Here is a 60,948-nt window from a genome sequence, read left to right on the forward strand (position 1 = left end):
GCATCACTGACATCATTAACCACCAACCTGCATCTCCACAGTGATTAGTTTTGCTCTGATCACCATGTCTGGTGACCCCCCGCCCCTGACCTGAATGCCATTGTCTCCTTGAAGCCAAGGTCAATGCAACATTCCCAGGGTTGAAGCCTTGTCACGAACACACTTCGTTGAACTCCCAGCAACACCTCTCACTTGGCCTGCCAGCGTTGTAAGTTCCCGATTGGGAAATTTCTCAAGCTGTCTGGGTTAATCACCGATCCTATGAACCAATACACCTCATTAAGTGGGCAGAGTGAGAGCTGTGCCTTTTCTTGTCAGCTCTTTTGTAACCTTGGGCTCCCAAATTGAGATGTCCATGTTTCAATGCCCAACCAAGGGAAAGAACTTCATGTGGTTCAAACTTGGAAGGATAAAGTCTAACCAACAATGCCGTTCAGTTCCTCCCCAGTCCCATAGTGTATGAAGGTTTTTATTAAAGTCATTAAGGGTGTTGCACTGTACCATGCCTACTTTTCCTTGCTAGTTTGTAGTTTGATTCAATGTGGCACCAGCCCATTATCCTGTCAAAACAGATTCTCCCTGTCCTTGAACCCCGCCTCCACCAGCCAACGCACAGTGTTTTTAAAATGCTTCCTGCTAACATCAGCATGATGGTTAATGAGGCTGGTCAAAATCAGATGTAAATTAGACCAAAGTTGGCAGTTTTGGGATTGGTTTTGAAAGTTTGGATCCCAGCGAGAGCTGGTGACAGAGAGGGAGAGGGTTCTCTCTGGTGGGAGGGAGGAAGTTTTTTTGGGAGGACTTAACTTGCTGAGTGGAAAAGCTACAAAATAGAGCAGAACGCGGAATTTAGACCCAATCCGTCAAGAACAACTTTACCCCATCCTGCCAGGTGGGCATCTACTAGGATTGGGAACAATGTTAGCTTTACATCTGTCTGATTTTTACTGTGCATTGTAATATTGAGCTAGGTGTAAAAATTAATCCCAATCAGCAAGTTAGATTAAAATTACTCTCTTTAGATCCAGGGTTTTAAATTAGAACAATATATTGAGGGAGTGAATGGAATTTTAAAAAAATAAACCAAAATGCTTGAGGTTGTATCGATGAGGACTATTTTTGAATTTGAGCACTAAATATTATAGGAACACTGATCATGACCAACCTCAACATTACAAAATTTACTAAAGGACAGTGGTTGTTTTGGCACTGATTGTCTGTCAGGTGTCCATTGCAATGACACCACTTAGTCACAACGTTGTGGCTTTTATACCTCCGAAGTGCTTTTGGTATACAGGTGTATGACATCATCACTCTACTTGAGCGGTAAACCAATGAGACTCCGCTGCCCCATTCATTCATAAAAAGCAAATGGTATTAGGTGGCACCAATCCCAGGGAGTTCAGCCTTTGGGAAATTGACTAACATGCAGTGTGATGTTACATTGCTCTCTTGTGATGGAAGCTTTCCTTGAACTTCCCTGCTCAACTTCAAGGTTCATCAAGTATTTCTGGAACTTGACATATACTGGCAGTTTTAGTTGTCTGTATGCATTAGAGGAGCACAGTCCGTGACTGTAATAGCAAAAGGGAGCATCCTGTTCCTTTGCAAGAATCCCAGTCCAATAGAAACGTCACTGGCAGGAATTGGGGCAGATAGCTTCACCCAGCTGGGTGGGGATGGGAGGGGTGCAAGCTCAAGGTTTGAGTTGGCTGGAAGGGGAATGGTTTGGGAAAGAGGGAATACTGACTGACCCAGGCCAGTGGCTAAGCCAGGAACAGCACCGACTCACCAAGCAAACCTGAAACCCAAAGGCGTGCAACAGAGGTTCCAGGGAGCAACATGGAGGCCACTCTCCAAAACCCTATTGGCTGACCGCAAGTTGTATGGGAAATCTCTGCCCTGTCAGTGGCGAAGGCTCTGCCAATGGAGTGATTAATTCATAGCAAAATGTATGGTGAATTTTCGTGAGACAAGCACAGACATCGATGCAGTACTCACAGACTCACAGTGACAGCTCATGTTGCTGTGACAGAAGGACATGCCCAAAGGAGCTTTTAGTAGTATCCACCAGAGGCACACATGGAGAGATGAACCTGTGGCCTCACTGATGGTGAGAACATGTAAAGACCATCACTCAACCAGTGAGAAATCCTGCCTTCTCTGTCAGACCCAAGCGCCAGAATGCTCATCAACAGTTTGAATAGGTGATTGGGCTGCCAATCCACAAAAAAGGATAACTTAAGAGAAGTTTTGAGATGAATGGGGAGCTGAGCTCGTTCACTGCTTTAATATGAAACAATTATTGGTTTAACAATCATTTTGTGAATGGGAATCTAATCCCCAAATTCTCACTAACATGGAACTGAAAGTCACTTCCTGATTGTCAGTGTTCTTGTTTGTATATAATGGAAAAATCCAAGTGGAGATAGAAAGTGGTACATCCCACTATAGATAACCCTTTCCCGATGGGAGGCACATTAAGTGAAGATAGGAAGTCTGCTATTGGCAGCACTTTTCGCAGCAGAGAAATTATCTTCCTTCACAATTTCATTCACAATGCAAACTACTATCCATTTCAAGAATTGCTTGATTGCTCAACTTCCTGTCCACTGCGACATCACTTCATCCTAAGGCCTTGATTTGAAAATTCCCAATCAGTTGCAAATCATTCCCAATAACTTTTGCTTGAATAAGAAAAATGACAATCTGAATCTTAAGTGATCGTTCAGGTCCCCAACTAACCAAGTTTCAAGTAATTCACTCCTCAAACATCTTTGAAATTCAAAGCAAAACCAGCAAAGAGCAACCAACATAATATTAGGGTAACATCCTGAGTAGCATCTTCTGTTAGTTAATAATGCTGGACATGCAGAGCAACCGGGCGTGTGCAAATTCTCCCAGAGTTTAATATTGTTTAGAATATCTTTAAGCACTTTTGATTAATTGCAATGGTAAAGCAGTGATGAACCTCTTTTTCTGATCTGGGCTAAAGCTGACCATTCAGCCTTGTGTCCGAAGTTGGGCGTTGATATTGAAGGGCAGTGTCGATCTGCCTCTGACGGAGTACAAGGATTTTGTGGGTCGAGCTTCTTTTTTTAATTCAGGGGCACTTTAGTGTGGGCAATCCACCTACCCCTGCACATCTTTTGGGTTGTGGGGGTGAGACCCACGCAGACACGGGGAGAATGTGGGTCTAGTTTCTGATTTGGGCACAAATTTCCACATATAAGGTGCACGTTTACCCATAAAGTGGAGGCCTGGCTCCAGTGCTAATCACAACACGACCTGCGTGATTTGTCAGATTTTGCATGACACATCTTATCAATTTGAATCGAGGAATGATTAGGCAGGAGGACAATGAGGAGGAATATTTTTCCCTGTATCTGTGTCTCGTCTCCTTTGTATCAAATAGCATATCCAGGCCTATTAGTCTCTGCCGGTGATTTTGCACCACATGACCCTTTATCTAGCTTCTGCAACACAACTTTCTAGCCCTCTCTCCTCCCCCATGCCATGGGTTCACCCTGCTTCTCCTTCAATGTATTTATACAGTTCATCTCAATACTTGCTGTGGGAGTGAGTTCCACATGCTCACCACTCCCAGAGAAAATTAGTACTTGGGTCTAAAGTGACAAAGAAGGGAATATATCTCCTAAACCTGACCACCTGCTCACTTTACTGCTTTAAGATGCCACCGAATGTGCTTTGTGAAGGTGGACCACCATTTGAACCCTTCCCATTTAAAATGAGGGAGGCCTCAGCTGAGAGCTTCCTAGTTGAAATAGGTCCACCTTTGTCCCTGTTGTAATCTCAGGACTGTGGGTGCGGAGAGTTACATTTGTGCAATGGGCTTACAAGAATCAACAGCTGAACCTACCAAACATACCCAGGGTGTATACCTTGACTCATGGCTTAGATTGATGACCACTGCATCTGTGTTGGCATTGGATAAACTCCATTTGGCATGTCATCAATACAGGCTTGCAAGGGCAAATGCCTGATAGGAGTTCAGCTCACAATCATTGCATTATCTTTCCTTCGACCTGGTACTGCTGAACTAACTCCTCAGATTGGATAATTATCATATGCTCAGGTACCGTGGAACCCTCTGCCCATCCGTATCTTGTTCCATCTGGCTTTACACTCTGGTACCACTGGGGAGGCAGTGGCATAGTAGTATTGTTGCTAGCCTAGCAATCCAGAGACCTGGGAGACGTGGGTTCGAATCCCACCTTGGCAGATGGTGAAATCTGAAGTCAACAAAGAACAAAGAACAAAGAAATGTACAGCACAGGAACAGGCCCTTCGGCCCTCCAAGCCCGTGCCGACCATACTGCCCGACTAAACTACAATCTTCTACACTTCCTGGGTCCGTATCCTTCTATTCCCATCCTATTCATATATTTGTCAAGATGCCCCTTAAATGTCCCTATCGTCCCTGCCTCCACTACCTCCTCCGGTAGTGAGTTCCAGGCACCCACTACCCTCTGCGTAAAAAACTTGCCTCGTACATCTACTCTAAACTTTGCCCCTCTCACCTTAAACCTATGCCCCCTAGTAATTGACCCCTCTACCCTGGGAAAAGTCAATAAAAATCTGCCATGCTCACCATGAAACCATTGTGGGCCGCCATAAAAACACGTCTAATTCACTAATGTCTTCTGGGGAAGGAAGTCTGCCGCCCTTACCTGGTCTGGCTGACATGTGACTCCAGACCTACTATAACGTGGTTGACTCTTAAAAAGCTAACTTGATGACTTTCAGCAGTGGCAGAGTTAATGCAAGCCAATCTTAATCAGACAGCGACCACAATCTTCAAAAGCCAGGTTTTCTTTTCCTTCATGGGGTGTGGACTCACCGGCAAATCCAGCATGTGTTGCTAATCTCTAATTGCCCTTGAATGGATTGGCTTGCTGGGCCATTTCAGAGTGAACCATGTTGCTATGGGTCTGGAGTCGCATGTAGGCCAGAACAATTAAGGCCAGCAGATTTCCTTCCCTGAAGGACCTTGGTGAAGCAGATGAGCTTTTACGACAGTCAGCCAGCTGTGGTTACATGGTCATCGTGAAACTTTATAATTCCAGATTTGTATTGAATTCAAAATTCACCATCTGCCCTGGGATTGGAACCCGGGTCCCCAGAGTATTAGCCTGGGTCTCTGGATGACAGTCCAGTGACAATACCATTACGCCACCACCTTTTATCTTCAGGTAGGTCTAGATGAAAATGATTATTTTGTGTCTATCCAGAAATATTTCATCACAGCATCCACCATTCTTCTTGATGATTCCAAGATCTTTGAATCCACTACCTTACCAGTTATCCATTCTCATTGCTGGATGAATGCAGACACTGGTCTTGAACTTGCTTTGTGACCCCCTTGCCCCATTGTCCTACTGCCAAGGGATTCTCTTCAAGCTGTGCAAATACTCCACACATATCCTCATCTTTCACAACCAGGAGATTAAGAGGCCAAAAAGTTCACCTGGAGTGAGGAAGGTGTTTTCTCTTTGAAACTTTACCCTAACGACGCTATTTAGCCTTGATTGAAATTCTATTAAATATTATGTTATCTGGTCTGACATCAGCACACACCAGACAGCATTAATATCACTCAGTGTCAGACCTGCTGTGGATGAATGAAAAGCTGAAATAACAGTCACCAGTTTTAGAAAATCACACTTTGTACAGCAATGCATCTCCCTCTGTCAGACTCTTTCCAGATGAACTCTTTCCTGATGGAGAGCTGTTGTATTATGTGCCCGCATGCCATTGTAATGTAAAGGTGCTTGGCAGAGGAAGGATTAAAGTGGGACTGGAGAATAGCACCACCCACGGTATGATGTATAGAGTCACATGGTAATAGACTCAGAGAGAACACTTTAGAAGCAGCCTGCATGGAGACAGCAGCTTCATGCATGACAATATCAGGAATCTGTAAATAGTTAAAGATCAACAATAAACAGTTCATGTTTAAAAATACAAGATTTGAGAATCCATGAATGGGACATTACAGCTGAACCCACAATCAAACATGGGGCTCAGCAACGACCCCAAATAATACAACAGTGGACCACCCCTAAAGAGAACCATTTTTAAAATTATGCTCCTGTTACATCAACCACAGGTTCAATAGACCGTGAGGTTAAATATTAACTGCAAGGGTCTCAAAATGATTGGTGGTGGTGTGGGAGCAGAGAGAAGAGGGTTGGTTGAAACAGAGACCCCTTTACACAAGTCAAATCATTGCCCCATCCCAGCACGGGAATGGTTAATATCAACAATGATGTATTCTCAATGAGCCATGATCTGTAAAAACCCAAACTTCTCACACCAATTCTATAAGCTCACTTTTTCCACTGCATCCTTGAAACCTCAGACAGAGTGAGCCTCTCTTGTCCTCTTCCCCAACATCCTGTAACAAACAGCTCCCTCTACATCATCTCAAGCCCATTCACCGATTGCAATTGTTTTGATAAGATACCCCAATAATTGGTTAACTGATGACCACAAACCAAGAACAAATGGAAAATAAAAGCTAAAGACACCAGAATAACTCGAGAAAACCAGACGCAAGAACCAGAGGAAGGAGAACGTCAAGAAACCTTGAGAAAACAAATATCCCGTTCCAATGCATGTGTGGGACTCTTTTTTAAATATACCCAGTTTTTCTGCGTTGAGAAGGGTGGGGCTTTAGTATCTATTACAAGGGAAAAATTGGAGTAAATATTAGGTCTAAAGGGACAAGACATGATCACAAAGGCTAACAGAATGTTGGTCACACTCTATCTTAAGCAACAGTGTTCAGTTCTGGGCGATATATTAGTCTTGGGAGGGGGTGCAATGCAGATACGCCCGAAAGATAGCACTAAAAGGACTGAAATATTGGGGGCAGGTTCCATAAACCTGGCTTGTATTTCCTTGGGTTTGGAAGATTGAGGGAGCTGCGATCGCGGTCTTCAAAGTGAGAAAGGATTTGATAAGGTAGATAGAGAGAGAAACTATTTCCCTTGGTGGGGGAATCCCGGGCAGGGAGACATAACCAAATTAAAGGAAAATGGAGATCTGGAATTTCCTTCCCAAAATGGTGTGAATGCTGGGGGGGTCATTTAAAATTATGCTGGGGGAGGTCAATTAAAATCGTCACGCCTGAGATTGATAGATTTTATGGGCGGGATATTCTAGTTTCCCCCCCGCCATTCCCCACCTGCGCTGGACCAGAAATTCCCACCCAAAGTCAACGGGCCTCTTGCTGGTCCGTCCAGCTTTCTGTCCCACCCACCACGAGTCCCGTAGCGAAAATTTAGACCGATGTTAGGAATGGGAATCAATGCAGGTGGGGCAAGGATGGATAGTCGGGGTTACAAATACAAATCAGTCACCATCTAATTGCAAAACAAGCCCGAGGGATCGAATGGCCTCTTCCTGAAGCCATGCTAATAATATGGCTTTGTGCCAATGATCTGGTTGAGCTGCGAGTGACAATTGTGCCAATGAAGTCTTTTAACACTAGCCCCTAAAACCTACGCTCTTTCTATGAGCAGAGAGGTTGATAATCGGTGGGAATAGGATTAAACCAACTGTTAGCACGATTCAAGGGGAGTTGAAGAATATGTTTTCAGCTAGAGGGTGGTGAGGGTTTGGAACTCACTCCCCTAAAAAGTGGTAGGCATAGAAACCCTTATTGCATTTAAAGAGAGATTTGATATGCTCTTGAGATGTCTTGACCGACAGAGCTATGGACCGAGATCTGGAAGATGGCACACCATGTGCCCAATGGCCCTCTGCGCCGTCCGACTTTCATTGTTTCTGACCTTGACAAGACTCTGCTCCCAGTTATCTGCAGTGACCAGAGAATGAGAAACATCGTGAGGGGCGCTGGCATCTGCGGTTGCAGCCCCAATCCACAGCCTCGCAGAAGCATGCTCCGGGCTGGGAATGGACATTCTGCAAATGGACCCTCATAATGCACCTGGGCACCTCTCAGAAATGACCCCCTCTGCACTGCTTCACAATAGGAATTAATCCTGGACTGTAACTATCATCACGTGGTCACTCTAAAGGGGTTAGCTGCACACAAATACCAGTTAATTTACTGGTGAGTTGGAAACCCTGCCCTGCAAGCAGCTGACAATAAACAAGTGTTTTTCTAATGATCAGACCTCGGGTTTAGCTAGTTACTTCTCTGCAATGGAAAAAGTTCCTCAATAACTTTCAAACAGGAAGCTTGGGTTCCAGCACCTCTCCAAGTTCACACCAGGCTCTGGGGCTTCCCAGCAGAACTTTGAACAGAAATGTGATTTACTGGGTAGGGTTCAGCTAGTTATTGACTTCAGTTGATGTAAAGGAGTCAATAGTTCTTTAGGGGGGCAACAAGCCAATAGGAAGGAGTTGAAAAAGTCAGTAACACACTGGTTAAAAGGCAACATGCGATACAAGTCTGGTGCTACGCAGCTGGTGTCAATCCCTGGATGGGTAGAATGTGCATGCTGCAAGGCAGGTGTGTTTCATGCCCTAGCATCTCAAAGCATGATATGACAGTACCGAGGATTAGGGAAGGGAGAGATAAAGAGTACGTGTGAGCCGTGCAGTCAGGAACGTCCATAACTATGGTGTCCCAAAATGGTTGCACCGATGGCCAAAGTCTCCCTTGCAATCCGTGTACGATTTGGCTCCTCCCCTCCCCCATCCGGTTACATGTGCAGTAGGGTTACCTTATAAATTGTGTGTACCCGCTAGTGTTTTTATAGGCACGTCACATGTCTCTAAGCACTGATGCTAAAATCGGTGCAATCTTCAAGCCTTTGGTGGGGTTTTGAGATCGGATTTGGAACCGTAATGTCCTCGTTCGGTGTTGGCACAGGAGTTTACCAGGCACTCCTTCCTAAAGAGATGACAGCAAGCACCATGAATAGAACCAGCTACTCACTGGTGTTACACAGTAAACACTTTTTAAGATGGGGGATACAATCAAGCAAATGCAGCATCAATCAGCTAAAACGCTTTGGTCCTGAATTTCCTCAGAGCTGTCTTCGCTGCGCTGCCGTAACTGCAGCGTAACGTCATCGTAGCTTCCTCTGAGTGGTGCAGCGAGAGGTAGTGCGTCCACCACTCTTACGGTAAAGATACAGCTGTGCAGCGGAAACAACTCCCAGGAAGTTCTGAGTTTATTTTCAAAAAGAAAGGACCTTACATTTCACAACCTCAGGATTTCCCAAGCTGCTTTACAACCAATGAAACACTCCTAAATTTTAGTCATTGCTGTGATATAGGAAACATGGCAACACCATGAGTGCACAGGAAGATCCCTTAAACAGAAATGTAATAATGACCATATGTTTTTTTTAAAGCAGTGATAGTGATTGAGGGATAAACATTGGCCAGAATGAGAGGGAGAACTCAGCAGCTCTTCGTCAAAGTAGTGCCAAGGGATCTTTTGAGGACCACTTGAGAGAGCAGACAGGACCTTGATTTAATACCTCATCTGAAAGACGGCATGTTTGAGAGTGCGGCACTCCTTCAGTACTGCACTGGAATGTCAGTCTGGATATTGTGCTCATGTCCCCTGCTGTGGGCCCTGAACACTCGACCCTCCCACTCAGAGGTGAGAGTGCAGACCTCCGAGACATGGCTGAGAGGGGTGCAAGCAGAGAATAACCAATAATAAAGGGAGTAAATTAACTGGAGGGGTGTGGTCATGGAAGGGCAGGGGGAGGCACTATCCAATGACCCAGGGCCGCTCGTGACAGCATAGAATGCTGTACACTCAGGAATTTAACAGTAACGCAAGGATATTATTTTCCACTTTCCACCAAGCCCTGAAATTTAAAAAAATTGACAAACTCAAAATAACTGGGGGTGGCGGGGGCAAGGGGTGGGTGGGGTGAGGGGGGTGGATGAGGAGTTGCGGGGATGTTGGATTCCGAGAGTGGCTCAATAATGTATGAACCTGACGGGCAAGAGTAATATTATTGCATGCCACGTGTCAGCTAGTAATCAGTGAAAGAAGTCTGCTAACAAGCCACAAATCCATGAAAAAATGCCCCTGACGCCACCCCCTACCAGCACCCTCGCCATGAAGCATGGTTTACACAATGCTGATCAAATGCTACCTGATCAGGTACGGCTTTATGCCTCGATTCTAAAATCATTTAGGCTCTAGACATCAACAGGAAACAATCAATCCTCGTTACTCTGTTATATGGCCATATTCATGTCATGGATGAACTATAATTCAATATTAAAACAGGTTGTATCAAAATAAGTGAAAGTGTATTACTGCAAAGCTGAAACCTCAGACATGAGTAATATTTGTCGTGATTGTATAGAGGAAGTTATTATTCCGACTTGCATAGAATGAGCAGAGTATATACCAGTAAACACTGTGGATTATAACTTGTTCAGTCCTTGATGTTTCTTAGCTAACCAAAGAATTAAATGCTGTGTCTACATCGAATGAAAGGACATGGGACATTGTTGAAGTGCATCTGACTAATGACTGAACCATTATTGAATATTTAAAAAAATCTATATCGGATAACGCAGAGAATGGCAATTACACTAAAGGCAACTATTTGAGGTTGTGGTGCGAGGTATATCACAGCATGTTACAGTTCATCAGCTAGTTATATTCTTATTCTACAAGCTGCCAGTTGCAAACTTTTTGTGTTAAAAAATAATAATCTTCTGCATATTTGCATCTTACTTACTTCTTCTTTCCAACTTGCTTAATTATAAGTTTTACAAGCTTTTTAATAATAAATATTAGAATGAGGAATCCTATCACCCCTCCGACAACAGACACAATGATCGTGGTCAGTGTATTGTCCACTTCTACCACTGCAACACAAAGGAAAAGTTTTAGAAATTAGTACAGTGAAAATCACTACATGGATGCATAAAAAAATAACTAAGGTACAGTTGGATAACAGGGAAAACAAATAGTGGAACAATGGGGTGTAGAGACACATGCAGAGATATAGAGACATACACAGGGATATAGAGATGTACAGGGAAACAGTGAGATAAGGGATATGGATAGAGGGAAAATTATCCCTCAGCATCAGATGGGTCTGGTTTGACTGAGTTAAAAAGCTAAAAGTCTGAAACAGGAAACAAATTCCAGTTTTATCAGGTAGAATGAAGGGTGGACAACCAGTCCACGCTCTCCTGAGTGGGCTGGTTATTTAAATACCTTAATGAGGTTTGGTGTCTTCACTTTCATAATGATTCCTTTTTGAACCACAGTTTGCCACCTTTCAGAGGCTTCAAGAAACACAGTAGGGGAAAGGAACTGAGACGAGTTGAATGAATATACCAGTGCTTGTGGGTCATGAGGAATAGGAGTGTGTCCTCCAGGCCTCAAATGCTAATCCACACCCTCACAATCCATGATCTGTCTGCTCACCCCCACCTCCGCCGTAATCAGACCCCACTACCCCACCACCCCCCGCCTGCTCCCCCCCCCCCCCATGCCATGGTCACTTCACCTGAGACCCCCTCCAATTAATTTGAGCTTCCTGCTTTAAGGTCAACTGAGGCCTTGTGCTCACTGGTTTCCGGTCTGATAAGCAGGAGGAAAGCCGCCCTTCCCAACTTCCTATCCCTAAATCCACTCCACCACATGGAAGGTGCCCGAAAGATAAGGTTTGGGCCATGGGAAAACAGAGGAAGAGAGACACAAAGGGATAATACACAGTGGGATAGTGACAGAGTGATGCAGGAGGACAAAGAGAGACACAGGGAAAGTGAAACACATAGCGGGAACCAGAGACATCTCTGGGGAAATAGAGAGAGACACAGAAATATGGAGGTTTGAAGGGAATGTAGATAAATACGGAGGAACATGGAGGCATAAAAGGGAAATAGATTCGTGGGGGGGATGTACGAGACTCACAAGGGCAATTGAGAGAGACACCCCTTTGAGGTTGAAGAGACACGGGAGGGAGCGGTTTGGAAATACACTGGGGAGAATGAAAAAACACACAAGGAGAACTGGGGTGGGAGCATAAAAGAGATACAAGGGGCAAAAAGACACATTGTGGGGGGGAGGCAGGGGCGTGGAATAGAGCTGGTGGACTAGAGACACACAGGGATAGAGAGAGACCCAGACAGACAGTGGGATACAGAGGCCATACAATGGAGAACAAATGTTTCAAAGGTCATTTTGATTGAAACCCAAACATGCAACATTTCAATGTCTAATCAGGGCCTGCTGACAAATTGGTGTTCACCCAGTTTCGAGACCCGACTGAGGTCTTCTATCATCTGCTCACAGGTGGAAGTATATTGTGTGGAAACATAAACCAGAATTGGACAGATATATTTGTGCCTAGATGACTGAGAGGTGTTAGATTTTGGCTGGAGTGCAGGCGACCATCCACATACAATCACAAATGATGTAGAAGTAGCTGTATATGGCACACAACATGCACAATCCACCCAATTGCACACTTGTGCAGATATCTTGGCCGCTGCACCCCAGTGACGTTATTCACATCAGGAAGAATTGAAACTTGAGGGGACGTACGTCAACATATAACAAGTTAGGAACGAAAGGGAGTCAAATGAAACCTCCAAATGTAAAGCATATTGACCGGCAAGTAAATTCTGGGAGGGAGGGGGGGGTGCACAGAAGGGGATGGGTGATAAAGACCCACTCTACAGATCCAGGCTGCCATTGCATTCCACAACTAGAACAGAGTGTGGGTTGTGGATAAAGCTATAAAATGATACCCCTGATTTCTCCACTTGGATCTGCATCAGCATCGAAGATACCGTGGTGCGTATCAGGAGAAGGAATGGATGGAGGGGGAATTACATAGAACTTGCAACACAGGAACAGATCAATCACTTCAATGAGCTGGTGTTTCTGTTGCACATGAGCCTCCTCCCACCCTGCTTCACCTGACCCAGTACACGTGACCTTCTGCTCCTTTCCCCTTCTTTCACTTGTCTAACTTCCCATTAAATGCATCTATGCTATTTGCCTCACTTACTTCATCTGGTACCATGTTTCATTCTCCAGGTAACCATTCCCAGGTGTTAATTCAATCCTAAACCAGTTGGTGAAGTGTAAAACTCGACACTAACACTTCTCCTGATCGTGGGTTTATTTACAGAACCCAGCTTTACAAATATCTGGGGCGGGATTGTCCCAGCCCTGGGCCGGGCCGGAGAATCCCCACGACTGGGCCACGCCGCCCCGACACCGGTACGCGATTCTCCGCAGAGCGGAGAATCGGCGCCATTTGCGCCGGCGTGGTTGGTGCGGCGCCGGTTGCGGGCCACTCTACGCGGCCGGCCCGCGGATTCTCCGGCCCGGGTGGGCCGAGTGGCCGTAAGACAAAAAACGAGTCCCGCCGGCGGCGTTCTAACCTGCTCTGAGCAAGCGGGACCTCGGCGTTGAAGGGTCGGGTGGCGGAAGGGGAGGGGGAGGGGGGGGGGGTCCGATCCCCGGGGGGGGGGGGGCCTCCGATGTGGCCTGGCCCGCGATCGGGGCCCATCGATCGGCGGGCCGGCCTCTCTGGCTGCGCCGGCATCTGTAGTCCTGCGCCATGTTGCATGGGGGCCGGCCAGCGGCCCGTTCACGCCGTCGTAAAACGCGATGGCGTTTACGACGGCGTGGAAACTCTGCCGCGGGATTGGAGAATCCCGCCCCTGCTTCCTACCCAGTGTCCCAACAGTCTTTGTACTCTTTTGGTTAACCCACATAACAAGGGGAAAGAAAACCATTAACAAATGTTGTTATGGTGAAAGCTAACTAATTGACATCCCCTGTAACAAAGAAGAGTTTTTGCATTAAGGAACCGTATCAAATTAAAAAGAACTTGCTTTGGGGGCTAATTCTCTCTTTATAGTATTTTGAGTACATTTTAAACAAAATGCACTATAGCAAAAACAGAGTTTAAAGGAGCCTAAGTCTCTCTTTATAAGTGTTCTAGGTACTTAATTGAAAAAGATAACCTCCACCCGTGTATCTTCACAATATAGTTAATATACCATTAAAACCTGGGTAAGAAGTTGCCCTGGGATTCCCTTTCGATTTATTGGTGACTATCAGATCCCCTAATTTTGGACACCTATCCCACCCCCCACCCTCCCCCTGCCACAAACACACACGCACAGTGAAAAGGATATTCTCTACATCCTTCTTATCCAGCTCGAGGTAGAATGAGGCAGACTTAGTCATGTCACCAAGAAGGTGGTTGTTGTCAAAAATGGGTTCTGGGCCAGAATTCTCCATTTGGAGTGTTTCTGCTGGGACTGAAAGACTGTGTTTCGCTCTTCCATTGTAGAGCGCACCAACTGCTTGTTGAGCGATTCAGGACATGCAGCTTGGCCAGCACGAATTCAGAGCAATTCTCAGCCCAGCAGGCACTGTCATCGCTGGGGCCGGAGTTAGCGCTAAAGAGCCTGATAGCTGAAGCTCCACTTGCCACACAATCACTGCAGACACAAAGACCTGGCCTCCCCCCACTCCCCTCTGCCCCCCGAATTCGGAAGTCCGAGGTGGGCCCACAGCTCAATGCCAGTGAGGACAGGAGAGACACTTTTTTCCCAGGGTGGGCAGCAGACTTACGTCTGCCCTGCTGAACAACGGATGGGAGGTGGTGGCAGAGGCAGTCAGCGCTTTCAGCTTCACCAGGGTGAGGCAACTGGTGATCCTGAGGGGTGGGGGTCACTGGTGAGGCCTTTGCCCAGAGAGGGGCAGAGAACCAGGGAGGCTTCCAAAGGCCACGGTGCAGGCGTCCTCTGGTTGGGGTGAGTTCTGCTAATCCCCTGTTTCCTCTGCAATGGGGCAGTGCTTCAGAGGAGTGTCGACGCCTGGTGGGCCCCTGATTGAGCTTGGTCACGGCCATCCCCTTGACGATACAGCTGGGGTCTGAGGATGTCCAGAGGGGCGGCCTGGGTAGGCTCCCAGATGACCAGAGGCTCTCTGAGCATTCAAAGCACACAGGCAGCACTCAGCAGTGTGAACGGTTATTGTATTACTGTACCCTTATCATCATGGAAGGCGATTTCCCCTTAAGACCGGGCTTGGAACCCTGGGGGACTCCGCCTCCAGCCCCGCCCACCTGGGAGTCGTATATAAGGGGCCGCCTTGCAGGCGGCACCCAGTAAGCACCCGTCTCGGCACCAGGCTAGTTCTTAGCTTATTAAAGCCTTCTTTACCGTTTTACTCTCTAGCGTCGTTATTGAGGGTACAACAAGCACCAAGGAGCGAGGGACTGGAGTATGACTCCGCAATCAGCGGCGGGTGCAAACCTTGATTTGTTTTGACGGCCCGCTACTTCCCGATCATGAATCGCGCTTCCGCCGTTGCGAAGCGGGGAATGCAGCCCCTGATGCCTCCCACTAATCAGAATTTTTAAATGAGAAATCTTTGAGTGTTAAGCATCTCAAGAAATATCAGGGCACTCACATTCACTGACCACAATTAGTCGTAGCGTCGCATTAGACTCTTGATTCTTTTCCTGCGGGTTTTTAAAGAAACAAGTATACAGTCCTGCATCCTCGAAATCTGCGTCTGTCAGCAAGAGGGAAATATTCTTATTTTTAACTTCCCCAACAAGTGTAAGCCTGTTGTCCTCGGTGAATAAAGTGACACGAGGCTTCTTATCTTTCAGCTTGATGCGAATAATCTGTGCAGAAAATAAATTTTAGTTAGAAAGCATATTTTTGTAAAACAAGTTTTTATCCTGCCGCTGCACCCAACCCTAAGGAGCACAAGACTTACATTTCTGTAATACCATTCCCGAACACTGCATTTCCCAAATCTCTTTGAAGCCAACGAATATGTTTTAGAATGGTTGGAAGGTGGGGAAACATGGCAGCCAATTTGTGCACAGCAAGCTCCCACTAACAGCAGGATGATCATGGTAAGATGATTTGAGTGATCTTTGTTGAGGTTTACGTGTTGGCCCCAGGGCCCGGTGGATATCTGCTTGCTCTGGTCTGCAATGTGGTTGGGAAATCTTTTAAGTCCATGAGACGCAGATGTATCATCTCAGCTGAACTATGAAATTACACTGGACCTCTCTTCTTCTCTGGGTTTTCAAAGCAAAACTGTCGGGGAGATACATTGGGACCTCGCTCCAATAGATTCCCGCGGTCGGTGAGATTTTGTGAGGGCGAGTGGGGCTAGGATTAGCTCCTCGTACTGTGCCGATATGCGGCTGATTATGATTATTAAGGACTCAGTTGGGGGCAACTGTGCGACATCACAACATTTCGCCGCCTTCTGAGTGTGGAGGCTGCCAGCTCAATCCAGGTGGCTTCTGTGTGGGAGACGTGGTGGCTGGAGGCTCTGTGGGCCTGCAGCCCAAACAATTCACCTGGAGGTGTTTTCCCGCCACTCAGAGAGGCCTAATAGCTTGAGGCCTCATAACTTTTTTTATAAATTTAAAGTATCCAATTCTTTTTTTCCCAATTGAGGGGCAATTTATCGTGGCCAATCCACCTTCCCTGCACCTGTTTTTGGGTTGTGGGGGTGAGACCCACGCAGACATGGGGAGAATGTGTAACCTCCACACGGACAGTGACCCTGGGCCGAGATCCAACCCGGGTCCTTGGCGCTGTGAGGCAGCAGTGCTAACCTCTGTGCCACCGTGCCGCCCCTCGCTTGAGCCCTCATAATTTTGATTTTAGATTTATGCTTCCTAAGGAGATTGTTGAGTTGCCACCGTGGTCTCTGACCTGCCTCAGCAGCACTCACCTCTTCCTGAAGGGGTATCCAAGGCTTCAGAGCTTCTGGCTCTGTGATTGGGTTGGCAGCACTGAGGGCACGCACGTAGGATGATGGGCACAGAGGCAGCCAATTCGGAGCCCATCTCGGGACAATTCTGAGCCTGTCTCACTGTTGTCAAGTGCGCGCCTGGGGCCTCCATTAGCTCCCGACAGAGGAGTCTCAAAGCCCTTGGGGAAGTCGTACCCTTTGTCTCTGTCCCATGCAGGCAACTGAAGAACGCCAGTATTAATTTGTCCCCACCCAACATGCATCAAAAGGTTCTGGAGGAGCAAGGAAGGAGCAAAAGCAATGGGGACGTCTTCAAAGTAATTTTTAGGCAAAAAAATGAGAGAAGCAATGGGTTTAATCTCAAGATTAAATAAAATCTACTTTTAAATGTTAAAAAATGGAGAGTGAACCAGACAGAATGTTCAACATTGATTGAGTTTAAAACTGTTTCTTAAATTTTTATCTTAAGAGTGGTTAATATGCAATAAATAAAGCAACCCAATGCACTCTGAAATTAAAGTCAAGTTTTTTCGGGTAATATTAGGAAACATTTCGACACACAATGGGTGGAAGAAGTTGAAACACATTGTTCCACAAATGGCAATTGGTGCTCAATCTGTTATTAATTTTAATTATGATTCTGGTAGGAGACAGCTCGGGACACAGAGCTTTGCAGTGTGACACTCAGACATAGACCATGTGCTGAGTGCCTCACCAACATTAGTGATAGGGCTAGGTCCATAGCTTAGCTGGTAGCAAACGTACCCAAGTCTATAGTTAGTTGCATCTGTTAGTTAACATAATAAAATCAAGTTGTACCATCAAAAAAAATTTTTTTTAAAAAAAATAATAATAATAGTTATAATTATGAGAATGATACATTTTTGGCCAAAGTATCAAAGGATATGAGGGAAAGGCAGGTATAGGAAGTTACAGCACAGATCAGCCACGATCCCACTGGACGGTGGAACAGGCTCAAGGGGCTGAATGGCTTTCACCTCTTCTGATGTTCCTTTCCTGGAGTAGATTTATTACTGTAATATTACTCTTTGTTGCAACTGAATGTGCAATAGCGCAGAGGGATCAATGGGGTAGAGTATTTGGGAGAGTCTAAAGTGGGCTCTCCACTGGCTACTGGAGGTGAATTTCAACTCCCCACCCCATGCACTTCTGTCTCGTACCCCAAATCCTCCCAAATTGGTGAAAGTCATTTGCACAGATTGTTTTTTTTATCGAGGAACCAGGTGGAAGGCCCAGAATCACAGGTCGGCCGGCACACAGTACCTAGGTTGGAAATAGGAGGACGAGGAGACAAGTCGGAAATAATGATTTGGTAACACCAAGTACTGAATTTGAGGAAGGGAATATGGAGGAATGTCAGGAGCAGCACAACATGTGTTTGGGTAGTGGGTCTTGATTTGAACACAGCAATGATATGGAGATGGGGAGCAGGGATAGGTGAAGAATTGGCCTTGCAATGGTGAGACATGTGATGTGGTGACTGCGTCATGGAGTTGCGACATTTTCTATTCGGCAGTGGGGGCAAAGTCCATGCTGGAGAGTGCGGGGGAGGGGTGTGGGGAAAGGAATGTGAAGTTGCAATGCTCACTCTCTCTGCTGGTTCAGTCTCGTTTTTCTGGAATGTCCACCAGAAGCTGGAGTCTTTGTAGTCCATGCAGCTGGTGAAGGTACAGGGAAGGATGACGTCGGTGCCATTTAGTACCTCAATGGTTGGCTTTTTTCCAATGTTAACTTCAATTGCTACGTTCTCTGAAAATAGAACAAAACCTGCCAAGAAAGACGGTCATTAAATCAAATGTCACAATCTTGTGTTACCAGTTCAGATTCCAGATGGTCACCCAAGGTCGGAACTGGACCCGGGTCTCACACATTGTAAGGCAGCAGTGTTAACCACTGTGCCACCGTGTCACTCGTATCTGTACATTTGGAGGGAAAGGATTACTCGCTGTGTAACTATACAGGGCTACTGTGCATTCAGGATAATGATTATTCACTGTGTAACTGTACAGGGTCACTGTGTATTCAGGGCGAGGATCGCTCACTGTGTAACTGTACAGGGTTACTGTGTGTTCAGAATAATGATCACTCACTGTGTAACTGTACAGGGTTACTGTGTATTCAGGGTGAGGGTCACTCACTGTGTAACTGTACAGGGTTACTGTGTATTCAGGATAATGATCACTCACTGTATAACTGTACAGGTTTGCTGTCTATTTAGGATAATTATCTCTCACTGTGTAACTGTACAGGGTTACTGTGTATTCAGGATAATGATCACTCACTGGGTGACTGTACAGGGCTACTGTGCATTCAGGGTAATGATCACGCACTGTGTAACTGTGCAGGGTTACTGTGCATTCAGGATAATGTTCACTCACTTTGTAACTGTACAGGGTTACTGTGTATTCAGGGTAATAATCATTCACTGTGTGACTGTACAGGGTGACTGTGTATTCAGGATAATGATCACTCACTGTGTAACTATACAGGGTTACTGTGTATTCAGGGTAATGATCAGTCAGTGTAAGTGTACAGCGCTACTGTGTATTCAGCGTAATGATCACTCACTGTGTAATCAGGGTAATGATCACTCACTGTGTAACTGTACAGGGTCACTGGATATTCAGGATAATCAATCACTGTGTAACTGTACAGGGTTACTGTGTATTCAGGATAATGATCACTCACTGTGTAACTGTACAGGGTCACTGTGTATGCAGGATAATGATCACTCACTGTGTAGCTGTACAGGGTCACTGGGTATTCAGGATAATCACTCACTGTGTAACTGTACAGGGTCACTGTGTATTCAGGGTAATGATGACTCACTGTATAACTGTGCAGGGTTACTGTGTATTCAGGGTAATGATCACTCACTGTGTAACTGTACAGTGCTGCTGTGTATTCAGGGTAATGATCACTCACTGTGTAACTGTACAGGATTGCTGTGTATTCAGGGTAATGATCACTCACTGTGTAACTGTACAGGGTTACTGTGCATTCAGGGTAATGATCATTCACTGTGTAACTGTACAGGGTTACTGTGTATTCAGGGGAGTGATGAGTCACTGTGTAACTGTACAGGGTTAGTGTGTATTCAGGATAATGATCATTCACTGTGTAACTGTACAGGGCTACTGTGTATTCAGGATAATGATCACGCACTGTGTAACTGTACAGGGTTACTGTGTATTCACGGTAATTATCACGCACTGTGTAACTGTACAGGGTTACTGTGCATTCAGGATAATGATCACGCACTGTGTAACTGTACAGGGTTACTGTGTATTCACGGTAATGATCATTCACTGTGTAACTGTACAGAGTCACTGTGTATTCAGGGTAATGATCGCTCACTGTGTAACTGTACAGGGATACTGTGTATTCAGGGTAATGACCACTCACTGTGTAACTGTACAGGGCTACTGTGTGTTCAGGGTAATGATCCCTCACTGTGTAACTGTACAGGGTCACTGCATTTTCAGTGTAATGATCTCTCATTGTGTAACTGTACAGGGTCACTGGGTATTCAGGATAATGATCACTCACTGTGTAACTGTACAGGGTCACTGTGTATTCAGGGTAATGACCACTCACTGTGTAACTGTACAGGGCTACTGTGTGTTCAGGGTAATGATCCCTCACTGTGTAACTGTACAGGGTCACTGCATATTCAGTGTAATGATCTCTCACTGTGTAACTGTACAGGGTCACTGGGTATTCAGGATAATGATCACTCACTGTGTAACTGTGCAGGGTTACTGTGTATTCAGGGTAATGTTCACTCACTGTGTAACTGTACAGGGTTGCTGTGTATTCAAGGTAATGATCACTCACTGTGTAACTGTACACGGTTACTGTGTATTCAGGCTAATAATCACTCACTGTGTAACTGTACAGGGTTACTGTGTATTCAGGATAATGATCACTCACTGTGTAATTGTACAAGGTTACTGCGTATTCAGGGTAATGATCACTCACTGTGTAACTGTACAGGGTCACTGTGTATTCAGGGTAATGATCACTCGCTGTGTAACTGTACAGGTTTGCTGTGTATTCAGGGTAATGATCACTCACTGTGTAACTGTACAGGGTTACTGTGTATTCAGGATAATGATCACTCACTGTGTAACTGTACAGGGTCACTGTGTATTCAGGATAATGATCACTCACTGTGTAACTGTACAGGGTTACTGTGTATTCAGGATAATAATCACTCACTGTGTAACTGTACAGGGTTACTGTGTATTCAGGATAATGATCACTCACTGTGTAACTGTACAGGGATACTGTGTATTCAGGATAATGATTATTCACTGTGTAACTGTACAGGGTTACTGTGTATTCAGGGTAATGATCACTCACTGTGTAACTGTACAGGTGACTGTGTATTCAGGATAATGATCATTTACTGTGTAACTGTACAGGGATACTGTGTATTCAGGGAAATGGTCACTCACTGTGTAACTGTACAGGGTCATTGGGAATTCAGGGAAATGATCACTCACTGTGTAACTGTACAGGGTTACTGTGTATGCAGGGTAATGATCACTCACTGTGTAACTGTACAGGGTCATTGGGTATTCAGGGAAATGATCACTCACTGTGTAACTGTACAGGGTTACTGTGCATTCAGGATAATGATCACTCACTGTGTAACTGTACACGGTTATTGTGCATTCAGGATAATGATCACTCACTGTGTAACTGTACAGGGTTACTGTGTATTCAGGGTAATGATCACTCACTGTGTAACTGTACAGGGTTACTGTGCATTCAGGGTAATGATCACTCACTGTGTAACTGTACAGGGTTACTGTGTATTCAGGATAATAATCACTCACTGTGTAACTGTACAGGGTTACTGTGTATTCAGGATAATGATCACTCACTGTGTAACTGTACAGGGTCACTGCGTATTCAGGGTAATGATCACTCACTGTGTAACTGTACAGGATCACTGTGTATTCAGGGTAATGATCACTCGCTGTGTAACTGTACAGGTTTGCTGTGTATTCAGGGTAATGATCACTCGCTGTGTAACTGTACAGGGTTACTGTGTATTCAGGGTAATGATCACTCACTGTGTAACTGTACAGGGCTACTGTGTATTCAGGGTAATGATCACTCACTGTGTAACAGTACAGGGTTACTGTGTATTCAGGATAATAATCACTCACTGTGTAACTGTACAGGGTTACTGTGTATTCAGGATAAAGATCACTCACTGTGTAACTGTACAGGGTTACTGTGTATTCAGGATAATGATTATTCACTGTGTAACTGTACAGGGTTACTGTGTATTCAGGGGAATGATCACTCACTGTGTAACTGTACAGGGTTACTGTGTATTCAGGATAATGATCACTCACTGTGTAACTGTACAAGGTTACTGCGTATTCAGGGTAATGATCACTCACTGTGTAACTGTACAGGGTCACTGTGTATTCAGGGTAATGATCACTCGCTGTGTAACTGTACAGGTTTGCTGTGTATTCAGGGTAATGATCACTCACTGTGTAACTGTACAGGGTTACTGTGTATTCAGGATAATGATCACTCACTGTGTAACTGTACAGGGTCACTGTGTATTCAGGATAATGATCACTCACTGTGTAACTGTACAGGGTTACTGTGTATTCAGGATAATAATCACTCACTGTGTAACTGTACAGGGTTACTGTGTATTCAGGATAATGATCACTCACTGTGTAACTGTACAGGGATACTGTGTATTCAGGATAATGATTATTCACTGTGTAACTGTACAGGGTTACTGTGTATTCAGGGTAATGATCACTCACTGTGTAACTGTACAGGGTGACTGTGTATTCAGGATAATGATCATTTACTGTGTAACTGTACAGGGATACTGTGTATTCAGGGAAATGGTCACTCACTGTGTAACTGTACAGGGTCATTGGGAATTCAGGGAAATGATCACTCACTGTGTAACTGTACAGGGTTACTGTGTATGCAGGGTAATGATCACTCACTGTGTAACTGTACAGGGTCATTGGGTATTCAGGGAAATGATCACTCACTGTGTAACTGTACAGGGTTACTGTGCATTCAGGATAATGATCACTCACTGTGTAACTGTACACGGTTATTGTGCATTCAGGATAATGATCACTCACTGTGTAACTGTACAGGGTTACTGTGTATTCAGGGTAATGATCACTCACTGTGTAACTGTACAGGGTTACTGTGCATTCAGGGTAATGATCACTCACTGTGTAACTGTACAGGGTTACTGTGTATTCAGGATAATAATCACTCACTGTGTAACTGTACAGGGTTACTGTGTATTCAGGATAATGATCACTCACTGTGTAACTGTACAGGGTCACTGTGTATTCAGGATAATGATTATTCACTGTGTAACTGTACAGGGTTACTGTGTATTCAGGGTAATGATCACTCACTGTGTAACTGTACAGGGTGACTATGTATTCAGGATAATGATCATTCACTGTGTAACTGTACAGGGTTGCTGTGTATTCAGGGTAATGATCACTCACTGTGTAACTGTACAGGGTTACTGCGTATTCAGGGTAATGATCACTCACTGTGTAACTGTACAGGGTTACTGTGTATGCAGGGTAATGATCACTCACTGTGTAACTGTACAGGGTCATTGGGTATTCAGGGAAATGATCACTCACTGTGTAACTGTACAGGGTTACTGTGTATTCAGGATAATGATCACTCACTGTGTAACTGTACAGGGTTACTGTATATTCAGGGTAATGATCACTCACTGTGTAACTGTACAGGGTCACTGTGTATTCAGGGTAATGATCACTCGCTGTGTAACTGTACAGGTTTGCTGTGTATTCATGGTAATGATCGCTCACTGTGTAACTGTACAGGGTCATTGGGAATTCAGGGAAATGATCACTCACTGTGTAACTGTACAGGGTTACTGTGTATGCAGGGTAATGATCACTCACTGTGTAACTGTACAGGGTCATTGGGTATTCAGGGAAATGATAACACACTGTGTAACTGTACAGGGTTACTGTGTATGCAGGGTAATGATCACTCACTGTGTAACTGTACAGGATCACTGTGCATTCAGGATAATGATCACTCACTGTGTAACTGTACACGGTTATTGTGCATTCAGGATAATGATCATTTACTGTGTAACTGTACACGGTTACTGTGTATTCAGGGTAATGATCATTCACTGTGTAACTGTACAGGGTTACTGTGTATTCAGGGTAATGATCACTCACTGTGTAACTGTACAGGGTACTGTGTATTCAGGGTAATGATCATTCACTGTGTAACTGTACAGGGTTACTGTGTATTCAGGGTAATGATCACTCACTGTGTAACTGTACAGAGTCAATGTGTATTCAGGATAATGATTATTCACTGTGTAACTGTACAGGGTTACTGTGTATTCAGGGTAATGATCACTCACTGTGTAACTGTACAGGGTGACTGTGTATTCAGGATAATGATCATTTACTGTGTAACTGTACAGGGTTACTGTGTATTCAGGATAATGATCACTCACTGTGTAACTGTACAGAGTTACTGTGTATTCAGGGTAATGGTCACTCACTGTGTCACTGTACAGGGTTACTGTGTATTCAGGATAATGATCACTCACTGTGTAACTGTACAGGGTTACTGTGCATTCAGGATAATGATCACTCACTGTGTAACTGTACAGGGTTACTGTGCATTCAGTATAATGTTCACTCACTGTGTAACTGTACAGGGTTACTGTGTATTCAGGGTAATGATCACTCACTGTGTAACTGTACAGGGTCACTGTGTATTCAGGGTAATGATCACTCGCTGTGTAACTGTCCAGGTTTGCTGTGTATTCAGGGTAATGATCACTCACTGTGTAACTGTACAGGGCTACTGTGTATTCAGGGTAATGATCACTCACTGTGTAACTGTACAGGGTTACTGTGTATTCAGGATAATAATCACTCACTGTGTAACTGTACAGGGTTACTGTGTATGCAGGGTAATGATCACTCACTGTGTAACTGTACAGGGTCATTGGGTATTCAGGGAAATGATCACTCACTGTGTAACTGTACAGGGTTACTGTGTATTCAGGATAATGATCACTCACTGTGTAACTGTACACGGTTACTGTATATTCAGGATAATGATCACTCACTGTATAACTGTACAGGGTTACTGTGTATTCAGGGTAATGATCACTCGCTGTGTAACTGTACAGGTTTGCTGTGTATTCATGGTAATGATCACTCACTGTGTAACTGTACAGGGTCATTGGGTATTCAGGGAAATGATCACTCACTGTGTAACTGTACAGAGTCATTGGGTATTCAGGGAAATGATAACTCACTGTGTAACTGTACAGGGTTACTGTGTATGCAGGGTAATGATCACTCACTGTGTAACTGTACAGGGTCACTGTGTATCCAGGGTAATGATCACTCACTGTGTAACTGTACAGAGTCATTGTTCAGGGAAATGATCACTCACTGTGTAACTGTACAGGTGTTGTAAGACTTCAAACTGTACAGGGTTACTGTGCATTCAGGATAATGATCACTCACTGTGTAACTGTACAGGGTTACTGAGTATTCAGGGTAATGATCATTGACTGTGTAACTGTACAGAGTCACTGTGCATTCAGGGTAATGATCACTCACTGTGTAACTGTACAGGGTTACTGTGTATTCAGGATAATGATCACTCACTGTGTAACTGTACAGGGTAACTGTGCATTCAGGATAATGATCACTCACTGTGTAACTGTACACGCTTACTGTGTATTCAGGATAATGATCACTCACTGTGTAACTGTACACGGTTACTGTGTATTCAGGATAATGATCACTCACTGTGTAACTGTACACGGTTACTGTGTATTCAGGATAATGATCTCTCACTGTGTGACTGTACAGGGTCACTGGGCATTCAGGATAATGATCACTCACTGTGTCATTGTACAGAGTTACTGTGTATTCAGGGTAATGGTCACTCACTGTGTAACTGTACAGGGCTACTGTGTATTCAGGGTAATGATCACTCACGTGTAACTGTACAGGGTCACTGTGTATTCAGGATAATGATCACTCACTGTGTATGTGTACAGGGTTACTGTGTATTCAGAGTAATGATCACTCACTGTGTAACTGTACAGGGTCACTGTGTATTCAGGGTAATGATCACTCACTGTGTAACTGTACAGGGTTACTGTGTATTCAGGATAATAATCACTCACTGTGTAACTGTACAGGGTTACTGTGTATTCAGGATAATGATCATTCACTGTGTAACTGTACAGGGTCACTGTGTATTCAGGATAATGATTATTCACTGTGTAACTGTACAGGGTTACTGTGTATTCAGGGTAATGATCACTCACTGTGTAACTGTACAGGGGCACTGTGTATTCTGTGTAATGATCACTCACTGTGTAACTGTACAGGGTCACTGTGTATTCAGGGTAATGATCACTCACTGTGTAACTGTACAGGGTTACTGTGTATTCAGGATGATGATCACTCACTGTGTAACTGTACAGGTTCGCTTTGTATTCAGGGTAATGCTCACTCACTGTGTAACTGTACAGGGTTACTGTGTATTCAGGGTAATGATCACTCACTGTGTAACTGTACAGCGTTACTGTGTATTCAGGGTAATGATCACTCACTGTGTAACTGTACAGAGTCACTGTTTATTCAGGACAATGAGCACTCACTGTGTAACTGTACAGGGTTACTGTGTATTCAGGGTAATGATCACTCACTGTGTAACTGTACAGGATTACTGTGCATTCAGGATAATGATCACTCACTGTGTAACTGTACAGGGTTACTGTGTATTCAGGATAATGATCACTCACTGTGTAACTTTACAGGGTTACTGTGCATTCAGGATAATGATCACTCACTGTGTAACTGTACAGGGTTACTGAGTATTCAGGGTAATGATCATTGACTGTGTAACTGTACAGAGTCACTGTGCATTCAGGGTAATGATCACTCACTGTGTAACTGTACAGAGTCACTGTTTATTCAGAATAATGATCACTCACTGTGTAACTGTACAGGGTTACTGTGTATTCAGGGTAATGATCACTCACTGTGTAACTGTACACGGTTACTGTGTATTCAGGATAATGATCTCTCACTGTGTGACTGTACAGGGTCACTGGGCATTCAGGATAATGATCACTCACTGTGTAATTGTACAGAGTTACTGTGTATTTAGGGTAATGGTCACTCACTGTGTAACTGTACAGGGCTACTGTGTATTCAGGGTAATGATCACTCACTGTGTAACTGTACAGGGTTACTGTGTATTCAGGATAATAATCACTCACTGTGTAACTGTACAGGGTTACTGTGTATTCAGGATAATGATCACTCACTGTGTAACTGTACAGGGTCACTGTGTATTCAGGATAATGATCACTCACTGTGTATGTGTACAGGGTTACTGTGTATTCAGTGTAATGATCACTCACTGTGTAACTGTACAGGGTCACTGTGTATTCAGGGTAATGATCACTCACTGTGTAACTGTACAGGGTTACTGTGTATTCAGGATGATGATCACTCACTGTGTAACTGTACAGGTTTGCTTTGTATTCAGGGTAATGCTCACTCACTGTGTAACTGTACAGGGTTACTGTGTATTCAGGGTAATGATCACTCACTGTGTAACTGTACAGCGTTACTGTGTATTCAGGGTAATGATCACTCACTGTGTAACTGTACAGGGTCACTGTGTATTCAGGGTAATGATCACTCACTGTGTAACTGTACAGGGTTACTGTGTATTCAGGATAATAATCACTCACTGTGTAACTGTACAGGGTTACTGTGTATTCAGGATAATGATCACTGACTGTGTAACTGTACAGGGTCACTGTGTATTCAGGATAATGATTATTCACTGTGTAACTGTACAGGGTTACTGTGTATTCAGGGTAATGATCACTCACTGTGTAACTGTACAGGGGCACTGTGTATTCAGTGTAATGATCACTCACTGTGTAACTGTACAGGGTCACTGTGTATTCAGGGTAATGATCACTCACTGTGTAACTGTACAGGATTACTGTGTATTCAGGATGATGATCACTCACTGTGTAACTGTACAGGTTTGCTTTGTATTCAGGGTAATGCTCACTCACTGTGTAACTGTACAGGGTTACTGTGTATTCAGGGTAATGAACACTCACTGTGTAACTGTACAGGGTTACTGTGTATTCAGGGTAATGATCACTCACTGTGTAACTGTACAGGGTTACTGTGTATTCAGGATAATAATCACTCACTGTGTAACTGTACAGGGTTACTGTGTATTCAGGGTAATGATTACTCACTGTGTAACTGTACAGAGTCACTGTTTATTCAGGACAATGAGCACTCACTGTGTAACTGTACAGGGTTACTGTGTATTCAGGGTAATGATCACTAACTGTGTAACTGTACAGCGTTACTGTGTATTCAGGGTAATGATCACTCACTGTGTAACTGTACAGGGTCACTGTGTATTCAGGGTAATGATCACTCACTGTGTAACTGTACAGGGTTACTGTGTATTCAGGATAATAATCACTCGCTGTGTAACTGTACAGGGTTACTGTGTATTCAGGATAATGATCACTCACTGTGTAACTGTACAGGGTCACTGTGTATTCAGGATAATGATTATTCACTGTGTAACTGTACAGGGTTACTGTGTATTCAGGGTAATGATCACTCACTGTGTAACTGTACAGGGGCACTGTGTATTCAGTGTAATGATCACTCACTGTGTTACTGTACAGGGTCACTGTGTATTCAGGGTAATGATCACTCACTGTGTAACTGTACAGGGTTACTGTGTATTCAGGATGATGATCACTCACTGTGTAACTGTACAGGTTTGCTTTGTATTCAGGGTAATGCTCCCTCACTGTGTAACTGTACAGGGTTACTGTGTATTCAGGGTAATGATCACTCACTGTGTAACTGTACAGGGGCACTGTGTATTCAGTGTAATGATCACTCACTGTGTAACTGTACAGGGTCACTGTGTATTCAGGGTAATGATCACTCACTGTGTAACTGTACAGGGTTACTGTGTATTCAGGATGATGATCACTCACTGTGTAACTGTACAGGTTTGCTTTGTATTCAGGGTAATGCTCACTCACTGTGTAACTGTACAGGGTTACTCTGTATTCAGGGTAATGATCACTCACTGTGTAACTGTACAGCGTTACTGTGTATTCAGGGTAATGATCACTCACTGTGTAACTGTACAGGGTCACTGTGTATTCAGGGTAATGATCACTCACTGTGTAACTGTACAGGGCTACTGTGTATTCAGGGTAATGATCACTCACTGTGTAACTGTACAGGGTCACTGTGTATTCAGGGTAATGATCACTCACTGTGTAACTGTACAGGGTTACTGTGTATTCAGGATGATGATCACTCACTGTGTAACTGTACAGGTTCGCTTTGTATTCAGGGTAATGCTCACTCACTGTGTAACTGTACAGGGTTACTGTGTATTCAGGGTAATGATCACTCACTGTGTAACTGTACAGCGTTACTGTGTATTCAGGGTAATGATCACTCACTGTGTAACTGTACAGAGTCACTGTTTATTCAGGACAATGAGCACTCACTGTGTAACTGTACAGGGTTACTGTGTATTCAGGGTAATGATCACTCACTGTGTATCTGTACAGGATTACTGTGCATTCAGGATAATGATCACTCACTGTGTAACTGTACAGGGTTACTGTGTATTCAGGATAATGATCACTCACTGTGTAACTTTACAGGGTTACTGTGCATTCAGGATAATGATCACTCACTGTGTAACTGTACAGGGTTACTGAGTATTCAGGGTAATGATCATTGACTGTGTAACTGTACAGAGTCACTGTGCATTCAGGGTAATGATCACTCACTGTGTAACTGTACAGAGTCACTGTTTATTCAGAATAATGATCACTCACTGTGTAACTGTACAGGGTTACTGTGTATTCAGGGTAATGATCACTCACTATGTAACTGTACACGGTTACTGTGTATTCAGGATAATGATCTCTCACTGTGTGACTGTACAGGGTCACTGGGTATTCAGGATAATGATCACTCACTGTGTAATTGTACAGAGTTACTGTGTATTCAGGGTAATGGTCACTCACTGCGTAACTGTACAGGGCTACTGTGTATTCAGGGTAATGATCACTCACTGTGTAACTGTACAGGGTTACTGTGTATTCAGGATAATAATCACTCACTGTGTAACTGTACAGGGTTACTGTGTATTCAGGATAATGATCACTCACTGTGTAACTGTACAGGGTCACTGTGTATTCAGGATAATGATCACTCACTGTGTATGTGTACAGGGTTACTGTGTATTCAGGGTAATGATCACTCACTGTGTAACTGTACAGGGTCACTGTGTATTCAGGGTAATGATCACTCACTGTGTAACTGTACAGGGTTACTGTGTATTCAGGATAATAATCACTCACTGTGTAACTGTACAGGGTTACTGTGTATTCAGGATAATGATCACTCACTGTGTAACTGTACAGGGTCACTGTGTATTCAGGATAATGATTATTCACTGTGTAACTGTACAGGGTTACTGTGTATTCAGGGTAATGATCACTCACTGTGTAACTGTACAGGGGCACTGTGTATTCAGTGTAATGATCACTCACTGTGTAACTGTACAGGGTCACTGTGTATTCAGGGTAATGATCACTCACTGTGTAACTGTACAGGGTTACTGTGTATTCAGGATGATGATCACTCACTGTGTTACTGTACAGGTTTGCTTTGTATTCAGGGTAATGCTCACTCACTGTGTAACTGTACAGGGTTACTGTGTATTCAGGGTAATGATCACTCACTGTGTAACTGTACAGCGTTACTGTGTATTCAGGGTAATGATCACTCACTGTGTAACTGTACAGGGTCACTGTGTATTCAGGGTAATGATCACTCACTGTGTAACTGTACAGGGTTACTGTGTATTCAGGATAATAATCACTCACTGTGTAACTGTACAGGGTTACTGTGTATTCAGGATAATGACCACTCACTGTGTAACTGTACAGGGTCACTGTGTATTCAGGATAATGATTATTCACTGTGTAACTGTACAGGGTTACTGTGTATTCAGGGTAATGATCACTCACTGTGTAACTGTACAGGGGCACTGTGTATTCAGTGTAATGATCACTCACTGTGTAACTGTACAGGGTCACTGTGTATTCAGGGTAATGATCACTCACTGTGTAACTGTACAGGATTACTGTGTATTCAGGATGATGATCACTCACTGTGTAACTGTACAGGTTTGCTTTGTATTCAGGGTAATGCTCACTCACTGTGTAACTGTACAGGGTTACTGTGTATTCAGGGTAATGATCACTCACTGTGTAACTGTACAGGGTTACTGTGTATTCAGGGTAATGATCACTCACTGTGTAACTGTACAGGGTTACTGTGTATTCAGGATAATAATCACTCACTGTGTAACTGTACAGGGTTACTGTGTATTCAGGGTAATGATTACTCACTGTGTAACTGTACAGAGTCACTGTTTATTCAGGACAATGAGCACTCACTGTGTAACTGTACAGGGTTACTGTGTATTCAGGGTAATGATCACTCACTGTGTAACTGTACAGCGTTACTGTGTATTCAGGGTAATGATCACTCACTGTGTAACTGTACAGGGTCACTGTGTATTCAGGGTAATGATCACTCACTGTGTAACTGTACAGGGTTACTGTGTATTCAGGATAATAGTCACTCACTGTGTAACTGTACAGGGTTACTGTGTATTCAGGATAATGATCACTCACTGTGTAACTGTACAGGGTCACTGTGTATTCAGGATAATGATTATTCACTGTGTAACTGTACAGGGTTACTGTGTATTCAGGGTAATGATCACTCACTGTGTAACTGTACAGGGGCACTGTGTATTCAGTGTAATGATCACTCACTGTGTAACTGTACAGAGTCACTGTGTATTCAGGGTAATGATCACTCACTGTGTAACTGTACAGGGTTACTGTGTATTCAGGATGATGATCACTCACTGTGTAACTGTACAGGTTTGCTTTGTATTCAGGGTAATGCTCACTCACTGTGTAACTGTACAGGGTTACTGTGTATTCAGGGTAATGATCACTCACTGTGTAACTGTACAGCGTTACTGTGTATTCAGGGTAATGATTACTCACTGTGTAACTGTACAGAGTCACTGTTTATTCAGGACAATGAGCACTCACTGTGTAACTGTACAGGGTTACTGTGTATTCAGGGTAATGATCACTCACTGTGTAACTGTACAGGATTACTGTGCATTCAGGATAATGATCACTCACTGTGTAACTGTACAGGGTTACTGTGTATTCAGGATAATGATCACTCACTGTGTAACTGTACAGGGTTACTGTGCATTCAGGATAATGATCACTCACTGTGTAACTGTACAGGGTTACTGAGTATTCAGGGTAATGATCATTGACTGTGTAACTGTACAGAGTCACTGTGCATTCAGGGTAATGATCACTCACTGTGTAACTGTACAGAGTCACTGTTTATTCAGAATAATGATCACTCACTGTGTAACTGTACAGGGTTACTGTGTATTCAGGATAATGATCTCTCACTGTGTAACTGTACACGGTTACTGTGTATTCAGGATAATGATCTCTCACTGTGTGACTGTACAGGGTCACTGGGCATTCAGGATAATGATCACTCACTGTGTAATTGTACAGAGTTACTGTGTATTCAGGGTAATGGTCACTCACTGTGTAACTGTACAGGGCTACTGTGTATTCAGGGTAATGATCACTCACTGTGTAACTGTACAGGGTTACTGTGTATTCAGGATAATAATCACTCACTGTGTAACTGTACAGGGTTACTGTGTATTCAGGATAATGATCACTCACTGTGTAACTGTACAGGGTCACTGTGTATTCAGGATAATGATCACTCACTGTGTATGTGTACAGGGTTACTGTGTATTCAGGGTAATGATCACTCACTGTGTAACTGTACAGGGTCACTGTGTATTCAGGGTAATGATCACTCACTGTGTAACTGTACAGGGTTACTGTGTATTCAGGATAATAATCACTCACTGTGTAACTGTACAGGGTTACTGTGTATTCAGGATAATGATCACTCACTGTGTAACTGTACAGGGTCACTGTGTATTCAGGATAATGATTATTCACTGTGTAACTGTACAGGGTTACTGTGTATTCAGGGTAATGATCACTCACTGTGTAACTGTACAGGGGCACTGTGTATTCAGTGTAATGATCACTCACTGTGTAACTGTACAGGGTCACTGTGTATTCAGGGTAATGATCACTCACTGTGTAACTGTACAGGGTTACTGTGTATTCAGGATGATGATCACTCACTGTGTAACTGTACAGGTTTGCTTTGTATTCAGGGTAATGCTCACTCACTGTGTAACTGTACAGGGTTACTGTGTATTCAGGGTAATGATCACTCACTGTGTAACTGTACAGGGTCACTGTGTATTCAGAGTAATGATCACTCACTGTGTAACTGTACAGGGTCACTGTGTATTCAGGGTAATGATCACTCACTGTGTAAGTGTACAGGGTCACTGTGTATTCAGAGTAATGATCACTCACTGTGTAACTGTACAGGGTTACTGTGTATTCAGGGTAATGATCACTCACTGTGTAACTGTACAGGGTCACTGTGTATTCAGAGTAATGATCACTCACTGTGTAACTGTACAGGGTCACTGTGTATTCAGGGTAATGATCACTCACTGTGTAAGTGTATGGAGTCACTGTTTATTCGGATAAAGATAACTCACTGAGTAATTGTAGAGAGTTACTGGTTATTCAGGGTAAGGGTCACTCACTGTGTAACTGTACAGAATCACTGTTTATTCAGGGTAAGGGTCAGTCACAGTGGAACTATACAGTTACCATTTATTCCAAAAGACTTGCATATCTGTAGCACCTTACACAATCATAGGAAACGCCAAAATGCTTTACAGACAGTTCGGTACTTAAAAAAAAAAAATTTTAGAGTACCCAATTATTTTTTCCAATTGAGGGACAATTTAGCGTGGCCAATCTACCTACCCTGCACATCTTTGGGTTGTGGGGTCGAAACCCACGCAGATATGGGAAGAATGTGCAAACTCCACACAGACAGTGACCCGGGGCTGGGATCGAACCCTGGTCCTCAGCGCCATGAGGCAGCAGTGCTAACCACTGCTCCACTGAGCTGCCCTACCAGTTAAGTCCTTTTGAAGTGTGGTCATTGTTGTAATGTTGAGAAGGCAGAAAACAACTTGCGCACCGTGTGTGTCCACTAACAGATACTCCTTTTGTATTGACTGAGAGGTGGATATTCGGCACGTCCACCAGGGAAATTCTTCTTTTAAATAGTGCCATCTTCTTGAGAGAGCCAACTGGGCTCTAACATATCACCTGAAAGACAGCACCTCTTGCAATTTCATACTCCCTCAGCACTGCATTGAGAGCACCACCTGGATATTTGTGCTTAAGAGCTGGGGTGAGATTTGAACCTGCAACGTTTTGAGTTAGAGGCAAGCGTGCTCCTCACTGAGCCTCAGCTGACATCTTAGTCACCCTGTAAGTGCACAGTTATTCCTGAGCTCAAAGGGTGGAATATTTCTCATTATTTATTTCTGAGGATTTGATTGGATTGGTTTCGAAACAGACTTTCACATCGCCTGAAGTCAATTGAACACTTCAAAACTGAGATATCTTGATTTTTGTGGGGCAAGAGTTACAGAACCAAGGCGAGTGAATGCTCTTCAATCATCAATCAGCCATGATCTAATTGTAGGGCTGAATGGCCTCCTCCATTTCCTAATGGAAATGTTAGTTGTCAGTTCCTGATCATTTGACCCATCATTTGCCTACAGATGATTTATGGATTGGTCTCACCTTTATCCATGTTTATCAATTTCTGTCAGCTCCAATAACTGAATTCACTGCCGAAGGACTGGTGGAAATTGCTGATAAAGCTAAAATCCCACATTTCTCAGGTAAATGTATCACTGTCCTGCTGTTTTAACTGTTTTCACTGAGAGAGTGCTGTCCATTGATGGATTTAAGACATCTATTTTGTTTATACGGCTGTGTTCATGATCATAAAGCTACAGAAAACGCTTCACAGCCAATGAATTGATTTTTAAGTTTAGTCATTGTTGTAATGTGGGAAATGTGACAGCCATTATGTGCATAGCAAGATCCCACCACAGCAATGTGATGATAACTAGATAATCTGCTCTTCTTATTTTAATGAGGTTGGTTGAAGAATCAGTATTACGCAGAACAGTGGTGTGAACCCCTTTGCTCATTTCGATACAGCACCACGACATCTCTTACATTCACCTGACAGACCAGATGGAGGTTTTGGTAAAACATCTCATTGGAAAGTGTTACCATCCCAGATGAGAGCCCCAAATTTGTGCCTTTCCCAGTTAGGGACTAATAACCTTCTTTAGTTAAAGCAGACAAAATTTGAAAACCGATTTGCCCACTAAGTGAATAAAGCCGCAAGATTCCATGGTTTTAAACAAACCAGAAGAAATGTTGCTATACAAGTGCTCATAAAGCAAACAGTCAATACTGCCTTTCTCAAACATCCAGAATTACCATGTGGTAAACATGAACTAACAGGTAAACTGTGGTTGCCGACACAATAAACTGCCCATTAAACGGCAGACTCAAAACCAAAACAGGTTCCCCAAATCTTCGCAGCAACACATCCAGAGGTCACTGAATCATAAACTTTCTTTAAAACTCTGTCTCCTGAGGGAGATCGAGCCCCTGTATTCCCTCTAAAGGTGCTCCAACTTAAACTACTTCAATGACTGCTTGCTTCACAGTCGATCAATCTCTTCTCCCATGACTGGGCCCACTGGAATCCTCAGCCAGTCTCTTATCATCGAGTTACCGGCAAGATTCCAGCTCCCAAGCGACTCTGACCAGAACCCCCCTTCAAGAAAGTCCTGCGTAAACTTCACTGAAGGCAAATGTCTGCTGAAAATGTAACAAGTGAAAGTTATACAGTGATCCAGTACAAAAGGCAGTCATTTGGATCATCATTTCTGTGCCAACTCTCTTAAAGAGCTGCCCAATTAATCTCACAGCATCCATTCCATAAGACCATAAGAAATAGGAGCTGAATTAGGCCTCTTGACGCATAGGGGTAGCAGCCTATTATCCTCGGGAACTATGGCGACTTTTATTTGGTGTTCTTGCGTATCTTTCCTGATACGTGCAAGACACAAAGCTTTGGCAGCATGGCCGGGATTCTCCCCTACCCGGCGGGGCGGTAGGTCCCGGCGGGATGGAGTGTCGTGAACCACTCTGGTGTCGGGCCGCGCCAAAGGTGCAGATTTCTCCGCACCTTGAGGGGCTAGGCCCGCGGCGGAGTGGTTGGCGCGCCGCCGGCCGGAGGGAAAGGCCATTGGCGCCACGCCAACTGGGGCCAAAGGGACTCCGCCAGTCGGCGGAGGTCCACACATGCACGGGAGCGTCAGCGGCTGCTGACGTCATCCCCGCGCATGCGCAGGGGAGGGTCTCTTCTGCATCGGCCATCGTGGAGGCTCTGGCCGAGGCGGAAGGAAAAGAGTGCCCACACGGCACAGGCCTGCCCATGGATCGGTGGGCCCCGATCGCGGGCCAGGCCACCGTGGGGGTACCCCCCGGGGCCAGATTGCCCGCGCCCCCCCCCCCAGGACCCCGGAGCCCGCCCGCTGGGAAGGTAGGTGGTTTGATTCACGACAGTGGGACTGGCATGACAGCAGCGGGACTTCAGCCCATCGCGGGCCGGAGAATCGCCGGGGGCGGCCCACCGACCAGCGCGGCACGATTCCCGCCCCTGCCGAATTTTCAGTGCCGGAGAATTTGGCGGCCGGCGGGGGCGGGATTCACGCCGCCCCCCGGTGATTCTCTGACCCGGCCGGGGGGGGGGGGTCGGAGAAACCCGCCCCATATTTCTTTTATCAGCAATGCTAAAGTTCTGCACAGTGCTACCATACGATTACTTAAAGAAACAATTCAAAATGTTAAAAAACTCCCCCACCTGAACTCTCCCCCACCTGAAACCTCCCCCAGAGTGAACCCTTTCCCCACATGGATCCTCCCCAAGAACAACCCCTCCTCCAGAGCAAAGCCTCCCCCCGCATGGATTCTCCCACAGCACAGAAGCTCCACCCAGCATGAAACTTTCCTCCTTCCCACCAACCAGTTAACCTCCTCCCTGCTCCGAAAAGAAAATCAAGAGGTACTATTGATCTATCTCCCTATTATTTTCCTCACCTTTCACCTCCTCTCCAAGTGCTTTTAAAACTTAAGCTTCGCCCTGTCACTGTTTTCTTCTTGTTTATTCTTTCGTGGGATCTGGGCGTTGCTGGCGGGACCAGCATATGTTGTCTATCCCTAATTGCCCTTGAACTGAGTGGCTTGTTGGACCATTTTGGAGGGTCATTTCTTGGGGAGTCAGTCAGATTGCTGTGGGCCTGGAGTCCAGACCAGGTAAGGAAGGAAGATTTCCTTCTGGTGCGACCACAGCTGACGTTATTGCTGAGCAAGCCGGACTCGCCAAAGCGAAGTCTGCCTCACTGATCATAAACCTTTTTGTTTGGAAAAAGGAGGAGCAACAGGCACTGACCTCAAAGACTCAAAACACCAGTAACATTTTTAGAATGTTAAAGCTGAAAAAATATTATTAAAAAGAAAAAAAAATTAAACACACAAGATAAAATTTACACAGTTAAATCAGTCTTAGTGGACAATCCCCCCAAAACCTGTTTGGTCAAATGTACACAATTAAACTACCTTTTTGGCAACATCACTTTACAGATTTTTAACCATAAAACTGGACACAAGGAATTGTTTTCACTTTAAAACATTTTTTTTAGAGTACCCAATTATTTTTTTTTCCAATTAAGGGGCAATTTAGTGTGGCCAATCCACCTACCCTGCATATCTTTGGGTTGTGGGGGTGAGACCCACACAGACACGGGGAGAATGTGCAAATTCCACACGGACAGTGACTCAGGGCCAGGATCGAACCCGGGTCGTCAGCATCGTGAGGCAGCCGTGCTAGCCACTGCGCCGCCGTGCTTTGTTTTCACTTTAATAAAAACAAACCTCATGACTTCTCAGGCACTTCCACTCTGATATGGATATCCAAAAGGAGATTCAGAAATAAACCCTTTCTTAAAACAGACTCTCCTGGCTTTAACACTGGATGGTTGTCTTCAATTCAATACTTTCCCAGCTTCTCGGAACGTCCCAGACGAAGGTTTGGCCTTCAGAACTTTGCCCCACAACAACTCACAAATCAGTTAAACAGCCCTTTCCTTAAATATTTCTTCACCTTTCACAAGATAAAAACACAAGAATTAGGAGCAGGATAGTCCTCCAGGCCCGTCAAACCTTCCCGTCATTCAATATGAACATGGGTGATCTATACCGGCCTCAATCCCTGTCCTGTTCGTGGTTTTCCTCCGGGTGCTCCGGTTTCCTCCCACAAGTCCCAAAAGACGTGCTTGTTAGGTAATTTGGACATTCTGAATTCTCCCTCTGTATACCCGAACAGGCGCCGGAGTGTGGTAACCAGAGAGGGGCTTTTCACAGTAACTTCATTGCAATGTTAATGTAAGCCTACTTGTGACAATAAAGATGATTAATTAATTGTTATTAATCCCCAGAGCCCTCTATTCCTCCATCTATCTAATATTTTTCCACCTCCACTTTGAATACTTCTAATGGTCCAGCCTCCATCACCCTCCGGGGCAGAGAACTCCAGAGCTTCACCACCCTCAGTGAAAACACATTTCTGTGCATCTCAGATTAAAATGACCGGCCCTTTATCTTGTTGCTATGTCCCCTTGTTTGAGACCCTCTCATTAGTGAAATTATATCACCATCTACCATGTCAAACCTCCTCAAGATCTTATATGTTTGAATACGGTCACCCCTCAGTCTTCTAAACTCCAAGGCATACAGACCCAGACTATTTAGTCTCGCTTGATAGGGCAACCTGCTCATCACAGGAATTAACTGGTCAATCTCCTTTGAACTGCCTCCAATGATACTGTACCCTTATTTAGGTAAGGGGATCAAAACTACACAGTGTCCCAGGTGAGACTTCGCCAACACCCTGTACAATTGCAACAAAACCTCCCTATTTTTAAACTCCAACCCCTTTGTGATAAAGACCAAAATGTCGTTTGCCTTCTTTTTTTTAACTTCAGAGGACCCAATTGTTTTTTTTCCAATTAAGGGGCAATTTATCGCGGCCAATCCACCTAACCTGCACACCTTTGGGTTGTGGGGGTGAGATCCACGCAGACACGGGGAGAATGTGCAAACTCCACACGGATCGAACCCGGGTCGTCAGCACCGTGAGGCAGCCGTGCTAACCACTGTGCCACCATGCCGCTCCATGTCATTTGCCTTCTTAACTACTTGTTGCACCTGCCTGCTCGCATTTTGTGCTTCGTGCCCCAAAACAGATCCCTCTGAACTTTATTAACCTGCACTCTCTCTCCATTTAAATAATAATCTGCCCTTTGATTCCTCCTACCAAAGTGCATGACCTCCCACTTCCCCACATTAGCCAGGTTTTAACCCAGTCATCCAATCTATCTCTATCCCGTTGTAGAATCACAATATCCTCATCACAATAATCTTCCACTTATTTTCGTATCATAGGCAAATTTGGAAACCTTATATTGTTCCTTCTTCCAGGTCATTAATGTAAATAGTGAACAATTGCGGGCCAAGTACTGATCCCTGCGCTGCTCCACTAGTTACATCTTTCCACTCTGAAAAGGACCCATTTATTCCATAAAACCATAAGGCCATAAGACAAAGGAGCAGAATTAGGCCACTCGGCCCATCGAGTCTGCTCCGCCATTCAATCATGGCTGATATTTTTCTCATCCCCATTCTCCTGCCTTCTCCCTATAACTCCTGAACCCTTTATTAATCAAGAACCTATCTATCTCTGTCTTAAAGACACTCAGGGAATTGGCCTCCACAGACTTCTTTGGCAAAGAGTTCCACAGATTCACCACCCTCTGGCTGAAAACATTCCTCCTCATCTCTGTTTTAAAGGATCGTCCCTTTAATCTGAGACAGTGTCCTCTGGTTCTAGTTTTTCCTACAAGTGGAAACATCCTCTCCACGTCCATTCTATCCAGGCCTTGCATGTTTCAATAAGATGCTTCTAAACTCCAACGAGTACAGATCCAGAGACCTCAAACATTCCTCATACGACAAGTTCTTCATTCCAGGGATCATTCTTGTGAACCTCCTCTGGACCTTTCCAAGGCCAGCACATCCTTCCTTAGATTATGGGGCCCAAAACTGCTCACAACACTCCAAATGGGGTCTAACCAGAGCCTTTTTCAGCCTCAGAAATAAATCCCTGGTCTTGTATTCTAGCCCTCTTGACAAGAATGCTAACATTGCATTTGCCTTCTTAACTGCCGACTGAACCCACACATTAACCTTAAGAGAATCGTGAACAAGGACTCCCAAGTCCCTTTGTGCTTCTGCTTTCCAAGCATTTCCCCATTTAGAAAATAGTCTCTGCCTAGATTCCTCCTCCCAAAGTGCATAACCTCACACTTTTCCACATTGTATTTCAGTTGCCACTTCATTGCCCACTCTCCTAGCTTGTCCAAATCCTTCTGCAGCCCCCTTGCTTCCTCAATACTACCTGTCCCTCTACAGATCTTTGTATCATCTGCAAACTTAGCAACAGTGCCTTCAGTTCCTTGTAATTGTAAAATGTTGTGGTCCCAGCACTGACCCCTGAGGCACACCACTAGTCACCGGCTGCCATCCTGAAAAAGACCCATTCATCCCCACTCTCTGCCTTCTGCCAATCAGCCAATCCTCTATCCATGCCAGGATCCTACCCTTAACATCATGGGTTTTTAACTTACTTAACAGTCTCCTATGCGGCACCTTGTCAAAGGCCTTCTGGAAATCTAAATAAATCACGTCCACTGGTTCTCTTTGTCTAACTTGCTTGTTACCTCCTCAAAGAACTCCAACAGATTTGTTAGACACAACCTCCCTTTGACAAAGCCGTGCTGACTCAGTCCTATTTTACCATGCACTTCCAAGTGCTTCACGATCTCACCTTTAATAACAGACTCTAAAATCTTACCAATTCCAACTCTGTTTTTTCTATGTGACAGCTAGTTTTCAATTCATGCTAACACACTTCCTCCAATTCCATGGGCTTTTACTTTATGCACCAGCATCGTATATGACACTTTGTCAAATGCCTTTTGGAAATCTAAATACACTACCTCCACAGGTTCCCCTCTATCATCTCATCATGTTACATTCTTAATGAATGTGTCAAACATGATTTACCTTTCATAAAACCATGTTTACCAGGGATGATTATATTCAGCTTTCCTAAATGATTAGCTATTTCCTATTTGATATTGAATCCAGCATCTTGCCAATAATAGATGTTAAACCAACTGGCCCATAGTTCTCTGCCTTTCTCCCTTTTTGAACACGGGAGCCACCTTGGCTTTTTTCCAATCTTCGGGTACCTTCCTGGAATTTCACAAGTTATGTAAGGTTCCAACCTTGGGTCCACTATCTCTGCAGCCACTTCTATTAAAACCCTAGTGTACAGTTAATCGGGTTCTGGTGACTTGTCCGCCTTTAGTCCCTTGAGTTTCTCGAATACTCGATTCCTTGTAATTGGGATTTTTGTAAATTCTATCATGTTATTTGAAATCAGCCTATCTGATATCGTAGGGATATTTGCAATGTCTTTCACAGTGAAGACTGATGCAAAATATTTATTTAGCGTATCCGCCATTTCTTTGTTTGCTGTTAATAATTCACCAGCCTCGTTCCACATTTACCGTAGCCGCACGCTTACAATTTATATATCCTGCTTTTATATATATGCCACTTTATATAACCTGCTTTTCAATTTAACACCATGGATTTTGCCTCTTTTTGTGGAATCCCTTTTTTTTGGCTGTGATAATCTCTTGCCGAGCGCTGTGGGCCAGCTGTGTGAATATCTGCCATTGCTCATCTACTGACCTGTATCTTAGCATGTTTATCCAATTCACCTTAGACGACCCCTCCCTCATACCATTATAAGTGCCCTTATTTAAGTTGGAGGCACTGGTTATGGGTCTATGGCGTTCACCCTCAAACTGAATCTGGAATTCTATCATATTGTGGTCACTACCCTTAACCACAAGATTGCTTCCTGTTTCTTCTTCATTGCACTAAACCAAAGCTAAAATAGCCCATTCCTGGGTAGGTTCCATAGCGTACTGCTCTAAAGGCCAATCCCCGGTGCACTCCGGGAATTCTTCTTCGCTGCCGGTTTTGGTTTGTCCAATCAATACGCAGATTAAAATCTACCATGATAATTGCAGTTCCCTTCAAACATGCCTGTGACACTTCCCCATTCATGCTTGACCTCTTGGGAGGCCACATTTTGGGGGTCTATAGACTACCCGCACCCTTATCTTTTTTCCCTTGCTATTGATGACTTCAAGCCAAACTGATTGTACGTCATATCTTTCATCTCAAGTTCCAATGTCCTTAAACAACTCTTTGAACTCAACATATTTTTAAAATCTTTCATGTTTTCAATTTTGCCTCTACTTTTGGGTCAATAAAATTTAATATATCTTCCCCTGTTTACTCATGGAACCCGTAAGATACAAATGTTCCTTGTCACCTCTGAACTCCCCCTTGAAATCATCGGCTGAAAAACCAATTTTCCCACTTATCTCACAATGCAAATTTTATTTTGTCTTACTCTTATTTTATTTACTTGTAACTCAAACCCACCATAAACTCTCATTGTAAATGCACAAACCTAACACCTTTAATCTTTCATCTCTTAGACCTCACAGACAACCTGTCGCCAGTCACCTTCCCCCTGTTCAATTAACCTGGATCTCTTGCACACACACACACACACACACACACACACACTGTTATGGGCGAGGCGTTTTCAGAACCCCAAAATGTATCATGGAGTTCAACCAACCTCTCCCTTTAATGGATTTGTTGCTTTTCCGAGCACGCGGCTTGTTCCCTAGGTGTGGGATTACAATTATGGACACATGGGTTTTTAAACACTAAACACTGTTTATTCCATGAACTCAACTTAACATCTTAAATAAACATTGGATCTCTTAACACCCCTTACTTCAAAGATAACTTAGAAAACATTGCAACAGTAAATAATTCCTTAAAATGTTCCTTCAAACTTCCAAGAGACTTAACACCTTTAAACAAAATCACATCAGGTTAAAGGCTTCACTATTATAAGTTTAAATAACCCAAATGATCCAGAGACGGTCTTTTATGGCAGACATCACAGCTCACTGCAAACACAGACACACACAAGCTGTTTTTAAAACTTGCAGCTCTCTGGAAACACACAGACATACACAAGCTGTTTTTAAACTTAAACTAAAAACCTGCAAAATGGCTGACCTGACCTCAGCTCCACCCATTCTCTGACATCACTGTTTTCTTAAAGGTACATTGCTTAAACATCCATGTCTTAAAGGTACTCTCCCATGACACACACAAACTGTTTTATTTAACTACACAGAAAACATAATCACAAAATATAAAAATATACGTCTCTCATCACACTTCCGTAATGGAATTTAATGAATCAGATGTTTTTTCAACAATAATTGATGATAGTTGTCATGGTAACCATTATTAACTGAACTTAAATTCCACCAGCCATGGTAGGATTTGGGTATATGACCCAGAGCTTTGCTGTGGCCTCTGGTTCAATCACATTGTCACTATACTACCATCTGGTTATGTGACATTACCCTATGCAATCTCCCTCTGAGATGGTGACATAGTGGATTTATCATTGAACTCGTAATCCATAATTTATTCCATTTGGACCAACCTCTTTATTTCACCCATTGATGAATTACACACCTTGATCTCTTAATGCGGCTGCTCATTAGGTTTTTGCTCTGACCCTGCACTCTTGCCTCTGAGCAAGAGGTTTGTGGGTCAGGTCAGACTGTATCGGCCTCAGATCAAAAATCCAGGATAACTTCTCCAGTACAGTACTTTTTAAAATAAATTTAGAGTACCCAATTCTTTTTTTTCTCAATTGAGGGGCAATTTAGCGTGGCCAATCCACCTACCTTGCATATCTTTGGGTTGTGGAGGTGAGACCTATGCAGACACGGGGAGAATGTGCAAACTCCACACGGAGAGTGACCCGGGTCGGGATCGAACCCGGGACCTTGCGCCGTGAGGTAGCAGTGCTAACCACTGCGCCATCATGCAGCCTCTTTCCACTGCAGTAAGGACAGAATGCTGTTCTGTCAGAGATACTGACCGGGATTCTCCGACTCTGCGCCGGGTCGGAGAATCCCCAGGGGGAGGCGCAAATACCGGGCCGCCGCCGGCTTCCCTTTTCTCTGGCGCCATTTTTTGGGGGCCGGCGGGATTCCCGCCACGCCAGTCGGGGGCCGATGACAGCGGCCCCTCCGGTGATTCTCCGGGCCCCGGTGGGCCGAGTGGCCATCGCGTTTTGCCCAGTCCCGCCGGCGTGGATTACTCACCTCACACATGGCAGGACCTGGCAGGTAAGTGTCCGGGGGCCATCCTGGGGGCGGGGGGGGGGGGGGGGGGGGGGGGGGGGGGGCGGGCCCCATGGTGGCCTGGCCCGCGATCGGGACCTACCGATCTGCGGGCGGGCTGGTTCCCTGGGGGCCTTCTTTCCTCGGCGCCGGGCCCCTGTAGGGCTCCACCATATTGCCCAGGGGCCGGTGCAGAGAAGGGAACCGCCACGCATGCGAGGAAATACGACGGCCGTTCTGCGCATGCGCGAGATCGCACTGCTGCATTTTGTCATTACAACATTAATTATATTTCAAATGAACCTCAATGGTTGTAAAGTGTTGTAGATGTGCTGAATTATAATAATAATAATCTTTATTAGTGTCACAAGTAGGCTTACATTAACACTGCAATGAAGTTACTGTGAAACGCCTCTAGTCACCACATTCCAGCACCTGTTCGGGTACACAGAGGGAGAATCCAGAATGTCCAATTCACCTAACAAGTCTTTCTGGACTTGTGGGAAGAAACTGGAGCTCCCGGGGGAAACCCACGCAGACATGGGGAGAACGTGCAGATTCGTAGAGACAGTGACCCAAGCGGCAATTGAACCCGGGTCCCTGGCGCTATGAAGCAACAGTGCTAACCCACTGTGCTACAAAGGGTGCTATATAAATACAAGTTCCGACTTTTTCCAATAATTTAAAAACACCCTTACTCAAGCCTGTTCCAGAAAATCCACAGACAGCAATTGTTCCCCAACACACCTTGTTCAGCCCAAGCTGCAGTCCAATGATTCAATCACATCAACCTAGGTTCAGAAATAGTAGCATGTATCAGATGAACAAATGGCTGAACAGATGATGCGAGGGGGAGGGTTTCAGGTTCCTGGGGCATTGGGACCGATTCTGGGGGAGTGGGACCTGTACAAACTGGACGGGTTACACATGGGCAAAGAAGAACAAAGAAAATTACAGCACAGGAACAGGCCCTTCGGCCCTCCCAGCCTGCGCCGATCCAGATCCTTTATCTAAACCTGTCACCTATTTTCCAAGAATCTACTTCCCTCTGTTCCCCACCCGTTCATATATCTGTCTAGATGCATCTTAAATGATGCTATCGTGATCGCCTCTACCACCTCCGCTGGCAAAGCGTTCCAGGCACCCACCACCCTCTGCCTAAAAAACGTGCCACGCACATCTCCCATAAACTTTCCCCTCTCACCTTGAAATTGTGACCCCTTGTAATTGACACCCCCACTCTTGGAAAAAGCTTGTTGCTATCCACCCTGTCCATACCTCTCATAATTTTGTAGACCTCAATCAGGTCCCCCCTCAACCTCCGTCTTTCCAACAAAAACAATCCTAATCTACTCAACCTTTCTTCATAGCTAGCACCCTCCATACCAGGCAACATCCTGGTGAACCTCCTCTGCACCCGCTCTAAAGCATCCACATCCTTCTGGTAATGTGGCGACCAGAACTGCACGCAGTATTCCAAATGTGGCCTAACCAAAGTCCTATACAACTGTAACATGACCTGCCGACTCTTGTACTCAATACCCCGGCCGATGAAGGCAAGCATGCTGTATGCCTTCTTGACCACTCTATTGACCTGCGTTGCCACCTTCAGGGTACAATGGACCTGAACTCTCAGATCTCTCTGTACATCAATTTTCCCCAGGACTCTTCCATTGACCGTATAGTCCGCTCTTGAATTAGATCTTCCAAAATGCATCACCTCGCATTTGCCTGGATTAAACTCCATCTGCCATTTCTCTGCTCAACTCTTCAATCTATTTATATTTTGCTGTATTCTCTGACAGTCCTCCTCGCTATCTGCAACTCCACCGATCTTAGTATCATCTGCAAACTTGCTAATCAGACCATCTATACCTTCGTCCAGATCATTTATGTATATCACAAACAACAGTGGTCCGAGCACGGATCCCTGTGGAACACCACTAGTCACCTTTCTCCATTTTGAGACACTTCCTTCCACCACTACTCTCTGTCTCCTGTTGCCCAGCCAGTTCTTTATCCATCTAGCTAGTACACCCTGAACCCTATACGACTTCACCTTTTCCATCAACCTGCCATGGGAAACTTTATCAAACGCCTTACTGAAGTCCATGTATATGACATCTACAGCCCTTCCCTCATCAATTAACTTTGTCACTTCCTCAAAGAATTCTATTAGATTTGTAAGACATGGGGCGAAATTCTCCTACCCGCCCCGCCACATTTCTGCGCCGACCGGCCGGCGGGAGTCTCCGTAACACCGGCCGGTCAATGGGGTTTCCCATTGTGGGGCACCCCCACGCTGTCGGGAAACCCCCGAGCGCCGGCAGAACGGAGACTCCCACCGGCGGAGAATGACGCCCATGATCTTCCCTGCACAAAACCATGCTGCCTATCACTGATAATTCTCTTTTCTTCCAAATGTGAATAGATCCTATCCCTCAGTATCTTCTCCAACAGTTTGCCTACCACTGATGTCAAGCTCACAGGTCTATAATTCCCTGGATTATCCCTGCTACCCTTTTAAACAAAGGGACAGCATTAGCAATTCTCCAGTCCTCCGGGACCTCACCCATGCTCAAGGCTGCTGCAAAGATATCTGTTAAGGCCTCAGCTATTTCGTCCCTCGCTTCCTCAGTAACCTGGGATAGATCCCATCCGGACCTGGGGACATGTTCACCTTAATGCCTTTTAGAATACCCAAAACTAGGAGCTGAAGGGAAAATGGGAAGAAGAGCTGGGGGAAGAGATTGAGGAGGGGCTATGGGCTGATGCCCTAAGTAGGGTAAATTCCTCGTCCTCGTGTGCCAGGCTTAGCCGGATTCAATTTAAGGTTCTACATAGAGCACATATGACGGGAGCAAGACTGAGCAGGTTTTTTGGGGTGGAGGAGAGGTGTGGGAGGTGCTCGGGAAGCTCGGCGAACCACACACACATGTTCAGGTTGTGTCCGGCACTGCATGAGTTCTGGGGGGGGCGTGGCAAGGGTAATTTCAAAGGTGGTGAAGGTCCGGGTCAAGCCAGGCTGGGGGTTAGCTATGTTTGGGGTTGCAGAAGAGCCGGGAGTGCAGGAGGTGAAAGAGGCCGATATTTCGGCCTTTGCGTCCCTAGCAGCCCGGCGTGGAATTCTACTCATGTGGAAGGAAGCGAAACCCTCAGGCGTGGAGGCCTGGATAAACGACATGGCAGGGTTCATAAGATTAGAACGAATAAAATTTGCGTTGAGAGGATCGGCTCAGGGGTTCTCCAGGCGGTGGCAACCGTTCCTTGACTATCTCACGGAACGATAATGAAAAGATAGAAATGACAGCAGCAGCAACCCGGGGGGAGGCGGGGGGGGGGGGGGGGGGGGGGGAGAGTACTATTTTGTGTTTATGCTATTTGTTTTTTTTGTTGTTGTTGTTAGTTCACTATATTATTTAGATAATGTTATTTACCAGTTAATGTATAATCCCTTGTTGAGTTGTAAAAACGGAAACATTTTTGTTTGAAAAATTTTAATAAAATATATATTTTTAAAAAAGAATACCCAAAACTTCCCCCTTCCTTATGCCGACTTGACCTAGAGTATTTAAACATCCATCCCTAGCCTCAACATCCGTCATGTCCCTTTCCTGGGTGAATATCGATACAAAGTACTCATTAAGAATCTCACCCATTTCCTCTGACTCCACGCATAAATTCCCTCTTTTGTCTTTGAGTGGGCCAATCCTTTCTCTAGTTACCCTCTTGCTCCTTATATACGAATAAAAGTCTTTGGGATTTTCCTTAACCCTGTTAAACAAAGATATTTCATGACCCCTTTTAGCCCTCTTTATTGCGCGTTTGAGATTTGTCCTACTTTCCCGATATTCCTCCAAAGCTTCATCAGTTTTAAGTCGCCTAGATCTTATGTATGCTTCCTTTTTCATCTTAGCTAGTCTCACAATTCCACCCGTCATCCATGGTTCCCTAATCTTGCCATTTCTATCCCTCATTTTCACAGGGACATGTTTGTCCTGCACTCTAATCAACCTTTCCTTAAAAGACTCCCACATTTCAAATATGGATTTACCCTTAAACAGCTGCTCCCAATCCACATTCCCTAGCTCCTGCCGAATTTTGTTCTACTTGGCCTTTCCCCAATTTAGCAGTCTTTAGGACCACTCTCGTCTTTGTCCATAGGACCGGGACTGATGTCCGGTGAGGGGGGGGTTACTTGGGGAGGGTTTAAACTAATATGACATGGGATGGGAACCTATGTAAGATTTTTAAAATAAATAATTTTTTCCAATTAAAGGGCAATTTTGGGTTGTGGAGGTGAAACCCACGCAAACACGGGGAGAATGTGCAAACTCCACACGGACAGTGACCCAGAGCAATAAAAAGCAACACATCTGAGGATTCGGAACAGTTTCAAATTCAGCAAAGGCAGACCAAGGGATTGATTAAGAAGGGTAAAATATAATTTGAAAGTAAATTAGAGGGGAACATAAAAACAGACTGTAAAAGTTTCTATGGGTCTGTAAAGAGAAAAATATAAATAAAAATTAATTAATAAATAAAAATTACAGTCAGAAACGGGGGCATTCATAACAGAGAACAAAGAAATGGCTGAGGAACTAAATTGGTACTTTGTTTCTGTCTTCACAAAGGAAGACATGAATAATGTGCTGGAAGTTATGAGAAGCACAAATTGTAGTTAGGAGCTGAAGGAAATTAGTATTAGTAAAGAAATGGTTTGGGGAAATTAATGGGATTGAAGGCGGATAAATCTCCAGGGTCTGATAATCTTCATCTGAGGGTACTTAAGGAAGTGGCCCTAGAAATAGTAGATCCATGGTGGTCATTCTCCAAAATTCTTTGGACTCTGGAACGGTTCATGCTGATTGGAGGATAGCGAATGTAACCCCGCTATTCAAAAAGGGAGGTAGAGAGAAAACAGGGAACTATAGACCAGTGAGCCTAACATCGGTAGTAGGAAGTTGCTGGAGTCAATTATCAAGGACAGCACAGCATTTGGAAAGCAGTGGTGTAATCAGACAAAGTCAACATGGATTTACAAAAGAAAAATCATGTTTGACAAATCTACTGGAATTCTTTGAAGAGTAACTAGTAGAGTTGACCAGGGAGAACCGGTGGATGTGGTTTAGTTAGACTTTCAGAAGGCTTTCGACAAGGTCTCACAAAGCAGATTAATATGTAAAGTTAAAGCTCATGGGATTACGGATAGTGTCTTGAGATGGATAGAAAGCTAGTAGCAAACAGGAAATAATAAGTTGGAATAAATGGGGTATTTTTCTGATTGTCAATCAGTGACTAGTGGGATACCGCAGGGATCTGTGCTAGAACTGTTCACATTATATAATAATGATTTGGATGAGAGAATTAAATGTATTATCTCCAAATTTGCAGATGATACAAAGTTGGGTGGAACGGGTGAGTTGTGAGGAGGGTGCAGAGATGTTTCAGTGGGGTTTAGACAGGCTGAGTGAGTGGGCACATGCATGGCAGATGCAGTATAACGTGGATAAATGTGAGGTTATTCGCTTCAGTAGCAAAAATAGGAAGGCAGATTATTATTTGAGTGGGTGTAAATTGAGAGAGGTGGATGCTCAGCGAGAACTTGGTGTCCTCATGCATCAGTTACTGAAAGTAAGCAGGTGCAGCAGACAACAAAGAAGGCAAATGGTATGTTGGCTTTCATAGTGAGTGGATTTAAGTCTAGGAATAGGGATGTTTTACTGCAATTGTACAAGGCATTGGTGAGGTCACACCTGGAGTATTGTGTGCAGTTTTGGTGTATTTGTCTGAGGAAGGATGTTCTTGCTATGGAAGCAGTAGAGAAAAGGTTTACCAGGCTGATTCCTGGGAAGGCCGGACTGTCATATGAGGAGAGACTAAATCGGTTAAGGTTATATTCATTGAGTTTAGAAGAGTGAGAGGGGATCTCATAGAAATTTGTAAAATTCTAACAGGATTAGACAGAATAGATTCAGAAAGAATGTTCCGATGGAGGGGAAGTCCAGAACTAGAGGTGATAGTTTGAGGATAAGGGGTAAACCTTTTAGGACTGAGATGAGGAGAAATTTCTTCACCCAGAGAGCGGTGAATCTGTGGAATTCACTCCCACAGAAAGTAGCTGAGGCCAAAACGTTGTATAATTTCAAGAAGGAATGAGATATAGCTCTTGGGGTTAAAGAGATCAAGGGATATGGGGGGGGGGAGGCGGGATCAGGGTATTGAACTTAATGATCAGCCATGATCATAATGAATGGCAGAGCAGGCTCGAAGAGTCGAATGGCCTCATCCTGCTTCGATTTTCTATGATTCCATGTTTCAGGTCAGAGTTGGATAGGATCCAGCTATATTTGCACTGACAGTTAAGCTTTGCAATGCAACATTTTCAGAAGCTCAGTTTATACAAGTCTCCCTCTTGTAAATGCACCAATCCTAATCACTATTAACAACATTTCATTGAAACTATGAAATAAAACATGTTCTCCTGCCATCAGATTCTGTTCACAGTCAGGAATGTGTCTTTTCTTTCCACCTAGCTTCCTAAGCCGGCACTCTCTCTGCATTGCCTCACTACCATTTAATATTCTATGGAACACCCTTGAAGGGATACTGCCAAGGTTAGTCTCACTGGATAGGGGCACCGTTTTCAGGTGAGATTAAGTCACACAGACCTCCAAAGCACCGGGTGCAATGCCTGCCAGCTCACTGCTGTTGGTTAATCTACAATTAGCCTCAGTAGCTCTTGGACTAGACAAGGAGAAAAAGGTAACCCAGGGTTTTTGCTCCTGATCAATGCTTAGTGACAGCCACTGAAATGAACTCTGGATTGTGATTACCCACTCCATCCCACACCCCAGGATCGTTCAAAACATAAGGAGGCCTCTTTGCCCATCATGCCTATGCCAGCTCTTAGCCCCACAACCTGCTCTTTCCCCATGACCCTATTTTGTTTCCTTGTCAAGCGTTTATTTAATTTTATTTTCTAATGTAACATTGCTAAAGTGTTTACTGATATCACTGGATGCATTTTGTCTGTGTGGTCACTTAGCCCTGAAATATTGAGTCTCAGAGCCCACAGAGCAAGTTCAAACCCCCATTCCTCTTCTGTTGCAGTGCTTGATTCTAACAGATCCCATTTCTCTGATTTAGGATTTATCCATTAGGGTGGCAAGTCTTTTCTCAAATCTGAAGCCTCACAAAATTCTAACAGCATTAAATATAAATACAGCACTTTTAACATAATAAAATGATCGAAGAGACTTTACATGACGGTAACCAGGTTAAATGTGACACCAAACTACCTGAGGAAAGATTAGAACAAGTGACCAAAAGCTTGGTTGAAAAGTTAAGATTTAAAAAATAATCGTCTTGAGAGCATATATGGCCAAAGACAGTCAGCGATGGTGAAGTGATAAAAATTAGGGGTTGTGTGAGGTCTAAATTGAAGGAATAAAGAAATCTCAAAGGGTTGTAGAGCTAGAGGACACGACAGAGACAGCCAGGCCATGAAGATGTTTATTTGAAGGGTGAGAATTTTGTATCAACAAATAAGCAACATAAGTATTAATCAGACTGAGCTTGCCAAGCCTCAAGAATTAGGTTACCAGGATTCAGGGGCACGTATAATCTTCAGAACAGGTTGAAGACTCTCACCTGGACTTATTTTTTTCCAATTAAGGGGCAATTTAGTGTGGTCAATCCACCTATTGTGGGGCGGGGATCGAACCTGGGTTCTCAGTGCCGTAGGCATCAGTGCTAACGACTGTTCCGCCATGCTGCCTTGGAGACCTTATTAAGAATCACAGTATGGGTGCAGCATATAAGGAGGCCATTCGGCCTGGCACCTCTGCATCGGCTCTCTCCAGGAGTAGTTTACTTAGCACCACTCCCCTGCCTTCTTCCCATAACCATGCACACCCCACCATTTTACATAATAAACCAATTCCCTCTTACACTCAGGCAGATTCTAACCACTCGCCGTGTGCGAAGGTTTCTCTTTATCTCCTCTGTCCAGACCCTCAATGTGAGGAATTGAACTAAAGAAAAGAGCATTAGACTGGGACGACCAGTTAGGATAGTGTTGATGTAATACCCTAATATAGGAAAGCAGAGAAATAGCATAGGACATTATAGACATTAATTCGGGTTGCGGGCAGTGAACAAAGAGATGGGCAAAGCATGGCGAGAGGGGGATGGGTAACTATTGCACAAATGATGCTGCAAAGGATGCTGGGAGAAGGAGGCCCCAGGGAAGGAATGTGTAATTGGCCTATCAGGATCATTGGCAGTGAAGGTTAGATTAAATGGCCAGGTCAAGGAATGTGGGAAAAGGGCCTATAAGAATCTTGTATTCGTGTATGTGGAACTTGATACTGCATGAATGTATATGAGGCCACATGTGTTGCCTCCCTTTGTCTCACTCGCTCTGGAAGTTGCAAGAGACATGGGTCTCCTGCCTTTTTATCAGAGTGAGTGGAGCTTGCAAGCCGGGTGAACTGAAATAAAATAATATCTACAATCCCAACTCAGCCTTTTGATTGAGGCCAGACTGGACAGAAAGAACTCAATTTCATCACATGATATTGAACGCCTCTAACAAATCTGCTCTGAACCTTTTCTTCTCTGAGGAAAACAGTCCCAATTTTTCCAATCCATCAGAGTAACTGAAATTCCTCATCCCTGGAACCATTCCCGTGAACCTTTTCTGTACCCTCTCTAATGCCTTTTCATCTTTCCTAAAGTGCGACACCCAGAATTGGATACAATATTCCAGTTGAGGCTGAACCAGTGTTTTACACAACTTTAGCATAACCTCCTTGCTTTTTTACTCTATGTCCTTGTTAACACAGCCTAGTGTCCGCTTTATTCACCACCCTCTCAACCTGTCCTCCCACTTTTTAAAAATAAATTTAGAGCATCCAATTCATTTTTCCAATTAAGGGGCAATTTATCGTGACCAATCCGCCTACCCTGCACATCTTTGGGTCGTGGGGGCGAAACCCACGCAGACACGGGGAGAATGTGCAAACTCCACATGGACATGGACTCAGGGCCTGGATCGAACCCGGGTCGTCAGCATCATGGGGCAGCAGTGCTAACCACTGTGTCACCGTACCACGCCCTGTCCTGCCACTTTTAATGATTGATGCGTACATACACCCAGGTCCCTCTGCTTCTGCACTCCCTACACTTACTCTATATTATCTCTCTGGTCTCCCTACCAAAGTGAATCACTTTATATTTCTATGCGTTAAATTCTGTCTGGCTCTCGTCCGCCCATTCCACCTGCCAATCTATGTCCTTTTGAAGTTTGTTATGAGACTACTAGGAAACTGGAGACTACGAAAAGTCAAGCATTGCCCCAGTAGGCCATGCGTCTCTAATCGAAGACACATCACATCGACCCAAGCAAGAATGACCCAACTCAATAAAGATGAACAAGGCTAATTAATCTTTCACATTCTCCATAGCACAGTGGTGGAAAAGGAGTTTGCAAGCCAAGGTGGAACTGGTGAATGGACGATAGGCATCCTCTCCCAGATGTGAACTGCTGAATCCAAATCTTTAATAATGAAAAGCTGGGTATTTCCCCTCTATCTAAATCTCGACCCAACTTGATCATTCTACAGTTACTGACATTGTCAAATTCCAATCTGAAAAAAAAATGAAAATGAAATGAAAATCACCTATTATCACAAGTAGGCTTCAAATGAAGTTACTGTGTAAAGCCCCTAGTCGCCACATTCCAGTGCCTGTTCGGGGAGGCTGGTATGGGAATTGAACCATGCTGCTGGCCTGCCTTGGTCTGCTTTCAAAGCCAGTGATTTAGCCCAGTGTGCTAAACCAACCCAACCCCCATTCTATTCTTGACCCAGGAATTATGCCTTTCTTAAATCTCAATGCCCTCCTCAATCATTTCAGTTTTAAACTCCCAATCTCAAATCAAAACTATAATGTCAAAAACAGGATTTGGACTTGCCCGGAGATGTTGGGACATGGGGCCAGTCTTTAACAGTGAGAGGAATGTCAAAATGCTGACATTGGTTAATTTTGGGAAGTGGTGCAAGTTCTGATTCTAGTGGGACTTTCTCAAACTCCGAGTAAATACATTTGGCACAGTCACAGCACCACCAGTTTTGAAATATCCAGAACCGATTCTGACTGGATCATCTGAACTTCAGTAAAAGTTGCAAAAAAAACATGTGTTTGTCTCTATTGCGTTTGCATTTCTCAATCAGGAAATAATTGAAAATCGATCAAAACTCAAATCTAAAACCGACTAGAAATTGGGGAAACCGAGGAGAGAAATTGGCAACACCTAAATCTAGTCAGAAAAAAAAAGAATGAAATAGCAACAAAAAAAATAATCTTGAACATTTACGATTAAAGGGGAAATATTCTCTGCGGTTGCAGGAAACCCAAAATAATGAAATCCATCCATCTAAACGTGTGAATAAATCACTGACAAAGTTATTGCTGATTTACAGTCACCGCAATACATGATTATATTGGGAGTTTTTCTCTTACCGATTAGAATAGCCACTAAGAATGTCCTCGGGAAGATTTTTGCTGATTCAAGTCCACAGTAGTCCACTTTCTGAGCTTTCATTCTGGGGGAGTTTAGCCAATTAACTGCAGTTGAGATCGCTGGAATGGAGGGAGGGAGGGATGGAATTGGCGTCTGTTATCTCCAGAAGGAGGGAGGGTCCAGAGAGAGAGAGGCTTGACTGGAGCAGCGGAGGGAATCTGCATGCAGCAGCCAATGCTGCAACAGTGAGAGAGGCAAGGAGAGGAACTGCCTTATCTGGCAAGCATTCTTGGTATTTGAGTGTGCTCCTGTTTGCTCTGATTCCTCTCCCTCCCTCCCTCCCTCCCTCCCTCTCTCTCTCTCTCTCTCAATTTCCGCACACACTGCGGAAGACCGATCCTGGAGCCGGGATGGGAGTGAGCCTCGATCCTCCTGTTCCTGTGAATTCTGCATTGCAGTCACAAAACTGCTTTCGTCATCAGCCGAAGGGACCCAAGCAAAACAACAGTCTTCAACCTGGCGATTCACAGAAAACCTTCCAACAAAATAATTTTGGAGACGCAGACACTCCTGGCCTGTGTAAACATGTCGGCTTTCAATATTTTAAACTTTATAAAAGTTTTAAAACTTTCTGAACTTTTGTTTTCTGACTCTTTCAATCCGCTGAATAACACCAAGATAAATAGTTCAGAGGGAGCGCAGGGGATTGGTTGTAATTCTAATGTATTTTAAAAAAAACATTGTGCAGTGATCAATAAGGTTCCAGCACAGGTTGGGAAATTTGACTCTAGTCCAGTTGCACTGTGAATTTAATAGTGTCAGATAACAGCTCCCTCATCTCAGTGCTATGCTAAAATAGAAAGCTATATAAAAGAAACACTTCCGGTATCTCAGCTTCCCAGTGCCAGTACCAGGAACATGCCACAGGATAGGAAGCTACTCCAGAGCTTTATCAGTCACATTTCATCTTCTTCACTGGCCTGAAGACAGTGGGTTAAACTTCCACAGTCACCACCTGACACTTCAGCCAAGTGACCATCCATTGCATGCCAGCCTCTGATTTTCATCCACTCTACCAGCCTGGCACAAATCTCCTCCATGGTCCTTGTCCCTCCCTATCTCTGTAATCTCCTCTGACCCCACAACCCTCCGAGATACTGTCCTCCTCTAACTCCAAATATGTGCAGATTAGGTGGGGTTATGGGAGTAGGGTGGGGGAGTGGGTAGGATGCTCTTTCAGAGGGTCAGTGCAGGCTCGAGGGGCCAAATCGCCTCCTTCTGCACTGTTCTGGCCTCTTCTGCATTCCCAATTGTGTAGTTGCTCCTCCACTGGTGGCCATGCCTCCAGTTACCTGGACCCCAAGCTCTGGAATTCCTCCCTCAACCTCCCCACCTCACTATTACCCACTTCTTAAAGCCTATCTTTATGGTCAAGCGTTTGGTCATCCGAACTAATGTCTCCTATTGTAGTACAAGTGTCATTGCTTTGTTTTATAATGTGCCCCTGAAGCACCTTGGGATGTTGCATGACATTAACGACACTTTATAAATATTAGTTAGTATTATCACAACACCCCCACCCTCTCCATTGTCTCCTCAATCCTGCTGCCTTCTCCCCGTGTCCCCGTGTTAAGATGCCACTCAGAAAGAAAACTTCCACAGGATGTAAACTGGGTTCTTTAAATAAATAGCCTGGCTCAGAATGATTACCCTAATATTCATCAGATCCAGAAGGAGCAGTGGCACCCAGCCCTAATCACAACCTGACCCCCCCTCCCTCCCCTGATCACAGCCTGACCCCACCCTCCCCTAATCACAGCCTGACCCCCCTCCCTCCCCTAATCCCCTAATCACAGCCTGACCCCCCCTCCCTCCCCTAATCCCCTAATGTGGAGATGCCGGCGTTGGACTGGGGTGAGCACAGTAAGAAGTCTTACAACACCAGGTTAAAGTCCAACAGGTTTGTTTCGATGTCACTAGCTTTCAGAGCGCTGCTCCTTCCTCAGGTGAATGAAGAGGTATGTTCCAGAAACATATATATAGACAGATTCAAAGATGCCAGACAATGCTTAGAATGCGAGCATGAGCAGGCGATTAAATCTTTACAGATCCAGAGATGGGGTAACCCCAGGTTAAAGAGGTGTGAATTGTCTCAAGCCAGGACAGTTGGTAGGATTTCGCAGGCCAGATGGTGGGGGATGAATGTAATATGACATGAATCCCAGGTCCCGGTTGAGGCCGCACTCATGTGTGCAGAACTTGGCTATAAGCGTCTGCTCGGCGATTCTGCGTTGTCGCATGTCCTGGTGCCGCCTTGGAGAACGGAGATCAGAGGCTGAATGCCCTTGACTGCTGAAGTGTTCCCGACTGGAAGGGAACATTCCTGCCTGGTGATTGTTGCGCGATGTCTGTTCATTCGTTGTCGCAGTGTCTGCATGGTCTCGCCAATGTACCACGCTTCGGGACATCCTTTCCTGCAGCGTATGAGGTAGACAACGTTGGCCGAGTCGCACGAGTATGTACCACCCACCAGGTACGCGGTACATACTCGTGCGACTCGGCTTCAGGTTAAACATGGGCAAGGAAACCTCCTGCTGATTACCACGTACCGGCCACCATCAGCTGATGAATCAGTACTCCTCCATGTTGAACTCCACTTGGAGGTAGCACAGAGGGTGCAAGGGCGCAGAACATGCTCTGGGTGGGGGACTTCACTGTCCATCACCAAAAGTGGCTTGGTAGTACCACCACTGACCGACCTGGCCTGGTCCTAAAGGATATAACTGCTGGACAGGGACTGCAGCAGGTGGTGAGGGGTCCAACACAGGGAAAACATACTTGACCGCATCGTCACCAACCTGCCTGCTGCAGATGCATCTGTCCATGATTGTATCGGTAGATGTGACCATCACACAGTCCTTTTGGAGACAAAGTCCCATCTTCATATTGAGGATATCCTCCATCATTTTGTGTGGCACTATCACAGTGCTAAATGGGATACCAGGTTAAAGTCCAACAGGTTTGTTTCGATGTCACTCGCTTTCGGAGCGCTGCTCCTTCCTCACCTGAGGAAAGGAGCAGCGCTCTGAAAGCGAGTGACATCGAAACAAACCTGTTGGACTTTAACCTGATGTTGTAAAACTTCTTACTGTGCTAATCCCCTAATCACAGCCTTACCCCACCCTCCCTCCCCAAATCACAGCCTTTCCCCCCTCCGTCCCCTAATCACAGCCTGACCCCCCTCCTCCCCTAATCCCCTAATCACAGCCTGACCCTCTCCCTCCTCTAATCACAGCCTGACCCCCCCTCCCCCATAATCCCCTAATCACAGCCTGACCCCCCTCCTCCCCTAATCCCCTAATCACAGCCTGACCCCCTCCCTCCTCTAATCACAGCCTGACCCCCCTCCCCCATAATCCCCTAATCACAGCCTGACCCCCCTCCTCCCCTAATCCCCTAATCACAGCCTGACCCCCCTCCTCCCCTAATCCCCTAATCACAGCCTGACCCCCTCCCTCCTCTAATCACAGCCTGACCCCCCCTCCCCCATAATCCCCTAATCACAGCCTGAACCCCCTTCCTCCCCTAATCCCCTAATCACAGCCTGACCCCCTCCCTCCTCTAATCACAGCCTGACACCCCTTCCCCCATAATCCCCTAATCACACCCTGAACCCCCTTCCTCCCCTAATCACAGACTGACCCCACCCACCCTCCCCTAATCACAGCCTGAACCCCCCTTCCTCCCCTAATCACAGACTGACCCCACCCACCGTCCCCTAATCACAGCCTGACCCCCTCCCTCCTCTAATCACAGCCTGACCCCCCCTCCCCCATAATCCCCTAATCACAGCCTGAACCCCCTTCCTCCCCTAATCACATACTGACCCCACCCACCCACCCCTAATCACAGCCTGAACCCCCTTCCTCCCCTAATCACAGACTGACCCCACCCACCGTCCCCTAATCACAGCCTGACCCCACCCACCCTCCCCTAATCACAGCCTGACCCCACCCACCCTCCCCTAATCACAGCCTGACCCCCTCCCCAATCACAGCCTGACCCCCCTCCCCTAATCACAGCCTGACCCCACCCGCCCTCCCCTAATCACAGCCTGACCCCACCCACCCTCCCCTAATCACAGCCTGACCCCCCCACCCCTAATCACAGCCTGACCCCCCTCCTCCCCTAATCCCCTAATCACAGCCTGACCCCCTCCCTCCTCTAATCACAGCCTGACCCCCCCTCCCCCATAATCCCCTAATCACAGCCTGAACCCCCTTCCTCCCCTAATCCCCTAATCACAGCCTGACCCCCTCCCTCCTCTAATCACAGCCTGACCCCCCCTCCCCCATAATCCCCTAATCACAGCCTGAACCCCCTTCCTCCCCTAATCACAGACTGACCCCACCCACCCTCCCCTAATCACAGCCTGAACCCCCTTCCTCCCCTAATCACAGACTGACCCCACCCACCGTCCCCTAATCACAGCCTGACCCCCTCCCTCCTCTAATCACAGCCTGACCCCCCCTCCCCCATAATCCCCTAATCACAGCCTGAACCCCCTTCCTCCCCTAATCACATACTGACCCCACCCACCCACCCCTAATCACAGCCTGAACCCCCTTCCTCCCCTAATCACAGACTGACCCCACCCACCGTCCCCTAATCACAGCCTGACCCCACCCACCCTCCCCTAATCACAGCCTGACCCCACCCACCCTCCCCTAATCACAGCCTGACCCCCTCCCCAATCACAGCCTGACCCCCCTCCCCTAATCACAGCCTGACCCCACCCGCCCTCCCCTAATCACAGCCTGACCCCACCCACCCTCCCCTAATCACAGCCTGACCCCCCACCCTTAATCACAGCCTGACCCCCCTCCCTCCCCTAATCACAGCCTGACACCCCCCTCCCTCCCCTAATCACAGCCTGACCCCACCCACCCTCCCCTAATCACAGCCTGACCCCACCCACCCTCCCCTAATCACAGCCTGACCCCACCCACCCTCCCCTAATCACAGCCTGACCCCCTCCCCAATCACAGCCTGACCCCACCCACCCTCCCCTAATCACAGCCTGACCCCACCCACCCTCCCCTAATCACAGCCTGACCCCCCCACCCTTAATCACAGCCTGACCCCCCTCCCTCCCCTAATCACAGCCTGACCCCACCCACCCTCCCTTAATCACAGCCTGACCCCACCCACCCTCCCCTAATCACAGCCTGACCCCACCCACCCTCCCCTAATCACAGCCTGACCCCCTCCCCAATCACAGCCTGACCCCACCCACCCTCCCCTAATCACAGCCTGACCCCACCCACCCTCCCCTAATCACAGCCTGACCCCCTCCCCAATCACAGCCTGACCCCACCCACCCTCCCCTAATCACAGCCTGACCCCACCCACCCTCCCCTAATCACAGCCTGACCCCCCCACCCTTAATCACAGCCTGACCCCACCCACCCTCCCCTAATCACAGCCTGACCCCCCTCCCTCCCCTAATCACAGCCTGACCCCACCCACCCTCCCTTAATCACAGCCTGACCCCACCCACCCTTCCCTAATCACAGCCTGACCCCACCCACCCTCCCCTAATCACAGCCTGACCCCCTCCCCAATCACAGCCTGACCCCACCCACCCTCCTCTAATCACAGCCTGGCCCCACCCACCCTCCCCTAATCACAGCCTGACCCCCCTCCCCTAATCACAGCCTGACCCCACCCACCCTCCCCTAATCACAGCCTGACCCCACCCACCCTCACCTAATCACAGCCTGACCCCACCCACCCTCCCCTAATCACAGCCTGACCCCACCCACCCTCCCCTAATCACAGCCTGACCCCACCCACCCTCACCTAATCACAGCCTGACCCCACCCACCCTCGCCTAATCACAGCCTGACCCCACCCACCCTCCCCTAATCACAGCCTGACCCCCCTCCCCTAATCACAGCCTGACCCCACCCACCCT

The 60,948-nt window shown here is 45.4% G+C and overlaps 1 protein-coding gene across 1 annotated transcript; it reads right to left on the minus strand.

Annotated features, from left to right (window-relative positions):
- Positions 1-4,591: 4,591 nt before the first annotated feature.
- On the minus strand, positions 4,592-55,314 carry scn4ba (sodium channel, voltage-gated, type IV, beta a). Its single transcript, XM_072486468.1, has 5 exons — positions 54,971-55,314; positions 18,351-18,529; positions 15,428-15,647; positions 10,713-10,842; positions 4,592-8,887 (listed from the first exon to the last, which is right to left on the minus strand). Exons 1-5 carry the CDS (start codon positions 55,050-55,052, stop codon positions 8,800-8,802), a joined length of 699 nt encoding a protein of 232 aa, XP_072342569.1. The 5' UTR covers positions 55,053-55,314; the 3' UTR covers positions 4,592-8,799.
- Between the last annotated feature and the right edge of the window lie 5,634 nt (positions 55,315-60,948).

The sequence above is a fragment of the Scyliorhinus torazame genome, chromosome 21 (genome assembly GCF_047496885.1).
Source record: "Scyliorhinus torazame isolate Kashiwa2021f chromosome 21, sScyTor2.1, whole genome shotgun sequence".
Taxonomy (NCBI): Eukaryota; Metazoa; Chordata; class Chondrichthyes; order Carcharhiniformes; family Scyliorhinidae; genus Scyliorhinus; species Scyliorhinus torazame.

Coding starts and splice junctions, on each gene's coding strand:
- scn4ba (XM_072486468.1), bottom strand. CDS start 55,052: ATGAAAGCTCAGAAAGTGGACTACTGTGGACTTGAATCAGCAAAAATC. Junction 18,530..54,970: donor CTTAGTGGCTATTCTAATCG/GTAAGAGAAAAA, acceptor CTTTCTTGGCAG/GTTTTGTTCTATTTTCAGAG. Junction 15,648..18,350: donor AGACTGAACCAGCAGAGAGA/GTGAGCATTGCA, acceptor TTTTCTGCACAG/ATTATTCGCATCAAGCTGAA.